We start from the raw sequence: 72089 nt of genomic DNA, 5'->3' as shown, positions 1-72089 counted from the left end.
TTCCTGTGTGAGCCATGCTTAGGATAGGTTGGCCCTTGTGCCATTTAGCTAGAAACCTTAACTTAGGGTTGATTTTGCATGACAACATCTAGGCTCGAGTCGTAGTCTCCCTAGAGTTGTGTCTCCCTCTGTTATCTGGTTAGGCTAGTCCTTTATCCCTGCGTAGGCGAACTACATCGCCCTGATCTTCACACCAGATGAAGTATGTAGGCAGGAGATTGAGCTGATCTCTCTGGGCGCCCTTTCTTTCTTTTTGTGTGTGTTGTCTGACCTTTGCTAGGCTCGAGTCCCTGACTCCTTAGCATTTGCTGTCTGTCTGTTTGTTTTTGTTTGACAGTTATAGGCTGAGTCCCCGACTCCCTATCTATCTGTTGTGTTGTTTAGGTTCGGATGCTGATGTAAGTCCAGTGATTGGCAGTCGGGCTCCACGTTTGCCTCTTTGCGTGTGTTTAGGTTCGGATGCTGATGTAAGTCCAGCAATTGGCATTCAGGCTCCATGTTTGCCTTCTTGTGTGCGTTTAGGTTCGGATGCTGACATAAGTCCAGTGATTGGCAGTCGGGCTCCATGTTTGCCTTTGCTTTATCTTGTTTGTGTGCGTGTCAGCCGAGCTACGAATGCTCTGATTCTTCTCTCGTCCGAGAAGATACGTATGCATAGGATGCGATATCCTAGCGAGCATGTGTCGTTTCCCCAGTCCGAACTACTTCGACTCTGATGTCTATGCCTGATAGACTAAGTAGGCCCAGGATGCGATATCCTGCCGAGTTCAGTTTCAGTCAGTCTCTTTTGTCTCTTTCAGCCAGTGTGTGTGAATATTTGAGCAGTGTTTAGCAACCAATCTTCCTTTCTAGTGTGCGTGGATCCCGTAGAGTACTACGGATGCGTAGGGGTGCTAATACCTTCCCTTCGCATAACCGACTCCCGAACCCATTCTCTTTGGTCGCGAGACCATGTTCTTTCCCAGGTTTACTCTGAGCGTTTCCTTTCCCTCTTTTGGGATAAATAACGCACGGTGGCGGCTCTGTTGTTCTTCTTTTCCCGCCGGTTTTTCGCGCGATGCGACAGCTGGCGACTCTGCTGGGGACTATAGAGAAGTTGACCTATGCTGGTCCATCTTCCCTGAGCGAGTCTCTCCTAGCGCTCTCTAGGTTAGGGTTTTGGTTGCTTTGTGCTGTGTTTATTTATTGCATTCATTATTTACTGTTTGCATTCATTGTCTATTGTTTGCATTTATGTTTGCATTAATGTTTGCATTTATTCATCTGTTCACCTGGCTGGTTGTTTGTTTCTCTCTGTGTGGGGGGGAGAGTCAGTTGAGGTAAAAGGTCCAATACCCAGACCATGAGTGCAATCTAGGATATCTAGGAATAGAGTGATTCATGGGAAGCGGGTGGTATGGCGCCACTTAGCGGAACATTGATATCACGAGCAGTTCAGACCCTGGTGGGATGCTGTCGTTACATACTTCGGGTGTGTATATGACAGTATTCTGCGAAAGGTTATTTATACTGCGTTTCTCTCAAGCTTTACCCTGGCCTAGACTACACCCGTGAGTGGGGAAGGGTTATTCATTATTACAGGTACCGTTGGTGACTCGGTTCTGTTGGTGACTTGATTCTGATGGTGACTTTGTGTTCAAACAGTGTTCAGTTAACCTTGAGTGGGATTTATGTTCCGATTTTGACTGAAGCTTCGACCTAGTATCAGAGTTTGCACAACCAGCCAGCCATGTCTGCATCATGTGCATCATAGCATATTTATTTTTCAAAAGAAACGCATTGAAAAAAAAAAAAAATGAAAAAAAAAAAAAAAATCAAAAGAAAAAAAAAAAAAAAAAAAAAAAAACTAATCTCTGCATGCATATCATTTCTCAGGTACATTCCAGAGCTTGTTCACTGATAGAGATGGCAACAGTCCCAGAGTTGAAGCGGAAGACTTGTTCCTACAGCTTTCACCGTGAGCCTTTGACGCCTCTGATTGAGTTGAGTAACCTTATGACCAGTAGTAACCAGAAGGGGTTTGTTGATCAGTATGGAGATATTCTGACACTGTTGAAGATGGTAGTTGATCCGGTGCCGTTGCAGACTCTTCTACAGTTCTACGACCCAGAGCTTCATTGTTTCACTTTCCAGGATTATCAGTTGGCGCCTACTCTCGAGGAGTACTCTATTCTGTTGGGTGTTCCTATCCAGCATCAGGTTCCTTTCTTGGATGTGCCCAAGGAGGTTGATTTCAGAGTTGTTGCCAGAGCTCTCCACTTGGGTATCAAGGAAGTCAGTGATAGTTGGAAGTCCAGTGGGGATGTTGTTGGATTGCCTTTGAAGTTTCTGTTGAGGGTAGCTAGAGAAGAAGCAGAGAAGGGGAGTTGGGAAGCCTTTCATGCTCAGTTGGCCGTCATGATATATGGGATCGTCTTGTTTCCGAGTATGCCCAATTTTGTTGACTATGCTGCAGTCAGTATTTTCATTGGAAGAAATCCAGTTCCTACTCTATTAGCTGACACTTACTATGCTATTCACAGTAGGCATGGTAAGGGTGGGGCTATCAGGTGTTGTCTCCCCCTTTTGCTCAGATGGTTCTTGTCTCTTCTGCCAGCTAGTGGACCATTTGTGGATACCCAGAGCACTCTTAAGTGGACTCAGAGGGTTATGTCTCTTACCTCCTATGATATCAGGTGGCAATCTTACCGGATGGATGTGCGTAACGTCATTATGAGCTGTGGAGGATTCCGTAATGTGCCACTCGTAGGGACTAAGGGTTGCATCAATTACAACCCGGTTCTTTCTCTTCGCCAGTTAGGGTTTGTAATGAAGGGAAGACCACTTGAGGCTGAGGTATCTGAAAGTGTGTATTTTGAGAAGCAGAGTGACCCTGTTAGATTGGAGCAGATAGGGAGAGCTTGGAAGTCTATTGGTGTGAAGGATGGATCTGTCTTAGGGAAGAAGTTTGCCGTTGCTATGCCTGATTACACCGACTGGGTAAAGAAGAGAGTGGAAACTTTACTGCTACCCTATGATAGGATGGAGCCGTTGCAGGAGCAACCACCCTTGATCCTTGCTGATAGTGTACCTGTTGAGCACTATAAGCAAGCCCTGATGGAGAATCGTCGTTTGAGAGAGAAGGAGCAAGACACCCATATGGAGCTGTACAAAGCCAAAGCTGATAAGCTGCACTTGGCCCATCAACTCAGGGAGGTGCAAGGAGAAGATGCTAGCAGAGCAAGAGGTAAGAAGAGGTCATATGAGGAGATGGAGTCTATGTTAGATGCAGAACACCGGGAGCGCTTGAGACTGCAGAGAGCAGAAGTCAACTATCAGAAGAAAATCAGAGACTTGGAGAAGCAACTCAGAGATAAAGACATCCAATTGAAGAAGGAAGTAGAGTTGAGACAGAAATCAGAGGACCACCTTGGAGGAGAAGTCTTGGAGCTGAGAAGACAGTTGAAAGAGAAGATCACCCCTCTACCAGATTGTTCAGAATGCTCACTGTTGATCGACCAGTGCCATTACCTGAAGACCCTCATTCCAGAAGACCGTCTGTCTTAGTTTGTATCTCTGTTTGTATTTTGTTGAGAATCACCTCCAGGCTTGTTGGATGGGATTCATTTGCGTGTAGGCCATCTCTTGGATCTTTTGTTGAGAATCACCTCCAGGCTTGTTGGATGGGATTCTTTTTCTTTGTACGTTGTTCATTCAGATATTCTGTTGACATTGGCTGTATGCCTTTTCACCCTTATGTATGTATAAGGATGTCAGCATTCCCTGGTATCTATTTGTTCTCTTATCGCTGCAGGTTGCCATCTTTTCAGGATGGGTCAGGCTCTTTGAATGCCTGAGAAATGAGCATATCATGTGCATCATACGCATCATTAGCATCTTACTCATATCATTTTGCATAACAGGTGTTCTTGATCGTGACTTCTCACTCTTGGTTCCTGTTCAGGCAGGATAGCTGATCAACGTCCGCACCGCTACTCAACAAGACTGAATCAACAGAGAAGTATGGATCAATTTCAAGCTGAGTTAGCTGAGATGAAGGCAAGCATGGCCCAGTTTATGAATATGATGCAAGGGGTTGCGCAAGGTCAAGAAGAACTTCGAGCTATGGTTCAGAGACAAGAGGCTGCAAATCCACCGATCAACCATGCTCCGCCAGAGGGAGGCCCAGTCGATGATAACAATATTGCTGCTGCTGTACCCGTCAACAACTATGCTGTAGGTGATGAGTTAGGGGGTATTCGAATCAACGGTCAACCTATTGTTCCAGATGCCGCTAATGCCAGAGTAGTCCGTGCTCCGGCCCGCAATCCTGTTCCGATTGTTGACAGACAAGAGGATTTGTTCTCTCTGCTCAGTGAAGACGAAGACGTTCTGGGAAGGGTTAATGAGAGAGACCGCAAAGTTGAAGCTCTTGCTGAGAAGATCCGTGCTATGGAAAGTCAGAATTCTCTCGGTTTTGATGTTACCAATATGGGGTTGGTTGAAGGTTTGAGAATCCCTCACAAGTTCAAAGCACCGTCCTTCGACAAATACAACGGTACCTCTTGCCCTCGCACCCATGTGCAGGCTTACTACAGGAAAATCTCTGCGTATACCGATGATGAAAAGATGTGGATGTATTTTTTCCAAGATAGTCTATCTGGGGCTTCTTTGGACTGGTACATGGAATTGAAGAGAGATTCTATCCGCTGTTGGAGGGATCTGGGTGAGGCCTTTTTGAGGCAATACAAACACAACATGGACATGGCACCGAGCCGGACTCAGCTGCAGAGTCTTTGTCAGAAATCCAATGAAAGCTTCAAGGAGTATGCCCAGAGGTGGCGTGAACTGGCTGCTAGAGTTCAACCCCCTATGCTGGAGAGGGAGTTGACAGACATGTTTATTGGTACTCTTCAAGGTGTGTTTATGGACCGGATGGGGAGTTGCCCGTTCGGTAGTTTTTCTGATGTTGTCATTTGTGGAGAAAGGACTGAGAGTCTAATCAAAGCTGGTAGGATCCATGATGCTGGTTCCTCGTCTTCATTAAAGAAACCCTTCTCTGGGGCACCTCGCCGTAGAGAAGGAGAGACCAATGCTGTACAGCACAGAGGGAGTGTGTACAGAACAAATGCTAACAGAGATCAATATCGTCCAGTAGCTGCAGTGACTATTCCGGCACCTCAACCTCGTCAACAACAACAACCAAGAGTTCAACAACCGCAACAACAACAACAGCAGCAACGTCCTTATCAGCCCAGACAGAAATTGCAGGCTGATAGAAGATTTGATCCTCTGCCCATGTCTTACACAGAGTTATTACCCGAACTACTCAAGTTGGGGATGATTGAGTTGCGTACAATGGCTCCGCCTACAGTGCTGCCTCCTGGCTATGATGCTAATGTTAGATGTGACTTTCATTCTGGGGCACCAGGCCACCATACTGAGAAGTGTCGAGCTCTCCAGCACAAGGTTCAAGATTTGATCGATGCCAAGGCGATCAACTTCGCTCCAGTGCCTAATGTCGTAAACAACCCTATGCCTCAGCATGGTGGGCATAGAGTGAACAATATTGAAGGGAAAGAAGCTGAAGATCTGGTTGTTAATGTTGCTGATGTTCAGACTTCTCTGCTAGTTGTGAAGGGTCGTCTGCTGAATGGGGGTGTCTACCCGGGCTGTGATGAAGATTGTTTGGGCTGTGCAGAATCTGAGAATGGTTGCGACCAGTTGAGGACCGGTATCCAGGGTATGATGGATGAAGGTTGTTTGCAATTCAGTAGGGCTGTAAAAGATCGTGGAACAGCGTCAACTATCACCATTTACTTTAAACCGTCTGAAGAACGTGGACAAAGGGTCGTCAGTGCACCTGCAGCAAATGGTACCCCAGTTACCATTCCCGTGCCTGTAACCATCAGTGTTCCAACTACTATCGTTGCGTCTGAAAGAAGGGCTGTTGAGAATAGTAGAGCTGTGCCGTGGAAGTATGATAATGCTCACCGCAATTATAGAAGGGCTGAAAGTCAGATAAGACCAGTGAATCAAGCTCCAGTGACAATTGGTGTACCGAATAGAGTTCCTACAACTGTTGGTCCGGCTGTGGATAATGTAGGGGGTCCAGGAGGTTTTACCAGAAGCGGTCGTCTGTTCGCACCGCAGCCTTTGAGGGACAATAATGCTGAGGCTCTCGCCAGAGCAAAGGGTAAGCAAGCTGTGGTTGAGGAAGAACCTGTCCAGAAGGAAGCGCCCGAGGGGTCATTTGAGAAGGACGTGGAGGAGTTCATGAAAATAATCAAGAAGAGTGACTACAAGATTGTAGACCAGTTGAATCAAACTCCGTCCAAGATTTCTATACTTTCACTGTTGATGTGCTCTGAGGCACACCGTAATGCCTTGCTGAAGATGTTGAATCTGGCTTACGTACCTCAAGAGATTTCTGTCAATCAACTGGAGGGTGTGATGGCCAATGTGAGCACCAGGCATGGTGTGGGTTTCACCAACTTGGACTTACCGCCTGAAGGGCGAAACCATAACAAAGCCTTGCACATCACCATGGAGTGCAAGGGGGCAGTGTTGTCTCACGTATTGGTAGACACCGGGTCGTCGTTGAATGTGTTGCCTAAGTAGATTCTGAGGAAGATTGATGCAGAAGGGTTTGTGCTTAACCCCAGCGACCTGATCGTTCGTGCTTTCGACGGTTCCAAACGTTCTGTGTGCGGAGAAGTTACCTTGCCTGTGAAGATAGGTCCTGAGGTATTCGATATCATCTTCTATGTCATGGACATCCAGCCCGCCTATAGTTGTTTGTTGGGGCGTCCGTGGATTCATGCAGCAGGGGCAGTCTCGTCGACTCTCCATCAAAAGCTCAAGTATGTCTGGAACGGTCAGATTGTGACTGTGTGCGGTGAAGAAGAGATTCTGGTGAGTCATCTATCCTCGTTCAAATATGTTGAGGTGGATGGCGAGATCCATGAAACCTTATGCCAGGCGTTTGAGACTGTGGCTCTTGAGAAGGTGGCGTATGCTGAGCAGAAGAAGCCTGGTGCTTCAATCATTTCTTACAAGCAGGCTAAGGAGGTTGTTGATTCTGGCAAAGCTGAAGGCTGGGGCAAGATGGTGGATTTGCCGGTTAAAGAAGACAAATTTGGTGTTGGTTATGAGCCTCTCCGAGCGGAGCAGAATGGTCAAGCGGGTCCGAGTACTTTTACCAGCGCTGGGCTGATGAATCATGGCGACGTTTCTGCAACCGGTAGTGAAGACTGTGACAGTGATTATGATTTGGACAACTGGGTTCGCCCGTGTGCACCAGGGGGGTCTATCAACAACTGGACGGCTGAAGAAGTGGTTCAAGTTACTCTTCTGACAGAGTAATTTTCTGTTGTTTTGTCATTTTGCATGAAAATCCTACGTTCTGCCCAAGGCGTAGTGATTCATTTTTGTAGGGCCTCATCATGTTTTAATGATTATCATTAATGAAGGACATTTTTTGAACAAACTTTGTGATCCTTGTCTTTCTATTTTCTGTTTTCATTTTTCTTTTTCGAAAACAATAAAAATGGCAATGTTTTTTGTTTTTGTGACTTTATTGAACTCTTTTTCTAAAAACAAAGCATAAAACATGCAGAAGCGATCTTATGGCATTCACTATGAACAGTCCTGTTATGGCTCAGTATGATTTCGACAATCCCATCTACCAAGCTGAAGAGGAGAGTGAGGAAGACTGTGAACTCCCTGCAGAATTAGCCAGATTGCTGAAGCAGGAGGAAAGGGTCATCCAACCTCATCAGGAGGAGCTGGAAACTATTAATCTGGGTACTGAGGACGACAAAAGAGAAATCAAGATTGGGGCTGTTTTAGAGGACTCTGTCAAGAGGAGGCTGATTGAGATGTTGAGAGAATATGTGGAGATATTCGCCTGGTCATATCAAGATATGCCTGGGTTAGATACAGACATTGTGGTGCATCGATTACCTCTTAGGGAAGGATGTCCTTCGGTTAAGCAGAAGCTTCGTCGAACGAGTCCTGACATGGCAACTAAGATCAAGGAAGAAGTTCAGAAGCAGTGGGATGCAGGTTTTCTGGCCGTTACCAGTTATCCACCGTGGGTGGCCAACATCGTTCATGTGCCGAAGAAGGATGGTAAAGTCAGAATGTGTGTCGATTACCGGGATTTGAATAGAGCGAGTCCGAAAGATGATTTCCCATTACCTCACATTGATGTATTGGTTGATAATACGGCTCAATCCTCGGTATTCTCTTTCATGGATGGTTTCTCTGGGTATAATCAGATCAAGATGGCGCCAGAGGACATGGAAAAGACGACATTCATCACACCTTGGGGCACGTTCTGCTATAAGGTGATGCCATTTGGGCTGAAGAATGCTGGTGCTACCTATCAGAGGGCAATGATGACTCTCTTTCATGACATGATGCACAAAGAGATTGAAGTGTACGTAGACGATATGATTGCAAAGTCGCAGACAGAAGAGGAGCACCTGGTTAATTTGCAGAAGCTGTTTGACCGGTTGAGAAAGTTCAAGCTGAGGTTGAATCCGAACAAGTGTACGTTTGGGGTGAGATCAGGGAAGCTTTTAGGCTTCATTGTCAGTGAGAAAGGGATTGAGGTTGATCCAGCAAAAGTCAAAGCTATTCAAGAGATGCCTGAACCGAAGACGGAGAAGCAAGTCCGTGGGTTTTTAGGGAGGTTGAACTACATTGCAAGGTTCATATCTCATCTAACTGCTACATGTGAACCAATCTTCAAACTGCTTAGAAAGAATCAAGCGATCAAGTGGAATGATGATTGTCAGAAAGCTTTTGACAAGATTAAAGAGTATTTACAGAAACCTCCAATCCTTATACCTCCAGTTCCAGGGAGACCTCTGATAATGTACCTGTCAGTGACTGAGAACTCAATGGGGTGTGTATTGGGACAGCATGACGAGTCTGGTCGAAAAGAGCATGCCATATACTACCTTAGCAAAAAGTTTACCGACTGTGAAACAAGATATTCACTGCTCGAGAAAACTTGCTGTGCTTTGGCCTGGGCTGCTCGCCGACTGAGACAGTATATGTTGAACCATACTACCTTATTGATTTCTAAGATGGATCCAGTAAAGTACATCTTTGAGAAACCAGCTCTCACCGGACGTGTTGCCCGTTGGCAGATGATTCTAACAGAGTATGACATTCAGTACACGTCACAGAAGGCCATCAAAGGTAGTATTCTGTCAGACTACCTCGCCGAACAACCGATTGAAGATTATCAGCCTATGATGTTTGAATTCCCTGACGAAGACATCATGTATCTTAAGATGAAAGATTGCGAAGAGCCTCTTGTCGAGGAAGGACCGGATCCGGATGACAAGTGGACACTGATGTTTGATGGGGCTGTGAATATGAACGGTAATGGTGTTGGGGCAGTGTTGATCAATCCCAAAGGTGCTCATATACCTTTTTCTGCCAGATTGACGTTTGACGTCACCAACAACGAAGCTGAGTATGAGGCTTGTATCATGGGGATAGAAGAAGCCATTGATCTGAGGATCAAAACACTCGACATATTTGGAGATTCAGCTTTAGTGGTCAATCAAGTCAACGGAGATTGGAATACGAATCAGCCGCATTTGATTCCGTATAGAGATTACACCAGAAGAATACTGACGTTCTTCAAGAAAGTGAAGTTGTATCATGTCCCCCGGGATGAGAATCAAATGGCTGATGCTTTGGCAACTTTGTCTTCCATGATCAAAGTTCATTGGTGGAATCACGTGCCACATGTTGCGGTGAATCGACTCGAGAGGCCTGCATATGTGTTTGCAGCCGAGACTGTTGTGACCGATGAGAAGCCGTGGTATTATGACATCAAGAATTTCCTCAAGACTCAGGAGTATCCTGAAGGTGCGTCGAAGAATGACAAGAAAACCCTGAGGAGGCTAGCTGGAAGCTTCTATCTGAATCAGGATGATGTGCTGTATAAGAGAAACTTTGACATGGTCTTGCTCAGATGCGTGGACGGACCTGAGGCAGACATGTTAATGCAGGAAGTTCATGAAGGTTCCTTCGGTACTCATGCCGGCGGACATGCAATGGCTAAGAAATTATTGAGAGCGGGTTATTACTGGATGACTATGGAATCCGATTGTTTCAAGTATGCTCGGAAGTGCCATAAGTGTCAAATCTATGCTGATAAGGTGCACGTACCACCAAGTCCTCTGAATATCATGAATTCGCCTTGGCCGTTTGCCATGTGGGGCATTGATATGATTGGGAAGATTGAGCCTACTGCTTCGAATGGACATCGCTTCATCTTGGTTGCGATTGACTACTTCACCAAATGGGTAGAAGCAGCTTCTTACGCTAACGTTACCAAACAAGTGGTTACCCGGTTCATCAAGAAAGAAATCATCTGTCGTTATGGAGTTCCTGAGAGAATCATCACTGACAATGGTTCGAATCTCAATAACAAGATGATGAAAGAGCTTTGTAAAGATTTCAAGATTGAACATCACAATTCTTCTCCTTACAGACCGAAGATGAATGGTGCTGTAGAAGCGGCGAACAAGAATATCAAGAAGATTGTGCAGAAGATGGTCGTTACGTACAAGGATTGGCATGAGATGCTGCCTTTCGCTTTGCATGGGTACCGTACCTCAGTACGTACGTCGACCGGGGCAACCCCTTACTCCCTTGTGTATGGTATGGAAGCTGTCCTACCTGTTGAAGTGGAGATTCCTTCTCTGAGAGTTTTATTGGATGTCAAGCTGGACGAAGCCGAGTGGATTCGAACAAGGTTTAACGAGTTGAGCCTTATTGAGGAGAGACGGTTAGCAGCTGTATGCCATGGACAGTTGTATCAGAGAAGGATGAAGCGAGCCTTTGATCAGAAAGTGCGTCCCCAGACATTTCAGATCGGTGATTTAGTTTTGAAGAGGATCCTTCCTCCCGGTGCAGACAACAGGGGCAAGTGGACTCCTAACTATGAAGGTCCGTATGTTGTGAAGAAGGTCTTCTCCGGTGGAGCCTTGATGCTTACAACTATGGATGGTGAAGATTTTCCGTCTCCTGTCAACTCAGATGTAGTCAAAAAATACTTCGCATAAATTGACCCGCTGGACAAAAAAAAGAGTCCAGGCAAAAAAAGGGCATCCCGGCGAACCAAAAAAAAACAGAAAGAAAAGGTTCGGGCAAAAATTAGGGATAAAAATGAAAAATTCGTACACCCGGTAAGTCGAAAACCCGCAAGGGCGGCTTAGGCAAAAATGGGTATCCCGGTGGATTGAAAACCCGAAAGGGCGATCCAGGCAAAAATTAGGGATTAAAGCGAAGACTACAGTCTGAGTTGTCTGTACTTCATCAAGCTTTGTCGTCTGCCATCTCGAAAGATGTGATCCGTCCAGTCATTCTTCTCAGAAAGCAAGGAGTTGGGAGGAAAACTGATGATCTGTGAGTTATAACAGAATTGGGAAATAGTGGATGCCGTGTTCACATTGCCATTAGGATAGATTTTTTCCTTTTTGTACGCAATTACCTCTTTCTAGGAATTGCTTCCTAATGTATTTGCCTCTTCAGGCACATTTTCAATCAATAAAAATTCGTTATTCAAATAAATAGCTCTTGTTTTTATTTTTACTGTTTTGTTTGCAAAATGTCCGAATTGTTGATAAGCATTGCATATAAAAAACATGAAGGCTACACAACAATGTGCAGAATGATAAAACATTTGAAAATCATTTTGAACGTTGAGGACACTTGAGCGTATCTTGTCCATGTATCCCCTGGGGGCATTTTGTTGTACTGTTTTCAGGTTGGCATCTGTGAGGACGTTTCCTCAGCAGATATGTTTTCCCCAAGCAAGTTTGGAAGCTATCAGAGCTTTTGTTCCCCTGCGAAGACGTCTGTGGATAGTGCCTTCTATTCCCCAACAGATCTAAGGATTGCCTATCCTCAACAGGCCTGTATTTGCCATTTCCTCCCCGAGTGAGGCGGGTTCATTGAATTTACCCCCAGCATTTATCCTATCCGTGGACTGAAGGATATCCCTAGCGGAGTTTACCCTTCCCCAGCAGCAGTACTGCTCTTCAAACATGAGTGTGAAGTCACTTTACCATTCCTCAAGCAGAGTTCCCCGCAGAGTAGTTCCCCAAAGAGGAGTCTCCCCACAGAGTCAGAGTATCTGATCATGTTGGCTCCCTAGCCAGAGTTCATTTGCATTTTGCATGTAGTAATCATTGCATCCTCAAATTGCGTAGCATTTCCATTCATAAATGAAGCATTACGCCATAGAAAAATTCAAACATATGCATTCATGTGTTAACTTCACCAGACCGTATCCCCGGCAGAGGCGGATCATTTCATTCAACATCAGCACAGCAAGACTGCTACAGTTGCTCTTGACAGCATTCAGAATTGTTTATTCCCCACAGAGGTTTATTTCCTCACCCGATGGTGACAGAGGTTTATTTCCTCACCCGATGGTGGCAGAAAGTTTGTTTCTCCTCAGTGAGACCCCCAGCAAGTGGTCAGCCTTGCCTTGACATATCAAAGATGTCGTTCTTGTGATACCAGTAAGTGTCATATCAGCACCCGCGTGTGTCTCTTCTTTTGGTGTCGGTAAACACCATTGTTTCGGTGTCTGTAAACATCGAGTTTTCTCTCCAGTCATCAGTAAATGGCTGGTCATCATTTTTGGTGTCGGTAAACACCATTGTTTCGGTGTCTGTAAACATCGAGTTTTCTCTCCAGTCATCAGTAAATGGCTGGTCATCATTTTTGGTGTCGGTAAACACCATTGTTTCGGTGTCTGTAAACATCGAGTATTTTCTCCAGTCATCGGTAAATGTCTGGTCATTTTTGATGTCAGTAAACACCATTGTTTCGGTGTCTGTAAACATCGAATTTTTCCTTCAGTCATCGGTAAATGTCTGATAATTCCCCAACTAGAAATCCCCAGTAGAGTCATCTGTAAATGTCCTACCCGGTTTCCTGTTGCAAATATTTGTATCTCCCCAATAAATTTCTCAATCCCAGTCATCGGTAAATGTCTGGTCATTTCTTTTGATGTCGGTAAACATCATCTTTCGATGTCGGTAAACATCGAGTCTCATCCCAGTCATCGGTAAATGTCTGGTCAATAAAATCAAAATCCCCAGAAGTCGTCGGTAAACGTCTTGTCTGATTCCCCAAGTGGAGACGCCATCGGTAAATGGCCCCGTTTTTCCTTGATATCGGTAAATATCGAATTCCCAGTTGCAACAGCCATCGGTAAATGGTCTTGCTAAGTTGACATCGGTAAATGTCAAAGTTTCTTTGAAGCCACCATCGGTAAATGGTCTTGCTTCCTTTCTACATCAAATCTGTTTCCCAGCAGCCATCGGTAAATGGTCTGGCTGAAGTTGATATCGGTAAATATCAAGTTCTAACCATCGGTAAATGGTTTTGCTTTTCAGAAGTTTGTTTTCCCCAGCCGCCATCGGTAAATGGTCATGCTGAAGTTGATATCGGTAAATATCAAGTTTCCAGTTCTCCAACCATCGGTAAATGGTTTTGCTTTTCTGAAGTTGTCAATTGCAGGCGTCATCGGTAAATGACGTGGTTCTTCTTGTATCATATCCAGTACTGTGCAAATTCTACGGTTCTTTGGTATTCAATCCCTGTTTACCCTGAAAGTCTGACAGCCGTTGCTCTCATCCGTTCAGGTTCCCAGCTGATTGAATAGGGGCAGCTGTAGCACCTCAAATTTGCACCTATCATTATGCATACATTTTCATATTGGGTCATAGCATATCATGATCCATTGCATAGCATTTGCATTGTCCCTCAGTTGCCCCAAGAGCAAGCAATCAAGAATTAGGTCAAACTAATCTCCTGATCAGTCAACCAAGCAAGCAAAGGAATTTCTCATTGAATCAAGGCCTTGGGGTTGGTCCAACAAGTTCACATGACTTGGAGGTTCATTTGAAGTGTTCAGGTCAAGGGTTGAAGGCTTGGAGATCATCAGCTCATACACAGACAGTCAAAAGTCAAAGAAAGTCAACTGTCAGTCAAAGCAGTGGATGGTGGCCATTCTTGTGGAATTTGGGCACCATGGTCAATAATCAAGAGTTCGTACAACTTGGGACATCATTTGAAGTCAAGTTCTCAAGGAATTAGGGTTTGGAAGTCATCAGTCAATGCACAATCAGGCAGAAACCCTAAAAGTCAACTGTTGGTCAACTGTCCATTTAATCAGTGATTTGATGATTGGAATTGGTTTGTGAGAGTTCATTCATGTCCAAATAGTCATCATATATCATGCCAAACACCATCATGGAAGAATTTGAAGCCAGATCAACAATTTCCCAAAGTGGAAACTGGGCCTGTAACTGAAACTTACCAAAAATGGAAAGTTTTGATCCTCAAACTTACATCATGATATAAGCCTCAAATGAATTTTTGCCCAACATGAAAGTTGAAGATCTTGTTCTCCCATTTCCAAAAAGTCCTAGAACTCTCAATTCCCATGTGTGGTTGGCAAGTTATGATCGAATCGATTTCCGAAAATCTTGAACTTCAAAGGGCCATATCTCCCAAACCGTTTGGCCAATTTTGGTGGGGTTTTTTCCTACAAGTCACATTTGATCCCCTCTTTCCAAAATATAAATTTCATGTGCCAAAACTTCACCAATCAAAATGGCATATTTTGACCTTTTTCATTTAAATGTAAGTTTGACCAAGAGTTGACTTTTTGATTTAAACATGTTTTCAACATTTGGCCAATTGGAACAGCTCATAAATATCATTTTAAGTGTGTTTGCAAAGTCAAATTATGCAGCACATGTGAATCATGCTTGGTTGCTTGAATTGTAAGAAAGGTACAATTTAACCATACTTGTCCATGCCTTGCCTTGTACCTCAAAAGGACAGCAATTATGCAGCATTTCTTCTGTCATTAGAGCCTCATTATGCAGCCAAATAACCAATTGTACATAAAGCCATGCCTCACTTGCTTAAGATTTGGAAAATGAGTACAAAGCAATCATTCATCCATGCTTCCACACCTTAATTTGTACTGTCACACCATACTGCAGCAAAGGAAACACCTTGGCCCTTGCTCAAAACCACACTCATCCAAAACTGAACCCTGCTAGCAACACAAGACAGCAGAGTTTGTAGTGACCACCTGTCATGAAAAAACTGCAGCAAAAGGACCAACTTCCCATTCTCAAAACAATTCATTTTCTTGGCCAAGGATTTTGGCTGTCAAAAGAAGAAGAACAAAACCTGCCTTGAAAATCCAAGAGTTGCAGTCAGTTTGTTTTTTTTTGCATTTTCTGTCCAAGCATAATGAACCAAAACACAATGTTTTCAAACATCATATAGCAGACCACAAAGAACCTTCACTGAATTTCCAACCAGAAAACCCTTGGCCATTTCTTCACAAACCTGCCACAAACCAAGACCAACTACAAACACTCTTGACATTCCTCTTAAAACACACCATGCTGTGCACTTAAAGGACAACCATACCATGCCATATTTAATGCAGCAAAGTACAAGCAATTTTTCTGTCATTTTTGAAGGACAGTAGTAACAGCAGGGCATGGTATATTGGCTTTCACTAGTAATAGCAGTGGCAGCAGAAAAAACCATTTGGCCAAGGCAAATGAGGGAATGCATTCTGATTCTAAAAAGCACATTGCAGCAGGGGATGATCCCGGACACCTTACCTTGGCCATGACAAAAACACACCTGTCATAAGAAAACCAGGGACAGGCACACAAAGAAGGGCCAACACTCAACAGTAGGGGTTTTTCTCTTTGCTGAAAAGTGGCAAGGGCATTTTCAAAAACAGGAGGGCAAGACCTTAATCCCATTCTTTTTCTGTCATGAGAAACCATTAGCATACCACAACACTTTCACTAATCCTAAAAGTCTCACCTTGCTTGTGCATTTTCTGCCAAAACCTTGTCCACCACAACCAACTCAGACTTGGCCTTGCCACAACCACATGACAGCATTCACTTACCCTGCTAGGTGCATCTCACTCTTTCTGCCCAAAATAACACAGACCTAACCCTACCATTTTGCATTCCATTTTCTTATGTCCAAAACCTCCAAAACCTAAACCTGGCCATTGCATTTTCCATAACCTTTCATTATGTTGAACCACTAGCATTCACCAAAAGAAAACACATTCTGCAGCAGAAGAGGACTCCTCCTAACTGCATTAATTCTGCCTTGCTTGGGCCTATCAAAACCGGTCTGCAGCAAGAACAACTCTTGGCCAATGCTCAAACCATACTCTCCAACATTCTCTGTCATGGCAGCCTACCCCAACCAACTTGACCTAGCCTTGCCAATGCAACCAAATGCATACACTCCCTCACCCTAAGACTGCACCAACTCACTTGGCCATTTGCAGTTTTTTTTGTCATCAACACAGTAGAACAAGCATCCATTCAACCTTGCTTGGCAAACAAACCTCACTTGCATTTCTCTGTCATAAAAACCTTGCAGCAGCAGACCAACCTGTGAGTTTTCACTCTCTCAAGCTTCACCTTGCTTTTTGCATTCTTCAAAACCCTGTCCAAAACACAACAGAACCTTGGCATTTTACACTACACTCAAACCTCACCCTTGCTATGCATTTTCATTTTGCTGTCAAACACCAAAACCACACCTTGACCTTGTCTTGTTGGTTCATCATCAAAGAGGCTGAACATTGAATTTCACTCCAAGCATCCACAAAGTCAAACAACTCTCATCATTCATCATCTAGGACTCTAAGGGACAATTATTTCACTTCAATTCCATCAAAAAGCATCAGCAACACAACTGCTCCTCCAAATTGGTAAGTTTTCAACTTCCACCATTTCTAAAATTGACACATGTTTTGAATAGGCCTTTCAATGCTGAGTACCATGATGCTTTCCTTTTTGAAAATGATTGCTTGTCCATGAAGATATGTTGAGATAAAGTTTGGTGCTCGAAAATGTTTCTTTTGATTTCTTGATGTGCAGTTCAAATTAATGAAAATAGGGTTTGGATTGTTGTTGTATGTTGTTTGATGATCACAATGGTATGCTCAATTGGCATTTTTGGGAGAAAATTGAGAAATTCGAATTTGGGGATGAATGAACATGAACCCTAGATTCCAATGTGTATTTTCCCAGAATTTTCTTCATTCCTACGTGCTGCATGGCTTAAATTCCCTCTTCCAATCAAAACATTCCATTCCAAGGGCCAAAACGACTGTGTTTGGTTAAGTGACTCATAATATTACCAAATTGCCATCCTTGTTTTATTATTTCATTTAATTTCATGGCCTTCTTACAAAAATCATAAAAGCTTCAATTTTCATCCAATTTGAATGGGATTTTTTGTGTTGTGTTCATCATAATCTCTACTTTTTTATCATTATTTTTCCAGAATTTTTGGATGAATGGTTTTTAAATGGCCTTAGGGTTTGTGACATGTGACCAAATTTTGTACACCTTGCCAAATCAATTGTGAAATGATGAGAATGTATCCAATGGCTCTCAAATTTTTTGTGCTTAAACTAGACACATTCATGGTGATTTTGGTATAAAGTTTGTGAATTTATCATTTGTGGTTTGTGAGATATGATTTTTAGAATTAGGGTGTGACAATTTGTGTCACACCATTGATGTCCAACTTCATGATTTTCATTGCCATGCTTCTTGACCTCCAAATGACTTGATTTTTTGCATGAGCCTACTCTTGTATGTCTAGTTTACTTGTGAATTTTCTTGGATTTTATTTGAACTATTTTCCATTTGTTTGAGATTTTTCTTCCCTGCCTAGTCAAATGTTGACTTTGTGTGACACATGTTCCCATTTCATTTGTGAAATTCTCATACTTTATTGGATGGACATGAAATTTTGCATGAGATAACTAGACATCCCCATCTTTGCCATGGTTTTGATCCCATTCATTTATCATACACCATTCTTGACTTATGATTTTTCTAAGTTGATACATGATTGGTTGACTTCATTGAGCATGTTCAAATTTGCTTTGACTTTCTGATTTTCATTGACTGCCTTCCACTTGTCTAAATGGGATGAAATTTGACATGCTTACCATGCTATGTATTAGGTTTGATCATGATTTATTTGGTGATTTTTTGGAAAATGTTTAGATTGCTTTTGATGCAAGTCTTGCTGTTGACTTCTATGAGCTTCTGTTTGCCATGTTTTGACCTAAATGGTTCATGAAATGATGATGATGATTGATATGAATGTGAACCCAATTGGTTTTGTTTCCTATTTGTTTGAACATGATTTTGGATACTTACCCCTTGCTGTTTGGACTTTCTCATTCACTTTTGACCCTAGGCTAGCCCTAGTGGTCCTGTTACTCACCTTTGAGTTTGTGATTTCAGGTTGACCATCAAATGGCCATTAAGGCCAATTCTTTTGACTGAGCTTGATTAAATATCATTGTCTAACCTCTTTGTTTTGTAGGTGGCTTGGCTCACATGCCCTAAGCCTTGTGCCTTGCACATCCATGTGCCTCTAATGGACTGTTGTTGTCTGTTTCTGTTTGTTTTGTTTGAAGTTGCATACTAACATCTACTTGACTGTTTCAGGTGCTTTAGTTGCTTAGTTCCTTGTGAACTTTTTGCTTTGCTTTGCTTGTATAAGCAATTTGCATTGAGGTATGTCTCTTTGTCTTCATGTAGTCTGGAAGACCTGGCCTGTTACTTGGCCAGGCAACTGTCTGAAGCCCTCCTTAAGAGGCAATGTTTGTGGATGTTTAACTTTATCCTTGCATAGAGTCAAAGACCTCAATGAGGCAATTGGTGGAAGGTAGGGATATGCAATCTATCCCCCACTATTCAGTGTGTCATCCGCTTTGCTCACACCACTGTGTTGATGCATTGCAGATACAAACCCAAGATCTTGTACCATTGTACAGTTGAGTCAGTTTTAATGTGTAGAAGGGTTCCCACTTTCTGAACCCACACATTCTTGTCTTGAGCTCTCCCAGGCCAGGGATAAGAGCTGTGAGGTCTCATCCTCACTTCATCCTTTCATCTGCTTCACCTTAGCCCCTCAATGGCAAGGTTAAGAGCAACATTCACCCAGTTCCAGAGGTTTGTTTGTTGAGGTTGATATGACCCCTTGACTAAAACCTAACCCTTGTTTGAGCCACTTGTTTGTGTATAGCGTGTGCTATCTGTGCTTGTAGGATTGTTTGACTTGCTTCCTGTGCAAGTTAGGATTGTTTGACTTGCTTCCTGTGCAAGTTAGGATAGTTTGACTTGCTTCCTGTGCAAGTTAGGATAGTTTGACTTGCTTCCTGTGCAAGTTAGGATAGTTTGACTTGCTTCCTGTGCAAGTTAGGATTAGTTTAGACTTGCTTCCTGTGCAAGTAGGTTTTGCTTGGCTTGCTCCCTGTGCAAGTTAAGTGTGTGTGGCTTGCTTCCTGTGTGAGCCATGCTTAGGATAGGTTGGCCCTTGTGCCATTTAGCTAGAAACCTTAACTTAGGGTTGATTTTGCATGACAACATCTAGGCTCGAGTCGTAGTCTCCCTAGAGTTGTGTCTCCCTCTGTTATCTGGTTAGGCTAGTCCTTTATCCCTGCGTAGGCGAACTACATCGCCCTGATCTTCACACCAGATGAAGTATGTAGGCAGGAGATTGAGCTGATCTCTCTGGGCGCCCTTTCTTTCTTTTTGTGTGTGTTGTCTGACCTTTGCTAGGCTCGAGTCCCTGACTCCTTAGCATTTGCTGTCTGTCTGTTTGTTTTTGTTTGACAGTTATAGGCTGAGTCCCCGACTCCCTATCTATCTGTTGTGTTGTTTAGGTTCGGATGCTGATGTAAGTCCAGTGATTGGCAGTCGGGCTCCACGTTTGCCTCTTTGCGTGTGTTTAGGTTCGGATGCTGATGTAAGTCCAGCAATTGGCATTCAGGCTCCATGTTTGCCTTCTTGTGTGCGTTTAGGTTCGGATGCTGACATAAGTCCAGTGATTGGCAGTCGGGCTCCATGTTTGCCTTTGCTTTATCTTGTTTGTGTGCGTGTCAGCCGAGCTACGAATGCTCTGATTCTTCTCTCGTCCGAGAAGATACGTATGCATAGGATGCGATATCCTAGCGAGCATGTGTCGTTTCCCCAGTCCGAACTACTTCGACTCTGATGTCTATGCCTGATAGACTAAGTAGGCCCAGGATGCGATATCCTGCCGAGTTCAGTTTCAGTCAGTCTCTTTTGTCTCTTTCAGCCAGTGTGTGTGAATATTTGAGCAGTGTTTAGCAACCAATCTTCCTTTCTAGTGTGCGTGGATCCCGTAGAGTACTACGGATGCGTAGGGGTGCTAATACCTTCCCTTCGCATAACCGACTCCCGAACCCATTCTCTTTGGTCGCGAGACCATGTTCTTTCCCAGGTTTACTCTGAGCGTTTCCTTTCCCTCTTTTGGGATAAATAACGCACGGTGGCGGCTCTGTTGTTCTTCTTTTCCCGCCGGTTTTTCGCGCGATGCGACAGGATGAATGCATGAATGTATGAATGCAACAATCACACTCAAGGATCAAGCAAAGCACACCAAACAAAGGTCACGGGAAAGCTCAATGTATCCCTAATATCAATCATCCATTTTGGTGGATTTAGGTTTTCACCTTATCGACACCCAAGTTCCATTGATATTAACGGTACATGACCGGCTCTAACATCCTTAATATCAATCATCCATTTTGGTAGATTTAGGTTTTTCACCTTATCGATACCCAAGTTCCATTGATATTAACGATGTTTGAACGACTCAACCACGAATCACGGGTTTGCTGAGAGTCACGAGCATGGAGTCTTGGTTAAGAACCACCCAAAGGGAGTGTACTAGGGTTTAAACCTGCCAGACATGTTCTACCAGAGGTTCCCATAATCATCGTCCCATCTTTCGAATATTATCGGAGGAACGAATACTCGTATTCCAAAAATATTCTCAGGAGAGACTCTTATGAGTGTAGCATCGCGTGACAATCGCATCAGAACTTACATCTGAACGACCTCCGCACTACGTCCTAAAAATAGGCCAAGATGGGTTTGGTAAACTAAGGTCCTTGGCTTCTAAGGCACATGATTGAACGAATAATGCCTAACCACAAATAACTTGTGTGACATTATTAATCCAACATGACCTCCACCAAGTGAATGGACTTGCAAATCAACTGGCTAAGGAATACTCCACACCAATCGACGAGACTATGCCATTCTCCTATCCTATGGTGCACTCGAGTTCGGGTATAGAACTCATCTCACAGAGATCACCAAAGCAAATAGCAATTGTATATCAAGCAATTCAAACATTACAATCAATACAGTTATCCCAAATTGTACAAAAATATGTCAAATAACAAATAACAATATATCACAACAAAGGTGAAAAGTTGGCAATACCACCGAGGGTGCAATTCATCCCCAGCAGAGTCGCCACTTTTCTGTAGCGGTGTATTCGTCGCTATATGATCTATCGATTAAATCATAAGCAAAGTATACAATAAACATAGAGTCGCCACCGCACTTTTATTTATCCTAAGGACTGGCTAAAAGCGAACAAAAGCCTAAGAAGTTTTACTCGTAGAAAACCAATGAAAAGATCAGAGATCGGGGTAAGGGGTAAATTACGCAAAGGGAAGGTGTTAGGCACCCAATGCGTCCTAGGTACTCCTAGGGAGCCCTTTTCACACTTTGTTGTTTGAAAATTATTATTTGTCATGACATAAGTATTGTGCAAACATGATTGGGATGATGAGAAAAGAATGTACAAATTAATTATTTTTGTGTTTGGATGGATAACCATTGCCTACGTACCTTTACAGGATCAAAACCTCGTAGTTCGGCTAAAAACTTCCAAAAGTTAGTGGATTCAATTTTAAAACACAAGCTCTAAGGTCTTACGTTACCCACGGGAGAAAACTCAACCTTAAGAAACAACAAGTCCACCATGTGAGAAAAGCTTCAACTTGCTAGAGAGGGGTTAACCCTATAATAAGCAAGGAAGACTTACAATTCAATCAACTAAGGACAAATAGGTGAGATTAATATCAACCAACTAGGGTAAATCAAACCTATAGCTAATGTATGAAAACTTAACAAACATGGACAAAGCCACAAAATCATTTGAATGGGTGAAGTTATTTGGTTTGGATTATTTACAAAGTGTGGTCAAAGTATGATTAAAGTCAATTCAAAGAAGTATTTACAAAATGGAGTTTGGAAAATCATGGACTTAAGGTCCAAGTTTCTAATTTGGAAAGAAGGTGAGAATGTTTGCACAACATTTATTTCAAGTTTTAAAACATGTGTGAAAAGTTTAGGACACAATGGGGTGAATGGAATAGAAGAGTGAATGTAAAACTTCTTAGAAGGGTCCACCTCTTGAAATCATATATAAGATGATTCAAGTGGGTCCTTAGGAATAGGCTACAAATGAGCAATAATATGAACATGGTAACAGATGAAAGTAAATAAAAGCGGATACTGGATGCCACTCAATGGTCTTATACCTGTCTCCTAAAACAAGTAAGGATATCAGAAGCCACTCTATGGACTTACACTAATCTCCATCAGAATAAAACAAAAAAACAAAAATAAGACAGGGAAGTCAACTGCCAATCTATCTGGACTCATGTTAACCTCCACAGTATGATCCTAGGAATACAAATGCCACATCACAGGGACTTACAATGAATCCTCACATACAACAACAATGCTCAAACAAAGAGCAAAGAAGATATGAGTGACCAATGAGGTCTTACACTCTATCTCTTCCATGTCATAGGAACAAAAGCCAATCAATATGGACTTACAATTGTCCTCAATGGGAAAACATCAATGTCACAAGGACAAAAGAACTGATCATGCACTGATGGCAAACTAAGATGATAAATGCACAACGGCAATCAATGATAGTAAATGCACAATGGCAATCAAGTAATCATGTATAAATGAGTCAAGTAATCAATCACATAAATTCAAGTAGCACACACTATAACCATTCAATGAGGCTCAAGCAAAAGGGTGAGGCATTAAAGCCAACTGTAATAGGGTTCAAGTTGCTCTTAACCTTGCCATTGAGGGGCTAAGGTGAAGCAGATGAAAGGATATGAGGGGTGTGCCTCATCACTCTTATCTCTGGTCAGAGAGAGTATTGAATATCAGAAGGTGTGGGAGTTCAGAAAGATGGAACTCTCTCCACATTTTATTGACTCGATAGATCTTGGGTTGGGATCTCCATGCTACAACCATGTAATGGGAGCAAGGAGAAGACTCACAGAATAGTGGGAGATAGGCTACATATCTCTTATATCCACCAATTGCCTCAAATGAGGACTTTTCCTGCTTGGGACAAACATAAACAATCACAAACATTGCCTCTTAAGGAGGACTTCAGACAGTTTGCCCGGCCAAATAACAGGCCGGGTCTCCAGACTACATGAAGAATAGGGAGTCTACCTCAATGCAAATTGGTATTTAAGCAAAGCAATGCAAGTTCTTAAGAGAACTGAGCAACTAGGGGTACCTGAAATCAGTCAAATATAATCAGCATCCCAACATAAACAAAACAACAACAATAAGAATCAATCAACAATCAAACAATGATGTGCATAGCACCAAGTCCATGTGAACCAAGTACCCTACAACACAAATAGGTTAGTCGACAATGATCAAAGTAAACAACTCAATTATGAATCAACCTCCTTAAGGCATTAGCTTTTTAACCTGAAAAGCCAAAGTCAAGCTCAAACATAAGTAACAAGACCACTAGGCCAAGCCTAGGGTCCAAAGGAGGGAAAAAATGTAAAACAGCAAGTAAAACATGATCAAAACCAAGATATTTCAATTACAAAGGGATCCCAATTGGTCTCACATCCAAACTATGCACTAATCTCATTTTATGCACAAATTAAGACAAAGTAAGCAATGTTGAATCACATATGAACAACCAGAATGATTTCAATCCAAAAAATATCAAAACAGCACCGTAAATTCCACAAAAATTATATCCTAAACAGAACATGTTCAACAAGCTGCATATCAATTTTCATGCAATTTGGACTAGTGGAGCTATATCAATTAAATCAACATGTTAAGGCATGCAAAAACACAACCAAATTAAGGTCACAACATGTACACTAACTTCAATCAAATGGTAAACAGTGATATTAAATGGGAAATGAATGGGACCAAAGCCAAATGAAAGCTATACATGTTAGGAACTACCCCACCAAATTTCTTATTCATAGGATTAGGGATGAGGATTTGGCAACATATGAAAAAATGTTACACAAGCAAGGCCCTAAAAATGCTAAGCAGCAAACAAAAATCCTAATCAATTAGAAAATGGATTATTAAAATCCACAAAAATTCATGTTGAAAGTTAACATGTCAAAGGTATCTCATGCAAAAAATCAGAACCATAGGCCTAATGGAAGCATGGAAAAATAATTCATAAACTCAGCATATCAAAGTGTGACACATATTGTCACACTCAAAAAGAATTAATCACATCTAGCAAACCAGAGGTCTAAAAATTACAAATGATGCATCAAAATCTCCAGGCATGAGTTAAGAATCAACATATAAATTTTCAATTAATTTGGAGCTAGCATGATTATTTTATGATTAAAATGGTGAAACACATAAAATTAGCACACATGACAAAGATCCCTAAACCAATCTAAAAAATACCAGGCACAACTTGCATCACTATGCCTAAAAAATTCTAGAGAAAAAATGGGATCTAACAAAAAAAGTCCCAAATTATTTGGACTAAGCATGATTAATCTATGATTTTTTTAAAGATTTGTGGATTTATTGAAATATTTATTTAATTACTAAATGAACTAATTATATAACGAGTGGCATTTTCGTAATAATGGAGTCCAAGGCCAAAACGGCGCCGTGTTGTTTTAATGCGTTGGCGTGTTGTGGTTCGCCCAATCCAGCGGGAAACAGCAATTCAAATTGGAAACGCAGGAAGCAGGATCAAACACCTTCTTGTTCATCGTTTCACAAACCAGGCCTAACATGATAAACTACATCTAACAAACTACAACACGCATATGAAAATCGAAAGAATCATGAGACTCGAATTTTGAGTACCTTGCTATGGCAGTGATAATTCGCGTGCTCTTTGCGCCTCTCGACCAAAAACAGATGGACTAGAAGCTGCAAGAAATTGGATACGATGCTTAGGTTCGATGGAGGTTGCTTCTACCGCACCAAATCGCGATTCACCATTAATGGAGCAAGCTTGGACAGTTGGAATCGTGAGCGCTTCTTGATCCAATACCTGAAAACAGAGCTTCGAAAACACCTACAAATGATGAATTCACCAAGAACTAGCACAAAGATTAGTAGAAATTGATGAATTGATGCAAAAAGTTCTTGGTGAAAAATGGAAAAAATGAGAGAAAAATGAGAGACTTTGAGAGTTTTTGCTTTTGGATCTGTGAATTGTGATTAGTGTCGTCAGTTTCTGTTACAATTAGGCTTATATATGATGCTCTTAATCCAACTCATAATCAAGATTAGCAAAAAAATAGTGATTAGCAAAATGAGCTTATGTGTGTATTTTGGCATTTTTGCCCTTGGATGGCTATGACCAATGTAACAGTGATTTCTCAACTTGAACAAGTCACAAATCTCATTTAGGAGCTAATGGAATTGGTCCCATGTCCATTGAATGTATATTTCTCAATTTCACTATGTCATGGCACTTTGTTCATTTTTCAAGTTCATTTCAAAAGTGAAATCTCAAACCATGAGGCCTTGGCATGTTATGAACATTCCAACAAGTTTCAAATGCCATTTGTGAGGTGTTGCAAAAATCCCCACTCAAAAATTCCAATTATTTCACAAGTTGGACAATTTTGCCCCTGGTCCTTTTAACTGTACAGTTGAAATTTGACTTTTTGCATTGACCTTTTTTGAAGAAATCCAATTATGCACCATGAAAATACATGTCAAATGGAGTTTGTGCATATAAAGAACACCCAATTTGGACACCCCATGTGGAAGTTATGCCCTTCTGATTATGGGTCATTTTTGAAATTCACTGGACCATAACTTGACAACCATACATGGGATTTTCAAGTTCTTGGACTTTTTGGAATGGTGAGGACAAGATCTTCAACTTTCATGTTGGACAAATTTTGATTTGAAGCTTGTATCATGAAGTAAATTTGAGGAGCAAAACTTTCCATTTTTGGCAGGTGAGAATTACAGGTCATTTCCATTTTGGGAAACTTTTTGTCTGACTTCAATTCCTTCAACCTTGATCCTTGAAATGCCAAATGAAGCTTATATGGACATGAATGAGACCTTTCTAACCATCTCACACCTTCCAATCCCTGATTAAATGCACAGTTGACCACAGTTGACTTTTGTTGACTTTTCTTGACTGGGCCATGTTCTGATGAATTTCAAACCTCTTTCAATTGAGATCTTGATTCCAAATGATATCACAAGTTATATGAACTCTTAGTGAATGATCATGGTGTCCAAATTATTCAAGAATGGTCACCATCTAATGCTCAAGGCCTGATTTGACTGATTGACTGATGATTGCTTCAGCTGCAAGCAACATGGTTAGATGACAATATTTTTGTACATTTGGTTAGTAAACATATGAAAAGCAATGATATACCAATGCAATACATGCTTGGTGATCAAGAGCCATACTCACAAGGTATCCCACCCACTAGGAGGGAAGCTAGGGTATGCAATGATCCTTGAGGCCATGATATGAGATGTTATGGGCCATGAGGGATCTTAGGGCCAAAATTGGGGTCTTACACTATGATTCATGCTAAGAAGTTGCCTTACCACTTTTGGGATGAAGCGATGAACACTGCTTGTTATGTTCACAACAGAGTAGCCTTGAGAAAAGGAACCTCAACCACTTTATATGAAGTCTGGAAGGGAAGAAGACCTATTGTCAAATACTTCCATGTGTTTGGTAGTAAGTGCTATATCCTGGTTGATCGTGAACAAAGAAGGAAAATGGACCCCGAGAGTGATGAAGGAATATTTCTGGGCTACTCAACAAACAATAGAGCCTTTAGAGTTTTTAATTCCAGAATTAGAGTTATGATGGAATCTATCAATGTTATTGTTGATGATCAAGAGACTGATGTCACAGACGATGTTGAAACATTTCTGAATGATGCCCCAACTGAACTCCCTGATAAAAGTAGTGAGAGTGAGTCCACTCAAGCTGAACCTGCAGCTGATCAAGTAAATAAGGGACCCTCTAGCAGAATTCAGAAGGATCATCCTAAAGATCTCATTATAGGAGATCCAAATAAAGGGGTCACCACTAGATCAAGGGAAGTGATCTCACATGCATGTGTTTGTGTCAAAGATTGAGCCTAAGAATGTTAAAGAAGCTTTAACTAATGAATTATGGATCAATGCCATGCAGGAAGAGTTAGGCCAATTCAAGAGAAATGAAGCATGGGAATTGGTTCCAAGACCAGAAGGAATAAATGTTATTAGAACAAAGTGGATTTACAAGAATAAATCTGATGAAAAAGGTGTGGTTACTAGAAATAAAGCAAGATTGGTAGCACAAGGATACACTCAAGTTGAAGGAGTTGACTTTGATGAAACATTTGCTCTTGTAGCTCGCCTGGAGTCCATTAGATTATTGCTAGGAGTGGCATGTATTCTGAAGTTTAAACTCTTCCAAATGGATGTGAAAAGTGCCTTCTTAAATGGCTACTTGAATGAGGAAGTATATGTTGAACAACCAAAGGGATTCAAAGACCCAAATCTTCCAAGGTATGTGTATAAGTCGAGGAAAGCTCTTTATGGGTTGAAACAAGCTCCTAGAGCTTGGTATGAGAGACTCACAATGTTTCTTATTGATAATGGGTACAGAAAAGGAGACATTGATAAGACTTTATTTGTCAAAGATGAAGGAGGAAAGCTCATGGTTGCTCAGATCTATGTGGATGATATTGTGTTTGGTGGGATGTCAAGTAAGATGGTTCAACATTTTGTTGAGCAAATGCAGACTGAATTTGAAATGAGCTTTGTTGGTGAACTGACCTATTTTCTTGGCCTGCAAGTCAAGCAGATGGAAGATTCTATCTTTCCATCTCAAAGTAAATACGCCAAGAATATTGTTAAGAAGTTTGCCATGGAATGCATGCCACAAGAGGACACCTGCTCATACTCATTTGAAGGTGTCTAAAGATGAAAATGGGGTCAGTGTGGATCAAAGTCTCTATAGAAGCATGATAGGGAGTCTGCTATATCTTACAGCAAGCAGACCTGACATTGCTTTTGCAGTAGGTGTATGTGCTAGATATCAAGTTGAACCAAAGGTGAGCCATATCAACCAAGTGAAAAGGATCCTGAAATATGTCAATGGCACTTGTAACTATGGGATGCTATACACTCATGGATCTGAATCTGGGATGTTTGGATATTGTGATGCTGATTGGGCTGGAAGTGCTGATGATAGGAAAAACACATCAGGAGGATGTTTCTTCTTGGGGAACAACTTAATATCGTGGTTTAGTAAGAAACAAAAATTGTGTTTCGCTGTCTACTGCTGAAGCTGAATACATAGCAGCTGGAAGTAGTTGTTCTCAACTGGTGTGGATGAAACAAATGTTGACTGAATACAATGTCACACAATATGTCATGACATTGTACTGTGATAACCTGAATGCTATAAACATCTGAAAGAACCCTATTCAACACAGCAGGACCAAACATATTGATATTCGTCACCATTTTATTAGAGAACTTGTGGAGGATAAGACTGTAGTCTTAGAGCATGTTGCTACTGAGATGCAGTTAGCTGATATTTTTACAAAGGCTTTGGACGCAAATCAGTTTGAATTCCTGAGAGGAAAATTAGGGATTTGCATTTATGAAGACTTGTAACAATTAATATGAAGTGGAAAAAGTAATCAAATTATTGTCTATGTGCCTAAAATAAAATGCCCTCATTATGGTAAATCTTCACCTTGTTTTGGAAATACCATCCTCACACGCTACCCCCACAACATCATTACCTACTCCAACTCTTCCATCTTCCTTCTCTTTCTTCATATTCCTCTGTTAGGGCAACATTACCTTTTCCAGAAAAACTCCAAAATGTCACAACATCAAAATACATCTGCTTCAAAAAATACCAAGTCTACTCCAAAGGTTAGTGCTCCTCCCATGGGCATCCCTGATGATGAGATTCTGGATGTTGCTCCTCTCTCTGTTATTCCCGGCGCGGATATTAATTTGAACCAACCCATCTCCATTGATGTCTCAGCTTCTACATGCTCCAATCAAGGTAACCCCTCTTGTATTCCTTCTGGTTCAACTCTTGTCACTAACTCTAAGGAGATACACACTACACTGATCGTGTTATAAGAGACCTAGTCACTAGAATTCTTAATAAAGGCCACTCTATGAAGGGGGTTTCTACTCCCCTTTCTCAAATGTACCCCTCTCCTGAGGTTGAACAACATAGTGATAAGGATGACGATTCCTCCAGTTCTGACAAGGACTTGGCTGCTGAAGGGTTGCGCTCTCTAGGGAAGACCATGTCTGAGAAAGGGAAATCTCTGGCTTCTCACACTGCTAATGCTTCCCACTATGAGAAGCATGATGATGCAAATGTTGTGATTGATCTAGAGGATGGTAGCTCTGATGATCAAGAGGAAATCTTGATTCATCACATGAAGCCAAGTGTGGCTAAACGCATGAAGACTCGCAAAGGAAAATATGTGGCTGAACTTATGTCAGCTAGAAAAGCCAAGAAGATTGCTGGTATTGGTCCCTCCAAACCATGGAGCAAGGTTGAAGTAAAGAAGAGGAAGGTCAGAGATGATTCTGAGCCTGAAGAGGATGTTGAGGAAGATGTCCCTGACATCTCGCCTGTGAAGAAAACCACTGTTAGGAAGTCTCCTGGTAAAGTCCTTGTTGTTCATTTGGATAATATCTCCTTCCATCTTGAGGATGGAGCTGCTAAGTGGAAATTTGTGATTCAGAGAAGGGTAGCTGCGGAAAGGGAGTTGGGAAAAGATGATGCTGATGTCAAGGAGGTCATGGACCTGATAAAAGTTGTTGGGTTGTTGAAAAATGTTGTTGGGTTCTCTCCATGCTATGAAGGTTTAGTTAAGGAATTTATTGTTAACATTCCTGAGGATATTGCTGATAAGAACAGCAAGGAGTTCTGCAAGGTGTATGCGAGGGGTAAGTGTATAACATTCTCTCCTACTGTTATTAATAATTTTCTAGGCAGAAAAATTGAGGGTGCAGGAGAATTAGAAGTTACAGACAATCAAGTATGTAGGGAGATTACAGCTAGGCAGGTGAAAGTTTGGCCTGTTAAAAAGCATCTTCCTGCTGGGAAGTTGACTGTCAAGTATGATATCCTGCATAAAATAGGAGCTGCCAACTGGGTCCCTACCAACCATATCTCCAACATTTCTAATACTATTGGGAGGTTTATTTTTGCTGTTAGAACAAAAGTGAATTTTGACTATGGTAGATTTATGTTTGAACAAATCATCAAGCATGCAACTACTAATGCAATTAAGCTGCCAATTGCCTTTCCCTCTATGATCTATGGTATTATCTTGAATCAACATCCTGGTATTCTATGCTCTAATGACTTACCTAGTAGAAGAAAACCTGCTCTGTCTGTGCACTACAAACTGTTTGAAGGAAGTCATGTCGAGGATATTGTCCTCACATCTTCCATGAAGAGGTCGGCCTCAAAAGTTGGAGCTATTGCTAAGCTTAAGGAGACATACAAAGAGCTAGGTGAAGGGATAAGGATAGCCACAGCTAGAAAATAATCGTTGGAAGCCTTGATTGCAAGCCTGGAGCAGGCTAAGGGTGAAAATATTGATCATGCTAATGTCAAACATGAAGAAGAAGCTGAAGCTCATACCTCTAGTGAGAGGTCTACTAACCATGATGATACAAGTGGCAATTTTGTTTCTGGTGCTGATGAAGCTGCAAACTCAAGCTCTACTGAGTAGCTCTTTTGTCTTTGGTCCCTATTGGTTTGATGGTTTTTTGCTGTTTTGGTGGATTTCCTTGTTTTTGGTATTACTTTGTTGATTTGTTTCTCAGCATTCTTTCAGCTGTGTATGAACTTGGTGTTGTAACTTTTTAACTTTTGATATTTCAGGTTATGACTAGATGAACATTTATTTTGTCTCTTTGGTCTCTTTTGGCTAAAAAGGGGGAGAAGTAGCTATAGATGATGTAGATGAGTATCTGTGTTGTTGTTGCTCTGTTTGTCTGATACAAGGGGGGAGAATTTTCTAGTGTTTATTTGTTTGGCACAAGGGGAGGTTTCTCTGTGTTCTGTCTGAGTGAAGCAGGTTGTTGCTTGCTGAATGGGGAGATGGTGTGTTCTGAGTACAAGCGCTTGTGTGTTTACTAGTTGTTATTTTTGCTAGTAATGTGTATATGTTTACTTCTGCTGTTGAACTGATACTTTGATTGATTTCTTGCGATCGTGTGATCTGTTGTTTGTTTTAGCCAAAATTTACCAAAGGGGGAGTTTGTTGGTTCTATGTATTGGCATCAATTTTGGTAAAAACTTAGTGTTATCACAAGATGTCACGCTTGTAGTCTTGACATGTGATATCAACTTTCTGTAGGTTGTTTAATATGGTTGTGCAGGATTTATTCAAGATATCAGACCCGATGTTAAGACATGTACATACAGAACATTCAGTCTGAATGTTATGTGTTTTGTTGTTGCGCTTTTCATGCAAGTCTTTGTGTGCTTATGTGGAGATTGCATGCGTTATTCAAGGAGTAATTCTATTTAAAGCCAAAATATTATGTTTCCCAAAGAGGAATGATTTGTTACTAATTCCTAGGGAATACGCATTAGATAGGATTAGGGTTTCATGTTGCCCAGGCCCATTCATAAAGCTTCTATTTAAAGACCATGTAAACCCTGTGTAATGGGACAGAGAATATACGAACATTAAAGTCAGTGAGTATTAGGGTTGTCAGCCTAATGTGATTTTGTGAATTATGATCCATTCATTCATCTTGTTGATGTGTGAATTGGACTGAGTTTTGAGTTAAAATTTGTCCACTCTAAGCTTTGAAGTACGAGTGTATTTGTTTACTTGATTGAAGCTTTTAAGCAAGATCAAGTGTGTGTTCTTGAAGTGTATCTTCTTTCTTTGTGGTATTTGTTCTAGTATCACTGCTGTGATTGAGGGGGAGTGAGTAGGGTCTCATATCTAAGAGTTCTTAGATAGAAGTCACTGTTGGTGTAAGCCCTAGAGGCTAATAGTTTTGGTACTTGTATCGAATTATTTATTAATAATAAAAAAGGCTTTTTCTTTATTATGTTTGTTTAATAAAGTACCTAGAATAGATAGTCCGTTTAATGTATCAAGTGTGACTTAATCATGAGATCATATTAAACATAAGGACACTATTCTTAAAGTATTCGTAGTCGAGCTTTATTGTGAAGTGGGATAACATTAAAGCATTAAGACTATTATGTATATAGACTGATGATCACATCTCATGGATCATGGATAAGGAGTTATCAAGTCTTAAACATAGGTATGAATATTAAGAGTAATATTTATACTGGATTGACCCGCTATGAGAATACTATATAGAATGTTATGCAAAGTGTCATAAGTTATTCTCATGGCGATAATGGTGTATACCACCCTTCGACCTGAAACCACTATGGATCCTATATGTAGAGTCGAGTGCCTTATTGCTGATCAAACATTGTCTGTAATTGGATGACCATAAAGGCAGTTGATGGGTACTCCACGAAGCATGCTAAGGGACATGAGTGACCTGGATGGAATTTTCCCATCCTGCGTAACAGGATAAATGTCTATGGGCCCAATATTGAACTGCACAAGGATGGCACGGTTTATGCCTTGTGTTCAATATAGACATAAAGGCAAAAGGGTAATTCTACACATAATTATTATCACAGAAGGATTTGTCAGATCACATGACATTTTCGTGTCTTGGGTAGCAGTGATGTGTTGCTAGATACCGCTCACTGTTTATTATGTTAAATACGTGGTTTAATATAATTGCCAATGCCGCGAAAACCTATAGGGTCACACACAAAGGACAGATTGATGAGAGATAGAGTAATTAAGGAATACCGTAATGTACGGTGCCCTTAAGTGAATTATAGAACATCGTAAGGTACGGTGTACTTAAGTAGAATACGAAATATGGTAAGGTACCACGCGCTTAAGTGATTTTGGCATATTATAAGATATGGGCCATATACACGTGAGTGGGCTTTTTATCTTGCAGCCCACAAGTGGTTCTATAAATAGAACCCTTGTGTAGAAGCATTGTTGTAGTTGCAATTTCATTTTCTCTCTCTCTCTCTCTCTCTCTCTCTCTCTCACTCACTCACTCACTCATTCAAAGCCTTCATTCGTAGCAGCTAGCACTGAGATTGAAGGAATCCGTTCGTGTGGACTGAGTAGAGGCATTGTCATCATTCAACGTTCATGATCGCTCCGTAGATCTGCATCAAAGGTTATAATCGCCACAAGAGGTAACGATTCTATCACTGATCATGCCCATTCGTAAGGATCATTAAAGGAGAAATTTTAAATTCCGCTGCATTTTGGATTGCCCTTCTCCTTCAGTGGTATCAGAGCCTGGTTATGAAACCATGCATCTGATAGCTGTTTATTTTCTGTATTTTTCGTATTAATACGATTAAAAGACAGAACGAATCAAAGAATAAACAAGTAATTAAATTGAGATCGATCAATTTATATATATGATATAAGTAATCCTGATGCAAAATACGGTATATATGATATATTGTTTCTGTTTCATTCATTCAAACACTTAATGGTTGTTTTCCTTTGAGCGATCGATGGTCGTTTGCTTCTTGATCCGACATTAGTATGGTGAAGCAATGACATGTTGATCAATCATACTGAATCAACAATCGAGATGTGTTTGACGGTCTGAAATTGGTGCATTAGGGTTAATGACGGCACAAGGGTTGTGTTGTCAAAAAGTTATGCATTAGGGTTAATGACGGCAAAAGGGTTGTGTTGTTAAAGAGTTATGTGATTAGGGTTGTGACTGTGCAAGAGTTGTGCTTTAAAGTATCAAGTGTTGATGCGAAAAATACGTCGATTTCAAATGAATTGTTCATTAAAAATTTCGGGCAGCAGACCCTCGGCTAACTCCGCGTAGTATGATCGGTCGCCAAAATTTAATTTGGTTTTAATTAATTAAAAGAATTAAAATTAATAATAATAATGTGTTTATTATTATTGTCTTGTGGTGATCGGTTATGGCCTTAGTTTTCCTTTATTTTGTTTTGGGTTTTAAAATACGACCTGCGTGTTGTGCCTCTCTTTTAATCTCTTAATGTAACTTCTTTTCTCATCTCACTCCCTCGTATGTAAAACTAGTTTCTTTTATGTAATGTAATGTTATGAAGAAAGATAAGAATTCAATATCAAAGGAGGACAACCTTGAAGATCTTGCTTGGAGAAGCTTAGATCGTTATTAGGTTAACTTAGGTTCTCTCATTGGCTTGGGAGAACAATTGCGCTAGGGGCCATAACTGTTTCATTATGTATGTATGTTGATGCATATGATGTTGGTGTAAGCCCTAGAGGCCAATACTTTTGGTACTTGTATCGAATTATTTATTAATAATAAAAGGCATTTTCTTTATTATGGTTGATTAATAAAGTCCCTGGAATAGATAGTCCGATTAATGTATTAAGTGTGACTTAATCATGAGAACACATTAAACATAAGGGCACTATTCTTAAAAATATCCGTAGTCGAGCTTTAGTGTGAAGTGGGATAACATTAAAGCATTAAGACTATTATGTTTGTAGATTGATGATCACATCTCATGGATCATGGATAAAGAGTTATCAAGTCTTAAACATAGGTATGAATATTAGGAGTAATATTTATACCGGATTGACCCGCTATGAGAATACTATATAGAAAGTTATGCAAAGTGTCATAAGTTATTCTCATGGTGATAATAGTGTATACCACTCTTCGACCTGAAACCACTATGGATCCTAGATGTAGAGTCGAGTGCTTTGTTGCTGATCCAACGTTGTCCATAACTGGATAACCATAAAGACAGTTGATGGGTACTCCACAAAGCATACTGAGGGACATGAGTGTCCTAGATGAAATTTGCCCATCCTGCATAACAGGATAAATGTCTATGGGCCCAATATTGAACTGGACAAGGGTGACACGGTCTATACCTTGTGTTCAATATAGACATAAGGGCAAAGGGGTAATTATACACATAATTATTATCACAGGAGGTTTTGTCAGATCACATGACATTTTCGTGACTTGGGTAGCAGCGATGTGTTGTTAGATACCGCTCACTGTTTATTATGTAAAATGCGTAATTTAATATAATTGCCAACGTCGCGAAAACCTATAGGGTCACACACAAAGGACGGATTGATGAGAGATAGAGTAACTAAGGAACACTGTAAGGTACGGTGCACTTAAGTGGGAGATGAAATATGGTAAGGTACCAAATACTTAAGTGATTTTGGGCATATTATAAGATATGGGCCAAAATACACTTAAGTGGGCTTTTTAGCTTGAAGCCCACACAAGTGGTTCTATAAATAGAACCCCTTGGGTAGAAGCATTGTCACTCCAATCCACTCAGACAGAAATTCAAGTAGAGACTTGGAATTTTGTTTCCCTCTTTCTCTCACTCAAAGCCTTCATTCATAACAGCTAGCACTGCGATTGAAGGAATCCGTTCGTGTGGACTGAGTAGAGACGTTGTCATCGTTCAACGTTCGTGATTGCCCCGTGGATCTGTATCAAAGGTTTTGATCATTATCAGAGATCTGCACCAAAGGTTTGAATCGCCACAAGAGGTAACGATTCTATCACTGATCATGCCCATTCGTAAGGATCACTAAATGGAGAAATTTTTTAATTCCGCTGCGCCTTGGATGGCAATTCTCCTACATATGAATGTATGTTGATGCATGTGAGAGACGATTTATATGATAAATAAGCCGGTGAGATCAGAATAATTGCAAATTCCCTCAAATTAAATATTAAGTTTATGCTTTCCAAGTTTTATCACTCATCAAGACTAGTATCGGATAAGGTAGGTTTCGCCTACGTGAGGTGCATGTTCTATATTAGTAAGGTGCGATGGGATAATTGTAATATCCAATTGCTAAAATAATGGGTCAAACTTAACTAAACAAATTATAATAAGATTATATATGTTTAGAAGCAAGAGTTGGAAATGATCCATGTGATGGATTGGAATAAGGAGTTATTCACCCAACTAAAATATTCGAGAGTTATATTAGATACAATTGGAAGGAGTTCCTACCTAAATAACCTAGTTTTGTGTAATTCGTCTACGTGGACTTAAAACAAAGTGAAATATGGATCTCGACCCACTAGAAAATCTTCCAACGGGATTTTCTGAATCAAATGGTGAGGGTCATTTGTTTTGAGTAAAATAGTGGGAGCATATTTAATTAAAGGCCTAATTAAATATGTTATTGATACTTACATTTTCATTATTTTCATGTAGATTACCATGACAACAAACACCTCTAACAACATTTTGCGACCAATCCTTGACAAGGAAAAATTGTCTGGGACAAATTTTCTGGATTGGCACCGAAATTTGAGGATTATCCTCAAACATGATAGAAAGTTGTATGTCTTGGAGAAACCTGTTCCAGAAGAGGAACCTCCTAGTTCTGCACCTAAGGCAGAAAGAGATGCTTATAAGAAGCATGTCAATGATGCCAATGAAACTGCTTGTCTCATGCTAGCTACCATGAACTCAGAGTTGCAAAAGCAACATGAGAACATGGCAGCGTTCGATATGATCGAACACCTCAAGATGCTCTATCAAGAGCAAGCAAGGCATGAAAGGTTTGAAGTTTCAAAATCCTTTTTTCAAGGCAAGTTAGCTGAGGGAGCCCTTGTAGGTCCCCATGTGCTCAAGATGATTGGGTATGTGGAAAACCTTGAGAGGTTGGGTTTTCCCCTCGGAAAGGAACTTGCGACTGATTTAATATTGCAATCGTTACTAGATAGATTCAGTCAATTTGTCCTAAATTTCAATATGAATGATATGGACAAATCTCTTCCTGGACTGCTAGCCATGTTAAGAACTGTTGAGCAGAATCTGAAGTCAAAAGGGAAGTCAATTCTGATGATCGGAAATGGAAAGAGGCAGAACAAAAGGCCTACCAAGCAGGGTGATAAAGGGAAAGGCAAGGAAGTTGCCAAACCCAAACCCACTGTTGCTGCTTTGAAGCCTAGTGGAGGCATAGCAAAAGAAGACACCTGTTTCCATTGCGGTAAGACCGGACACTGGAAGAGAAACTGCCCAAAGTACCTGGAAAATAAGAAGAATGGAGTAGAGACTTCAACTTCAGGTATTTTTGTTATTGAAATTAATTTATCTACTTCTGCATCATGGGTATTAGATATTGGATGCGGTTCTCACATTTGTACCAATGTGCAGGGACTAAAAAGGAGTAGAGATTTGGCAAAAGGTGAAGTTGACCTACGAGTTGGCAATGGAGCAAAGGTTGCTGCTTTAGCCGTAGGAACTTATGTATTGACTTTACCTAGTGGTTTAATAATTCAGTTAGAGAACTGTTATTATGTACCTGCAATTAGCAGGAATATTATTTCCGTTTCTTGTTTGGACAAGTTTGGTTTTTCATTTATAATAAAGAACAATTGTTGCTCAATTTATTTGAATGATATATTCTATGCTACTGCACAAATGAACAATGGACTATATGTCCTTGATCTTGAAATGCTTATTTATAACATTAATACTAAAAGGATGAAACCTAATGAGTTAAATCCAACTTACCTTTGGCATTGTCGATTAGGCCATATAAATGAGAAGCGCATTTCCAAACTCCATAAAGATGGATTGTTGGACTCTTTTGATTATGAATCATATGAGACATACATATCTTGTTTAATTGGAAATATGACAAAGTCTCCATTCACAGGAAAAGGTGAAAGAGCTAATGATCTTTTGGCCCTCATACATACTGATGTATGTGGACCACTGAACATACTAGCAAGAGGAGGTTTTCAGTACTTCATCACATTTACTGATGATTTCAGTAGATATAGTTATGTGTATTTAATGAAACGCAAATCAGAGTCCTATAGTTTGATGACCATCTGAAAGAGTGTGGGATCCTATACCAACTTACTCCTCCTGGAACACCCCAATGGAATGGTCTATCTGAGAGAAGAAATCGAACCCTGTTAGACATGGTCCGATCCATGATGAGTCACGCCGATCTTCCAAACTCCTTTTGGGGACATGCACTATTGACAACAGCTTACACACTTAACTGTGTTCCATCCAAAAAGGTTGAGAAGACACCATATGATATATGAAGTGGTAAGAAACCACATATGTTTTACATGAAGATTTGGGGTTGCGAAGTTTATGTGAAATGACAAATTTCAACTAAGCTTGAGCCCAAATCTAACAAATGCTTATTTGTGGGGTATCCTAAAGAAACAAGAGGGTATTACTTCTACAATCCTTCTGAGGGCAAAGTATTTGTCGCTCGAACTAGAGTTTTCCTAGAAAAGGATTTTATTTCCAAAGGAATCAGTGGGAGGAAAGTAGAGCTTGAAGAAATTCAAGAATCACAAAGCATCGGTACACCTATGGAGGAATTAGAGCAGGAAACACAAGTAGTTGTGGAAGAGCAACCTGCTCAAGTAGAACAAGACCAGCGTAGGTCAAGCAGGATACGTCACATACCTGAGAGATATGGATATCTCATAACTGATCAAGGTGATGTATTACTCATGGATCAAGATGAGCCTGTGACCTACCAAGAGGCCATAACTGGTCCCGAGTCTGAGAAGTGGCTAGAAGCCATGAAATCTGAAATGGATTCCATGTACACAAACCAAGTTTGGACCTTGGTAGAGCCTCCTGTAGGAGTTAACCCTATAGGATGCAAGTGGGTCTTCAAAAAGAAGACTGACATGGATGGTAAGGTACATACCTATAAGGCAAGACTGGTTGCAAAAGGATATAAACAAATTCATAGGGTTGACTATGATGAAACCTTTTCACCAGTTGCAATGCTTAAATCTGTTCGGATTTTACTTGCTATCGCTGCATATCATGATTATGAAATATGGCAGATGGATGTCAAAATTGCTTTCCTTAATTGGAATCTTCTTGAGGATGTGTACATGACACAACTTGAAGGATTTGACATACCAGAAGAAGCCCAAAAGATATGTAAGTTACAAAGATCAATCTATGGATTGAAGCAAGCTTCCAGAAGCTGGAATCTTCGTTTTGATGAAACGGTAAAACAATATGGATTCATCAAGAACGAAGATGAGCCTTGTGTCTACAAGAAGGTTAGTGGGAGCATGATCATTTTCCTGGTATTATATGTAGATGACATATTACTCATTGGAAACGATGTCCCTACCCTGCAACAAGTAAAGTCTTGGTTGGGGAAATGCTTTTCTATGAAAGACCTAGGTGAAGCAGCCTATATATTAGGAATCAGAATCTATAGAGATAGATCACAAAAACTGCTTGGCCTAAGTCAGAGTACGTACATAGACAAAGTGCTGAGACGCTTTAATATGCATGATTCCAAGAAAGGATTCATACCTATGCAACATGGTCTGTGTCTATCAAAAACACAATCCCCTTCAACCAAGGAAGAAAGGGATCGCATGAATAAGATTCCATACGCATCTGCAATAGGATCTATCATGTATGCCATGTTATGTACTCGACCAGATGTCTCGTATGCTTTAAGTGCAACGAGTAGGTACCAATCTGATCCTGATGATGCCCATTGGGTAGCTGTCAAGAATATCCTTAAGTATTTGAGAAAGACTAAGGACTCATTCTTGATATATTGAGGTCAGGAAGAGTTGGTTGTAATTGGATACATCGATGCTAGCTTCCAGACAGATAAGGATGACTTTAGATCGCAATCTGGTTATGTGTTTTGCTTAAACGGTGGTGCTGTGAGCTGGAAAAGTTCAAAGCAAGATACAGTTGCTGATTCTACAACCGAGGCCGAGTATATTGCTGCCTCAAGTGCAACAAAGGAAGCTGTTTGGATCAAAAAGTTCATTAGTGAACTTGGCATAGTTCCTAGCATTGTGGATCCCATTGGTCTCTATTGTGATAACAATGGTGATATCACACAAGCTAAGGAGCCTAGATCTCACCAACGATCCAAACATATACTTAGGCGTTATCACCTCATTCGAGAGATAATAGATAGAGGAGATGTGAAAATATGCAGAGTACCTACACTTGACAATATTGTTGACCCACTGATAAAGCCTCTTGCGCAGCAGAAGCATGATGGCCATACTAGATCTATGGACATTAGGGGTATGCCTGATTGGCTCTAGTGCTAGTGGGAGATTGTTGGTGTAAGCCCTAGAGGCCAATACTTTTGGTACTTGTATAGAATTATTTATTAATAATAAAAAAGGATTTTTCTTTATTATGTTTGTTTAATAAAGTCCCTAGAATAGATAGTCCGTTTAATGTATCAAGTGTGACTTAATCATGAGATCATATTAAACATAAGGACACTATTCTTAAAGTATCCGTAGTCGAGCTTTATTGTGAAGTGTGATAACATTAAAGCATTAAGACTATTATGTATATAGACTGATGATCACATCTCATGGATCATGGATAAGGAGTTATCAAGTCTTAAATATAGGTATGAATATTAAGAGTAATATTTATACTGGATTGACCCGCTATGAGAATACTATATAGAATGTTATGCAAAGTGTCATAAGTTATTCTCATGGTGATAATGGTGTATACCACCCTTCGACCTAAAACTACTATGGATCCTAGATGTAGAGTCGAGTGCCTTATTGCTGATCAAACGTTGTCCGTAATTGGATGACCATAAAGACAGTTGATGGATACTCCACAAAGCATGCTAAGGGACATGCGTGACCTAGATGGAATTTGCTCATCCTGCGTAACAAGATAAATGTTTATGAGCCCAATATTGAACTGGACAAGGATGACACGGTCTATGCCTTGTGTTCAATATAGACATAAGGGCAAAAGGGTAATTATACATATAATTATTATCACAGAAGGATTTGTCAGATCACATGACATTTTCGTGTCTTGGGTAGCAGTGATGTGTTGCTAGATACCGCTCACTGTTTATTATGTTAAATACATGATTTAATATAATTGCCAATGTCGCGAAAACCTATAGGGTCACACACAAAGGACGGATTGATGATAGATAGAGTAATTAAGGAATATCGTAATGTACGGTGCCCTTAAGTGAATTATAGAACATCGTAAGGTACAGTGTACTTAAGTAGAATACGAAATATGGTAAGGTACCACGCGCTTAAGTGATTTTGGCATAATATAAGATATGGGCCATATACACTTGAGTGGGTTTTTTAGCTTGCAGCCCACACAAGTGGTTCTATAAATAGAACCCTTGTGTAGAAGCATTGTTGCAGTTGCAATTTCGTTTTCTCTCTCTCTCTCTCTCTCTCTCTCTCTCTCTCTCTCACTCAAAGCCTTCATTCGTAGCAGTTAGCACTGAGATTGAAGGAATCCGTTCGTGTGGACTGAGTAGAGGCGTTGTCATCGTTCAACGTTCGTGATCGCTTCGTAGATCTGCATCAAAGGTTATAATCGCCACAAGAGGTAACGATTCTATCACTGATCATGCCCATTCGTAAGGATCATTAAAGGAGAAATTTTAAATTCCGCTGCGTTTTGGATCTCTCTTCTCCTTCAGTCACACGGGTAGAGATTAGGTGAAAAGACTGTAACTTGAAGTTGTTTACTAAGAATCTTTAAACTAATTTTGTTTAATGGATTTCCTTCCTGGCTTGGTAGCCCCCAGACGTAGATGTGTTTGCACCGAACTGGGTTAACAATTGCCTCTGTCGTTTTTCAATTGTTTAATAAGTTTATTCTGTTTATATTTCATCTGTTGTTCAGATATTAGTGTCGTGACATTACCTTCGACATCTCATATCTGATACCAGAATTTCAGCAGCATTAAACCTTTCTCTTGTCATACTTCTCATTCCCCTTTTTAGCACTCTTATGCCTTCAAGAAGTTGAGGTTTCTGACTTCTGAACACCATCAGATCTCTTCCTGGCTTCTGACCAAGACTGCTTCTGATATTTTTTACCAGAAGCTCCTTTTAGAGTCTGTTGCCCTACCTCCATTTCAAAGTTTCTCTCAGTTAGACACAACTCTTATGCTTCTAGACTGCTTTGCAGCTTTTTTATCCTCATAGTGCTAAGATCCTTAGAATGTTCAATTGCTACAACAATGTAATCAAACTGAGGAGTAAGATATTTAAGTACCTTGTTAATAATACTTTTTTCAGAGAGAGCTTTTCCACACGACTTCATCTTATTTGTGATCAGAATCACTCTGGGGATGTAGTCAGGTACCTTCTCATTATTCTTCCTGCAGAGATTCTCATAGTGCTTACATAGAGACTAAAGTTTCACCTTCTTCACTAATGCATCACCGTTGTAGCATTGTACCAGTGTGTCCCATGCAGCCTTCGCCATCGTCAAATCAACGATTTTCTCAAAAACATTCACATTCACACACTGATGGATATAGAACAATGCCTTCTGATCCTTCCTCCTCATATCATGTTAAGCATTTCTCTGTGCATCTGTTGCATTTTTAACAACCAGAACGTAACTTTTGTTGATGAGATCAAGAACATCTTGAGCGTTAAACAACACATGCATCTGAGTCATCCAACGATTCTAGTTCTTACCATCGAACACTTAAGGCTTAGTACTCATATTACCATTTATGTTCATCTTTAACCTTGTGCAGTTCACTCGGATCTCACTAGACACAAGTGTTTCTCAATCCCCCATAATTAAGAAATGTGATTCTGAAACGATTCTAATCAAAAGTTCAACACGAGCTCAAGAAACAAAATCAATCACACAAAGCCTCACCTTCATTCGTGTTTCTCTGTGGATCCGAATTGGAGCTTTGGGTACCAATTTTTGGTGCACAAGATGAAGAAGATGGAGATGAAATAAGAGAGATAAAAGAGAATAACAAACTTCCACTACTCTACTAAAACGGTTGCAACAAAATGGTTGCGCACACACACACACACACATATACACTCATCTGTTGTAATGCGTATTATAGTACTTAATGGCTAAGCACACTACTTCTTATATACACAAACAATAACGCCACAAAGGTGACATGCTAACCTACATTATCTAGGTTAAGCTTAACAAAACAAATACTACTAATGCTGAAAATGAATTACTTCTAACAATTGAGGGCATGAGTTTATATAGGCCCTAATAACAAATATGTTAGAGTTTAAGGTCCTCGTAAGAAAATTTGCTAAAATACCTCAAAAATAAACTAACATAAAAAATAACTAAAAATAACAAAAAAATACAGAAATATATATTCAATAATTAAGTTGTAACAGTCCACCGCAAACTGGAATGGATGTCAATCATTCCTAGTTTATGAGCAAATGAAGTGAAAAGATTAAGATGGATGGATTTAGTAAAGAGATTTGCCACTTAGTTTGCTGAATTCATGGGCTGCAAATGTATAATTTTGGCTTGGAGTTTGTCTCGAACGAGGTGACTGTCCATTTTAATGTGATCCGTTCGTTCGTGAAAGATGGGGTTGGATGAAATGCGATGGAGCTCCGATTGTCACAAAATAACGTGATAGACTATGTGTGTGTGTGTGTATGTGTTATACAAAAATTATGTAAAAAATATAGCAGCCACTATGCCTCACAAGAAGTGTTGGCCAAAGCACTATATTTTGTCTCAGAAGAATATTGGGACACAACAGTCTGCTTATTGGACATCCAACATATGAGATTGGAACCGAGGAAGAAAGTGAATCCAGTAATAGACCTTCGAGTGGTTGTACAAGAGCCCTAATCAGAATCCATGAAACTTATGATGTCAAGAGAATACTTCTTCCTGAAATTGAGACCCAACGTAGGGGCCTTTTGATGTAATATAAAACCCGTGTAGCAACCAACACGTGTGTGTTGGTTGGTGTAGCCAAGTATTGGCTTAAACTGCAAACAACAAATGTAATTTCAAGTCGTGAGTGTGTAAAGTAGAGTAATTTACCAATTAGGCTCCTGAAAGCATATAGGCTGGAAGAATTATATCATCTTTTTTGTCCAACAAACATCCATGGTCCATTGAAGGATGCAAGCTTTGCTGCAAGAAGGCTCGTATCCTGTAATAAATCCAAGTTATATTTCATTTGGCATAAGGTAATTCATGTGGAAGACCTAGCAATCTTGAATCCAAGAAAATATTTGAGATATCATAGATCTTTAATGCTGAAACTTGTGTCTAAAATCTGATTAATGTTAGATCATTTCCTGCAAGGATGAGATCATCAACATATATGAGAATACCAGCAAATTAATTAAGAGATTTCTTAGTAAACAAAGAGTAATATGATTTACATTGATGATAACCAAGGTTAAAGATAGTTTTCATACCCCAAAGTTCACCTTACCCTTCACAATGATCACCTAGGTCAATAACCTTAATCATATGCATACCACCACTTCATCATTTCATTTGTATTTAGCATTATTCAAACAAGGAGATTGCTTCATGGCATTCAAGTATGCCTAAACCCTAATTGGGGAGGCTCCACATTGTGGTTTGCTTTAGAAAACCTATTTTCTTGGTTTATGACATTGATATACCATTTGACTTGCATGGTTAATCACTTACCTTGAGGCATCTAATCAAGCATGACCATGCATTGATCTTTAGGTTTGGCACATATCTTGTTGTTTAGGTGTCCATTTAGTTTTATGCCTCACTTCACTCATAGATTCGTGCTCATTCAAAATCATCAATTGATTATTGATTCCATATTTCTTGATGCAATGATTCATTAGTACATCCATACTTCCATCCATTTCTTTTGGCCTTAGTTTATTTTCATTCAAGGTCCTTCGTTCATTGTGATACATATCATGATAGTTCGTGTCATTAGTTGGTTCGTTCATGAGTTACCCTAGGGCTTGTATTCCATTGGTTCAAATCCATATTAGGGCATGCCATGGTTCATAAGTATAAATAGTCTTCTTAAAATCCAAGTCATTTGGTTTGCTTGGCTTGTAAGTCTTGTTATCATTTGGATTCATTGGTCCACGGTATGTCATTTTTATATTCGTCATTATATTACCCATTGCATGATACATGGTTCATAATGCATGTTCAAATTTGAATTTAGTAAGGAACCTTTGTTTGAATTTCAATATAAGAACCATTTTTGTTCATTAATCATGTCACTTTGCATAAATGTCCATAGTTACATCATCCTTACAAGAAAACAACTTTGACCAAAGTTAACCCACCTCTTTCATAAAAGACCTAAACTTCATAGTCCATTGCATACATACACTTCATGCATTTGATGTGGCAAAAGAAAGGGAAATTTGATTGAATTTTGAATCAAATAATCACATGGAGGAAGTGCTCATTAAATGAGCCACGATTTTCATTTTTACAAGTATTTCATTTTATCCATCACACGAGTATAATTCAAATCATGGTCTAGCTTGGCTTAAATGACAAGAAAGGCCTTAGTTCATCCATCTCAAATTAGGTTTTAGTGAAGAATTCAAGAGGTTACCAAGTGGTTCTATTTTGATCCTTGAATCAAATTCAAGTTTGAAGCATTATTCTTGTCATTTAAAATTCCATCCATTTTCAAAATCACACAAGGGGACAAGTACCAAGTTCCAATTATCATGGTTTTATCATAGTTCAAGCAAGTTCAAAAAGAGCATGGTATTTCAAGCATGGCTCAAGAAAGCATTTGGGGTGAATAACATACATCATTAAGGCCCAAATAAAGATTTACAAGAGAATCCCAATACAAGTTATTTTACAAGGCATGTGCAAAAGAATTATCAAGGAACCAATTTGCAAATTCAACGGCAATGCAGGGAATATAATTCAAAAGCGCAACAATGCACCTCCCTGCAGGTCCTGAATTTCACAACTGAAACTTTAAATGCAAAATCCTAAACTACCCCTTTTAACCAACTCTATAAAATAGACTGAATCAACATCGCTAGCGGGGACGTTTTTCACCATTCTCTAATCTTCACATCATTCTGCATGCACCAAAACTCCCCACACTCCCATCTAAATCACCTTAAACCTTCTTCAACCCCAAGCTCTCCAAACTCTTCTCAATTCTCCATTCTTCACTATAACAAAGAACATATAACAAACAATTTAGAATAAAATCTCTGTTACATAATCCATGCTCACCGCCCCACCAAAGAACCTACCATTTTTGTAAGCCATTTAAGAGCTAATTCAGAAACGCACATCAACATCACCTTAGAAATTCACAATGCAGCAATCACAACATAAGGTGCAAGTTATTCATCAACAAGTTCAAGAAGGCGACGAAGAAATCAAGAATAATACAATGCATAAACAAGAACAAGAAGAAACATCACGAAGAATAAATGAGGAATGAAATGAATACCTGGAGATTGTCATTGTTGAGCCGCCAAGCCGAACTCCTCAGGTACAGGCTAATGCGATTTTATGCTTAAATTCGTGAAGCACGACGACTTAGGGCTCCGATTGTATGCTTGTTGTAACTCACCGTGAAGCTTAAAGATCTGTTTGGTATTTTCGATCCAAATCCATGATTAATTGTGTGTCTTGATTCTAAAATCGAACGTATGTAGATTTGATGGAATTTTGTTTGGTCATTTTCTTGTTGAATCTGGAATTGAGATGAAGGCGTCGCGATTTTGTGTTCTTGCGTTCAAGCTAGAGAGAAGGACGCAGGCGAAAGTGACTGGACATTTATGTTTTTCATCGCTGTTTGTGGTTTTTGGTTGAATTGCAACGAATCATGGGTCGTGGCCATAGTTGACCCAAGTGTTGACAAATCCCAACGCCTATTCTTGTATTTTGCACCTCCAACTGGTCCACTACACTCCCCTGGTTGAACTAGACGTGGCCAATTGGGGCGTGGCCTTGGGCCTGCACCTCAATTTATTTTTTGGTTGAACCTATTTACTTAATTATATTCATGTTGGTTATCTTGATTAATTAGATTTGGTTTAGAAGCTAATTAGGGATGTGGATTTTAGAATATTAGAATTTTAGAAGTAGATTTAGAATTTTAATTAAAGGATTAGGTTAATTAGGTTAATCATGTTAGTTAGAGGTTAATTAGATTTTAAATTTTATAATTTTAGAATATTAGGTTAATTAGAATATTAGAATTTGAATTTCATTTTCTTTTCTTCTTGCAATCTCGATTGATCATGAACATTGACTATTAACATTTAACCATTGACTTGTATTTCTTTTCATTTTGTTTTGATGGCTTGATTGATAGATCATCCACATTTTAAATCATTGATAGATGGATTTTTAGGTCAATTTAATCTTCTTTGATTCAAACACATTGCTAAATTATCATTGGATCATTTTCGATACTTTGAATCATTGATAGGTTATCCCTTAATGCGCCATATTTTGAGTCCTTTGATTTGTGGATAGATGATCTCAAGTAATCGCTCCTTTTTAAATTGACTTCTAACATCTAAATTCTATCATTTAAATTTAAATTCTATCATTTAAATTTAAATTCTTTCAATTTATTTAATTCTCATTCATCATCACCGCCATCATCATTCTCCATTATTATTGCTTTATTTTGTTTAATCTAAAATGAACAAAAACATGATAAAAAGGGAAAGTGCTAAAAATACTTCATTTGAGGAATATTGGACTATGGACTTAATGTTAGACCTTAGCATTAGACATGGAGTATTATGGACCATATGGACCTTGTGTATGACCTAAGCTTGGATACTTAAAGGACTTTTTTGTACCCTTGCTTGGACCTTGGACCAATGTGATTGACCCATGCAACTTGGAGCATTATGGACTTGTAATATTTCATTATAAAAGGGAGTTCATGACACTACCTTAGGGATACATGTTTTGTAATTCCATTATTCAATTGTTATCTTAGGACATAATTCACATACAAGGCTTTCTCTTAGACTACCTTACAATGAGACCATTTATTTCTCGCACAAATCGCTTGTATTTTTCATGTATCCCTCTCCCCATATTGGTGTACTTTTTACTCGCTTTCCTTTATTTTGTTGTTGCTTGTTAGCCAACCTTAGGATTTAGGATCTTCACAATTTCTTAAACAAGAAGCAAACACTTGATCCAACGTTAAGCGGTATTTTCTCAAATCAAATTCAAAACACAATAAAATACGATTAGGATTGTATGCCACGGGCCTTAAGTGGTAGAGAAGAGATGAGAATAGAGCTTTCCTACCCTCATTCTGAGTATTTTGAACACAAGATGCCTGACTTGGTAGTTCGAAATATTCACATTTATCCATAGTATTTAGTGCAATCTGAAGTCAAGAAAAATCTCTTTTCCAAACATAAAATCAATATCAACTCACCAAACCTTTTGTTTTAGCCTTGGGGCATCACTCTGAAAATCCTTTTTCAAGGTATAAAATCAACAAAACAAACAAACATTTTTACCACGAACTACGAGGCTCTGATTTCTCACTTCAACAAGTGAGCATACGTAGGCATAAGGGCCCAAATCCTTGTCGAGCACACTAATAAAAATCATTTTCACTTCGTAAACCTTTAGAAAGTAAGCATTAAGATAACAACGCTCATTCAAGCGTAGATATCCTAGATGGTTACCATCGAGTATGATGGATGTGAGGGGTGCTAATTCCCTCCCCTTGCATAACCTACTTCTGAACCTCTTCGTGGTTGCGATGACCATTCTTTTGGAGTTTTCTAGATATTTTCCCTTTCCTATGGAATAAATAAAATTCGATGGAGACTATGTATTTTTCGCGTAGCGCCAGCTGGAGACTCTGGTGGGGACCCAGTTTCCCTAAGCAAGTCAAGCCTAGTCTAGGTTGCTTCCTCACATGTTTGGGTGTTTATATTTTTGCATTACTTGCCTTATTTATTGCCTTTTGCTCTAAAGTTTCATTGGATATCTGTTATGTGGTTCCTAGGTGTTGTGGTATTAAATGGATATTACCTTGATTGCGAAAACCTTGTGGGAAAGACTCTCTACCCGATTCTAGAGGGATAACTTGAGATATGAGAGATTGTGTAGTATGGGCCACCGAGAAGCTTTTCTCGTAAGGGTCGATACGAGAACCTCACTTGGAGTAGATTCTTTTGAGAATATTAACGACCGTTAAGCTTTTGGCGTAAGCGATCAATGTTTTCATTAGGATCCATAACTCTAAGGACCTTCATAGATACTTGAACATTTGGCCAACTAGGATCAATGGTCGCGTAGTACGGGTCCCAGAGAAGCTTTTCTCACGAGGGTCGGTACGAAGATATCACTCAGAGTAGATTTTCTTAATGGAGTTGTCGCCTGGAAAGTAAATTGACATAAGTGGAAAAAATTCAAGGAAATCCATGACTCTGGGACCCTTTATCTAGAACCCAATATCGATGATCACGTATTGCGGGTCCCCGAGAAGCTTTTCTTGTGTGGGTTGGTACGAAGACCTCACCCATAATAAATTCATTTTATGGAGTTGTCAACTGGAAAGCTTTTTCTGTAAGTGGCAAACATTCATTTGAATCCATGACTCTAGGGTTCCTATTTATAACCCTAAATCATACCCAGTGAGATCCCTAATATGGAAATCAATCATTGTTATCCTCTATTCGTACCTCGAATTTTTGAATCTATATGCCTGAATTTCATTCATTCACTCATTCATGCATCATAAAATCTTCAAACATAATATTCATGCATCATTCTGCACATCATCATACAAAGCCAAAAAAACCTACCACTTGGCATTTCTGTCCAGAATCATCCATACTCCAGTTGACTTCCTGGCATTCTAGCAACACCCGAAGCTACCAAAGGTTTCTCATGGATTAGTTGGAGTAGAGTCAGGCTGCATTGAGGGAGGAGGTGACCCACGTGCGCACCCAGATGGGTCAACTGATGGAAGCCATTCAAGTTGTGGCCAGAGGTCAAGAAGGTTAGGAGCCAAGAAGAACTCCGACAAGCTGCTCTAAGGAATGCTGTTGAAAATCCTCTTGTATCACCTCCGGTGAATCCTCCAGTGCATATCCCTATTAGTGCTCATCCACCTCCTGGAGGGGGCCTAATGAGTTAGAATTTTGTGCCTGCAGTCAACCCTCCTATCCTGGAAAGAGTTCCAGTTGATGATCATAATGATATCTTCTATGATTCCCTTTGATCACCAATTGCTGAGATGGGGATGAAGTTCCATGTTTTAGAGAACAAGATGAAAGCTCTCCAAGGACTTGATACCTTTGGGTTGGATGCTGCCGACAAATGCCTAGTGCTAGGTGTGAAAATTCCTGCTAAGTTCAAGGTTCCAAACTTTGAAAAATACAAAGGGGTCACCTGTCCAAAGACCCACATCATATCTTTTTATAGAAAGATGGTTGCTCATTCCGATGATGAAAAACTCTTAATGCACTATTTTCAAGATAGCATCAGTGGAGCTTCACTTGAGTGGTATATGCATCTCGAGCGCACGCATATCCAAAATTGGAGGGAAATCGCTGAAGCCTTCCTAAAGCATTATCAGTATAATTCATATATGGCGCCAAATCAGACTCAGCTCCAAAGCCTTATTTAGAAATTAGATGAATCATTCAAAGAGTACTTCCAACGATGGGGAGAGTTGGTCGCTAGAGTCCAACATCCTCTTCTTAAAAAGGAGCTTGTCGACATGTTCATGGGCACCCTCTATGGGCCCTACCTGGAAAGTTGATAGGGAGTACTTCTGATGGTTTTTTAGATTTAGTGGTTGCCGGTGAGCGAATCGAGAACTGCTTAAAGATTGACAAAATCCAAGATACCACAGTTGTGGTTAGTGGAGCAAAGAAATAGCAGTCCGGATTTCCAAAGAATAAGGAAGGGGATACCAATGTTGCTACAACAATAGAAAGGGTTGGAGCCTACCAAGTGCCATACTATCAAGTGGCACCAATAGCACCAAATCCATATCAACAACAAATGTATGTTATTCCTACTAGTCCCTCACCAATGCAGTATCAGCAACCCTACGTTCCTCAACAACCATATGCTTCGCAACAACAGACCTACCATCAACAGGGTAGATAGGGACCAAGAATGCCTCCCAGAAAGTTTGACTCGATTCCCATGCCATATGGCCATCTACTTGCTCATCTACTCAAGGGCTTGTTGGTTCAGCTAAGGGATGCTAAGGCCCCTCCGACGCATATCCCTCCAAGGTATGATATGAACGTTAGTTGTGAGTACCACTCCGGGACACCGGGGCACTCGATCGAGAATTGTAATACCTTCAAGCATAAGGTACAAGACTTTATTGACTCAAAGGTTATATCGTTCTCACCAAACAACCCGAGCATATGGAATACTTTTCCTCCCCAAGTAAGCACATATGCAATTTCATAGCCAGAGCAGTGGTAGATCTGAAGAAGTTGTATCTGTAGGACTACTCCGTCAACTTCTGCAAATACCAAGACCCCAACATGTGGGAAGGAATAAGGTTTATTATTCCATCAATCATTTGTTTGTTCAATCATGTTCATGTGTAGCTTTCTTGTTTGTCATTTATATTATTCTCTTGTAATAAACTCGTTTGTTTTTTAATAATATTGACATTGAAATAAATATGCATATTTTGAGTCCATCCATTCGTGTCCACTAATATTTTTCATCAACCTCCAAACTTTTGTTTTAAGAAAAATCAAGAGGAGGAGGATGAAATTGAAAAACATGAAATCATTGCACGTGTGCTTTTGAATAAGACATTGCTAATGATGTAAGGCATTGCTTCAAATCCCCAAACACTGGAGGTATAAGGAAGATAATCCCTAGTCAACCCCTTCGAGCCAAGGAGTATGAGTTTCTTTCTGAATATAAAAGCCTCAATTTTAACCCGGGGCAGGGTAGTCGTTAGTTAGTTTAGCGACGCGTTCAAACTTCAAAAAGGGAGTGTCCTATATGAGGATCAACCATATCTTTTATATCACGAGAGGTCAGAAACCACAAATTCATAATGGTTGTCCCTCACCAACAGAGGAATGAGGCAGTCACAACCTTTTCAAATCCAGCGGACAAATGTCACATGATTTGTTCCATAAAAAAAAGCAAGCTAAGTCAAAAAATTGAAGACAAGTGACTTAGGAAAAAATTAGGGCATCCCTATGGATTTCAAATCTGAGTAAATCCAACAAAAGTAGGGAAACAAAAAAAACAAAGCAGAAAGAGGAATCAAAAGAAAATCCTCAATCAGAACAAATTCGTGTGTCTTCCACTCTAAAAACCTCGTTGGTTAATTAATCATCACTTCCAAATCCCTTTTGGAAGATGAGCGTTTGCATTGAACCAGCTAACCGTAGAACTGGAGAACATCATGGAGAACGAGTGGGTTAGGATACGTTTCAAGCCTTAAATCCTTTCTTTCTGAAACCGTGAACCAGACCATGTTACAACCCTCAAAAGACCTAATTGAAGTAAGGGTTATTTCGAAAGCATACTACAGTCAGTAAGATCATGTTAAAACTGACTCCTTAATAATTTGCTTATCATTTGTGTTGGTGTTGATATGACATTGTCAATTAGTGATCCATTTATTATATGTCATAATTCAAGTGAACAGAATTGGATTCCAAAACTAACATAAATATAACATTGGCATTATCATTCTTAATTAAACTTGTCTTACTCGTGAGTAACCATTTGATATCAAGGAAGTTTCCACAATAAATGTGAATTGAGGAACTTGTTGATGCCTGTAACCTCCGTTGAGCAGGGGAAAATCATCTCAGAGTGATCACATCAAAAATGTAAAATACCTGAGAACTCCGTTGAGCAAGGGCAAGTCACTTTATTTGATCACGCCAGAGGTAGATCTCCCGAAGACTCCATTGAGCAGAAAGACAAGCCTTTATAATATTTAGTAAATTTGGGGCAATCACATCGAGAAACATCTACAAGATTCAGTCAATTTGAGGTTGTCACGTCGAGACTCGACGTATCTCTCTAAAAATCAGTTAGTCAGGGGAATTCCCTTAAAGATCATCTAGCTAGAGGAAAAGTTACTTAAAGGCTCGTACTAGGGCAGGTCGCCCAAAGAGCATAAGAAGTCAATATCTCTCCAAGATGGTTAATCAGAGGTGTACAATTCCAAGACACTGGGGGCAGGTCAGATCAAGATTGTTCTGTGACAAAGCTTCTTCATAACTTGTGTCTGGGGCAATCCATGCAGGTTCCCAACAAACTGGGGCATGGCTGATTAAGGAAGGAAAATCCTCTCTTTACTTTTGAGGTTGTTCACAGAAATATCCCATTATGTATAAGAGACTTATAAGTTCAATATTAATTTCAGAAAGTCAATGGTTATTGGTACCCTAAGTTCTCAAACTTCTAAATACATCCTGACCACTGTGTAAGACCCCAATTTTGACCCTAAGATCCCTCATGCAAATTCATCATAAGCATTGGCATTGGGATCATACCTTGGCATCCTCCTTACCCCTTGTCATTTGTTTTGGGAGAGATCAACAAGTACTTTGTGATTGTATCATATTTGTATTTTATCATTTTTACTAACCAAAATATCAAAAATATGTATTTGTATTTGCCTAACTCTTTTGTAGGAAGGGCATGATCCCATTGATTCATCAAGTTCACATCTAGGGTTTGAGATCCTCATGAACAAAGAGCACAACCATTGGATTGATACAAGAATGGTTATGAGCATCATATATGAGTCCCAATTATTACTACATGTTATATTGATCAAGTTTTCTTCAAGAGTTTGAGGGTGATTTGCATTGGAAACCCTAGTTTGACTGGGTATCTTGAGTAATTTCTCCAGCAAGCTATCTCACCAATTGATCAAATTTATTAAGGGACACTTAAAATTTCATCATCTTATGCATATATGATCTACCATGAGCCTAGAAAGTCAAGAGAATTTAAGATTAGCAAGTTGGTTGATGGTGGTTGGCCAGATGAATTCATCTAATCAAAACTGGGTCTCCCTAGACTCTATCTCCTACAATTTTCACCATATGAATATGATTACAAGAGAAAACTTGCTCTAAATGACATTCCAAACAACTTTCATGTTGAGACCTAGAGCTAGTTTTGCTTGGAAAATCATTTTCTATGTTGAAACATAATAGGTCATTTTGTCTAAACCCTAATTTGAAAGTCAACTTCCCAAGGCCATAACTTACTCAATTTTTATGAGATAAAAGATTTCCAAGTTGTACAATCAAATTCAATGTGTCTACTTAAACTTTGATGTTTAAAGTGGGAGCTAATTCAACTCTTATGAGCATGTGATATGAGGTTACATTATAGGTCACTGTTGACCTATACCATTGATCAAGTGATTTTTCCAAACTTCAAAAATGCATAACTCTATCATTTCAAATCCAAATGACATGAAATTAGTGACTATTTTGAAGGTATTTTATATATCTACAACTTTGATGAATACGCTTTTCTCATTTGAAGCTCATATTAAAAGTTAAGCAAGGTGGAATATTGAGACATATGGCTTGACACTTAGAAAAATTTTGATATGTCAAAAATTTCCAAACTTCCACCTCAAATTTATTCAAGTTACAAACTCCAAATTTAAAAATGTTGAACATGTAAGTTATTCCTCTTGATCTCACCTTTCCAAAGAGCTCAAATTCATTCATTTTGGACAAGGAATGCATAGGCTGCGCATGGCATGAACATGGTGTCATCACTTGGCAAGGATCAAACTTCAAATCAAAATGTACAATTGCCTTGCAATCCAAGCTGAATTCAGACTATCTCAGACTCATTTATGGACTTAATGTAATGATTTTATGGGCCTATGCGCGCCCGCACCCATACATCATCAAAACCAAATTTGGAAAGTGGAATTCAAGTGTGTAAAAAGCAATGGATTTAGCTATAAATAGAGCCTCATATGCTCAGCAATTGGGAGACATTGGCGCCAGCTTTGATCCCCTGAATCTAACCCTCACATTGCAAAGGATAAACCTGAGAAATTCACTTGAATTTGAGTTTGAATTTCCACTGTTTTGAAATTCAAATCTCCAAGAATCCATAGCCTTTTGAGCATTCAATCCTTCCTCTACAAGTATTTGGAGTGAGATTAAGCACGAGCAAGAGCAAGATCGGTTGAATCCAGACCTCCATTGAAGGTATTTTCCAGAAAATTTGATCTCTTCGATTCTCTCTAATTCTTGCTCAATTCTATTGATTCTTTGATTGTCCGAAGTCCTACCAATGTAGGCAAGAAGATTGAGTTGCTTAGAGGCCAAATCGAAGCAACTCAGCTCATGTACCTTAAATTTCAACTCCATGTATCTCTCCATATACTTGGAGTTAGAGTGAATTGAGGTCAGATTCAAACTCAGTGCCATTTTTACTTTGAAATCATGTCCTTGTTTTTAATTTTGGTGATGGTAGAAGGTGGACCAGTCCGGTGAGGTCCACCGGAGAAGAAGACCGGAGCTACAGCTTCGGCCATGCGCTGGCATGTCTCACAGCCACATGATCTTGTTATTTTGTTCTAATCTCACGCGTCCATTGTGATTACCAACTGTGTAGCGCGCTGACTTGAGTCCATCGTGGATAGCGCGTTTCTGGCCACTTGATCTGCCACCTCAATTAATGAGGGAGATCAAGTGGTCCACGTTTTTTTTTATATTTTCATTTTCATTTTAATTGCTTTATTTTCAATAATTCATATTAAATTCAATATTGATCCAGAAAATATGGGACTTTCACCAAAAAAATTCAAATATTTTTCTCTTTCATATTCTGAATTAAAATTATTTTTTGGATCATTATTAATATTTTTCATGAATTAATTGATTTTGCATTTGTTTTTAATTGTTTAAAAATATTTTTAAATGTCCAAAAATCATGAAATTTTTTCTCCAAGGTCCTTTGACCTTGTTTGACCTATGATAAATCTCATGGCCATTTCTTTGGTGTTTTAATGAGATTTTAGGAATTGGACAAACCATATTTAATTTAAATGCACTATTTTAGTATTTTAATTTGATAAATGTCAAATAAATTTGTTGACCAATTGTGATGACTTGTTTATGTTTGACTCTTGTTGTTGGACCTTGGTCAAGGTTGATTTGACTTTGTCAAATTAATATCATTGGATTTAGGGGATTGATGGAATGTACATTCCATCTCCCATAATGAATTAATGATATTAATTTGGTAAAAGTCCTCCTTTGACCAATTTGTGATTTCATCCATTCCCCTCCCACTTCATCTTATTCCCCTTCTTCATTCATTCATCTCATTTGGCCTATGATATCTCAAAGTCCTAATGCTAGTTGATTGAAAAATTAACATGAGTATGGATGATATTAGGCCACACCTTTTGCATATTCTTTTTGTGTGTGGTATGTTTCATGAGCATAGTCCATTATACTATGTCTCTAACATGTATTAATACCAAAATTTTATTGCCCGACCTCAAATAGTTGTGACTTCTACATAAGTCCAATTACGATTGCTTAACATAGCGCTAAATTTGTGACATAAAAGGCATAAGCATTCTAGTTAGTGAGATTGTAAGTCTCCCCTCTTTCATGGTATTGTGTGGAAACTTGGCCTTTTTTCCTTCCTTTGGAAGATATCTTGGTTCAAGGATCCATGCTTGTGATAAGTGGGTTGAGTGTTCTCCAAAGAATGACTTCAATTAAAAAGCAAAAACAAACACAACACTAACTTCTAACCAGTTAACTACTAACTTTTATTTTCAAGCCATTTATTTTAATGTCATTTAATTCTTGTCTTTTTATTCATTTGTCATTGTTCATATCATTCTAATTGTTTATGTTAATGCAATTTTCACTTTGTCCAAGTGGACCATATTGTGTGATATATTTTGTTTGTGTATACTTTGCTTGTTTGTGTGGTCTTTGACCATTAATGTACATAATAATAACAAAAGACCCTAAAAAACTTTTGTGTGAACTGTTGGCTTGATCTTGGAAAAATGAACTTAGAACCTAGGCAACATTCCTATGCTAAAGGACTTGGCCAATGCCAACTTGTTGAGAAACCAAGTGCTTGAAATTTGAAACTTCATATGACACATCTTTGAAGACATCTCTAAGTTCATCTGCAACATGATCATTGTGAAACTGTTATTTTGAACCTGTGACTTGGGGAATTCATCTGCTACATGTGCTACTTTGAAGAAGATTATGGAATGGATAAGCTTGGATGGGGCCATCTTTATTTGATGTCTTTCTCTTCAAGATAATATAATTGTGAATTCGTGTGTTTCTTGATTCTAAACGTCCAAGGGAATTCTGGGTTTCTATTGACATTCTTGTCTATTGGATTGCTACCCACTTGGTCAGATCTTTTCAACTCCAAATTTTTAATTTTGTACATAGGATAGTCTCTTCATCTTCTCCCCACTTCTTTAATTTCAAAATCTCTCCCTCCTTTTTCAAAACCTTCTTTGATTGAACTTATTTTGTTCTGAACTTTGACCTTTTGCAAAAAAAAGATAGAAACTATGGCCTTATGCCATTGCATTTTCAAACTCCTTTTCTAAATAAAACTTGTAAATAGACTTAACTATACTTGACTTAAACTTTCAAACTTAATTCAAACTTAATTTTTAGGCCTTTGTGCCTTTCAAATTTAATTTTTGTTAAAAGCAATGCATCCACCTTTGAAATTTGTATCACGGACTATGAGGTTTTGATCCCTCATTTTTATGTTGGTACGTAGGCACAAGACCGAAGGTCTTGTCAAACAAAAAAATATAATTAATGAATTCTTTTCTCATCCCCCATTCTATTTGTTTGTAAACATCACTTTATACCAAGTACATATGCACACAAAAAGGGCTCCCTAGGAGTACCTAGGACACTTTGGGTGCTAACACCTTCCCTCTGTGTAACCAACCCCCTTACCTGTAATCTCTGACTTTTTATTAGTTTTGATTTGAAAACTTCTTACTTTTGGGTTTTGTTCGTACTTTTTCCCTTTTCCCTTGGAAACAATAAAAGCGCGGTGGCGACTCTTGTTATTTGATCTCTAGCTTATCTATAGCTTGATGATCATGAATTTACCGCTACAGAAATTAAGTGGCGACTTTGCTGGGGAGTAGTCTCCAGTGGGTTTAGCCTACTTTTTGTGTGAATATATTTGTATATATGTGATGTTTGTATATATGTATGTGTGATATAATCTGCTTGTTATGCTTGGTGATTTCTGAGTGGTGAGATAAGTTCTAACCCTAACTTGAGTGCAATTAAGATAGGAGGATGGTATAGTCATGTTCGGCTTGTGTGGAGTAGTCCTTAACAAGTTGGCTTGAGATCCATCCGCTCTATGGAGATTCTTTTGGATTTGGAAATGTCACACAAGTATTTGTGGTTAGGCATTGCTATCTCTAATTGGGTCCGAGAAGCTAAGGACCTTAGAACATTTAACCCCTCTTGACCTATCTAGGACGTAGTGCGGAAAATGTTCAAGTGTAGACTTGATAACAGTTGTTACGCGATACTACACTCAGATGAGTTTCTCTTGAGAATATTATGGGTCGACAAGTCAATCATCTTAACCTATAATATCCGATAGATGGAATTAAGACTTTGGGAACTTTTTAGGACATGATCTACATGTTTTACCCTTAGTTCACTCCTTTGGGATGGTTCTTACCCAGACTCCATGCTCGTGACTTGCAACAAACCCTTGATTCTTGGTTGATCCAATCAAGTCTTGTCAATACCAATGGAACTTGGGTGTTGATAAGGTGCAAACCATAATCCACCAAAATGGATGATTGATCTTGACAATGACTTGATTCATCCCTTGACCTCTGTTTTCCTTTTGTGTGATCCCTTATTTGTGATTGTTGTATTCATGCATTCATGCGCATCATAACATTTCATCACACGAAAATTTCAAGGAACTAAGGTATCATTTACAAATATTTTTTCAGACCATGGATTATGGACGAAGGAACACTAAGAAGTACAGTTTCAGATGTCCCGACTTGAAAGAGTTAAGGAAGCTAGCATCTTTTGTATTAGATCCCTTGGACTTCAAACAACATCATGGGAAGCTTCTATCCATCTTGTCTGCTGATGTGGTTGAAGGACTCTTGAGTGTGCTAGTGCAGTTCTATGATCCTCTTTACCGTTGTTTCACTTTCCCATATTTTCAGCTTGTGCATACCTTGGAGGAGTATTCTCATCTTTTAGGGATACCTGTTTCTAGTATAGTACCTTTTAGTGGATTGGAGGAGATTCCCCGATCTAGTATTATTACTGAAGCTCTTCACTTGAAGAAGTCTGAGATAGAGGCTCATTGGGTGAAGAAAGGAGGGTTATTTGGGTTGCCATCTATTTTCCTCATCAAGGAAGCTATTGTCTTTTCTCAAGCCGGTAGTGTGGATGCTTTGAAAGCTATCTTGGTATTGCTCATTTATGGATTAGCTTTGTTCCCTAACATTGACGGTTTTGTTGATGTCAACGCCATTAGACTTTTCTTGATTGGGAATCTTGTGCCTACTTTGTTGGGTGATATGTATTTCTCTTTGCATTTAAGGAATTCTAATGGTGGTGGAACGATTGTCTGTTGCATTCCTCTTCTGTACAAGTGGTTTATTTCGCACTTGCCTCAGACACCTGCTTTTATGGAGAACAAACAATGTCTAAGGTGGTCTCAGAGACTTATGTCTCTCACTAATGATGATATAGTTTGGTATGATCCGTCTTTGAGCAATTTGGAGATTATTGATAGTTGTGGTGAATTCTCTAATGTGCCTCTCATTGGTACATAAGGAGGAATTAACTACAACCCTGCTTTGGCTCGTCGTCAACTTGGGTTCCCCTTGAGAGACAAACCTAATAACACTTTGTTAGAAGGTCTTTTCTATTAAGAGGGTAAAGATCCCCAACATTTGAAGCAGAAGATTATGCATGCTTGGCATAATGTGCATAGGAAAGGAAGATCTGAGCTTGGTTCGCGCAATTGTGTAGCTTTGGAAGCTTACAGTCTTTGGGTGAAGAAGAGAGCTTTGGAGTTGAAGATGCCTTATCCTTATGAAATACCTATGTCTATGGTTGTGGTTGAGCCATTAACTCCCCCTAACCAATATATAGAGGAGTTGGAAGACGCGCTCGTCAAGATGAAGCAAGATAAGGATATGTGGGAAGAGTGTTTGCGTGCCTTGAGCAAGAAGTGTGAAGAGTTGCAATTGGAGTCTAAGGACAAAGATGCACTTATTGAGCTACTTGAAGACCGAGTGACAAAGAGACAGAGAGAGCCAGAGGTTTCATCTTCTAGCATGCCTCAGCCTTCTGTTGCTTGGCAGAAGATTGTTGATCAGCTTGTCCTCGAGAAGACTCAGATGAAGGCTTCTTTTGAGACCAAGATTCGTTGCATTCGAAGGAAGTACGCGCCTACAGCCAGATCTTCTGACATTGTTCTTAGGGATCCTTAGGATGACTAATCTCCTTTTCTCTTGTATTTTTCATTTAGTTTCTGAAATTGTACTCAGTGTAATCCTTCCAATTTATATAAATGAAAAGATATTTTTGGTCATATTAAATTATTGCAATTGTTATTCAAATATATATTTACAAATGATATAGTAAGTTCCTTGAAAAAAAAAAACAATCAAGCATTGCATTTCATGCATCGTTTGCATAAGCAGGTTTTCGTCAGATGTCTAATTGATGTTTCTTCTGTGCTTTAGCCAAGCTGACTCACCGGTACAATACCCGAGCCAATCATCTAAAAATCATGGAACATTTGGAGCAAGAGAACAGAGAGCTGAAGGACGAGATCGCCCGCCTAACTGCCATGATGGAGTCAGTTCTTGCTGCTCAGAATCAAGCTTCTCCAACACCTTCAACTCCTCCCGCGAGGACTGTTACTTCAGAGGTGACTACCTCTACCATGCCTGCTGCTACCGCCCATTTCGCGCCAAATATGCCTGCCGGATTTCCGTGAGGAATGCCTCCCAACTTTGTGCCCGAAGCCTTTGCGCCTACATTTGCTTCCATGCCGGCATCTAGCCCGGTCATGTCCGTGCCACCTCCCGTCGTGCACACTTTGCCTCACGTAGAAGATACCATCTATCATTCCGAACCGTATGAGGTTCCAGATGTTTATGAGAAGATGGACGAGATGAAAGATCAGTTTCTTGAGTTGCGCAAGGAATTGAAGACGTTGAGAGGTAAAGACCCATTTGGAAAGAGTGCTTTTGAGTTGTGCTTAGTGCCCAACGTCAAGATCCCGGTGAAGTTCAAAGTGTCTGACTTTGAAAAGTATAAAGGGAACTCTTGTCCGCTCAGTCATCTTGTGATGTATGCCCACAAGATGTCTACTTAGACTGACAATGATCAATTGCTTATTCACTACTTCCAGGATAGTCTGACCGGTGTTGCGCTTCGTTGGTACATGGGATTGGACAGTGCTAGCATTCGCACTTTTAATGACCTGGGGGAGGCTTTTGTTAAGCAATATAAATACAATATAGACATGGCGCCTGATAGAGACCAATTGAGGTCTATGTCTCAGAAAGATAAGGAGACATTTAAAGAGTATGTGCAGCGATGGAGGGAGTTGGCTGCCCAGATCACTCCTCCTTTTGAGGAAAAAGAGATGACAAAGATCTTCTTGAAAACTCTGAGTTCATTTTATTATGAACGCATGATCGCTAGTGCCCCCAGTGATTTTACCAAAATGGTAAACATGGGGATGAGGCTTTAGGAAGGAGTCCGAGAGGGACGTTTGTCAAGAGATGAGGCATCAATAAGCAAGATGTATGGTAGTAGCTTCAGCAAGAAGAAATATAGTGATACCAACGCAATAATCAGTGGGAGGCAGAGGAGGCCTCAGATCCGAAGGAATCCACCACCCCGTCAACATCATCATCATCAAGTATCCTCAGAAATTCCGGTATTTTCTAATCAGCAAACAACACCCATTCAACAACAACAACAACGTCAAAAACAATAACCATAACAAAGAACAAACACCTACAACAACAATAATACCAACAACAATCATCATCAACAAAACTTTGAAAGGAAGAAGGTCTCTTTTGACCCGATTCCCATGTCTTACACAGAGCTTTATCCATCCTTGGTTCTCAAGAACCTGATCCAACCAAGAAACATGCCGCAGATTCCAGAACCACTTCCTTGGTGGTATAAACCTGAACTCCGATGTGCTTTTCACCAAGGAGCACCCGGACATGATATTGAAAATTGTTATCCGTTGAAGTATGAGGTTCAAAAATTGATGAAGAGTGGTATGGTTTCCTTTGAGTACCGTGCGCCAAATGTGAAAGCAAACCTTTTGCCCGCTCATGGGAACTCTTCTATGAATATGGTGGACGGTTTTCCTGGCGAGTACAAAGTTTTTGATGTGTGTTTTATTCGAGGATCCTTGGTGGAGATACAAGAGGACATTTGTATGGTGAGTGAATGTGAACACAACGATGATGGTTGTGCTGTTTGTAGTGTTAATCCGAGGGGTTGTGTTGTAGTGAAAAGGGACATCCAACATCTGATGGATGAAGGTATGATCCAAATCGATCAATCCCTTCATGTAGATGACGACGTCAATGTCATAGTTCCCGTTTTCAAACAACAAGAGCGGTTGGTAATTCAATATGACAGCAGCAACAATAATAATGTCAATCAAAGATCAATATCGTCGTTGGTAATACGGTTAGCGGGCCCAAGCCCGTATTCATCTAATAAGGATGTAATGTACCTGTACAATGATACAATGATAAAGAATGGTCAAGAGGTCATGTTACCTACGACTAGTTCAGTAGTGAGCATTGCTGAGGTAACGAAGGTGACCCACAGTGGTCAAGTGTTTGGGTCGGTGTTCCCAGAAAACAAAGAGGAAACGATTGTTGGTAAGAAGGCGGAGGTGCCTAATGTAGATCCGATTGGCGTTTCAAAAGATAAGCCTGGTGAATCCAGCAATTTGAAACCCAATGTTGATGATGAGGTACTCCGACTAATCAAAAGGAGTGAGTTCAATGTGGTAGAGCAGCTGCTCCAAACCCCCTAAAAAATTTCAGTGTTGTCTCTGCTGATGAATTCCGAAGCGCATAGAGAAGCACTACAGAGAGTTCTTGAACAAGCGTTTGTAAAACATGATGTTACTGTGGATCAGTTTGACCACATCGTAGCTAACATCACTTCTTGCAATAATCTGAGCTTCTGCAATGAAGAACTCCCCGAGGAGGGGAGAAATCATAACCTGGCTTTGCATATTTCAATGAACTGTAAGGAAGATACTTTGTCAAACATGCTTGTTGAAACCGGGTCGTCGCTGAATGTGCTTCTGAAGTCAACTTTGTCAAAGCTATCTTACCAAGGAACGCCTATGAGGTATAACGGTGTAATCGTCAAAGCCTTTGATGGTTCACGCAAGAAAGTAATTGGTGAAGTGGATCTTCCAGTCAAGATAGGTCCGAGTGATTTTCAGGTTACTTTTCAAGTAATGGATATCCACCCAACCTACAGCTGTTTATTGGGAAGGCCATGGATTTATGAGGCAGGAGTTGTTACCTCCACTTTGCATCAGAAATTGAAATTTGTCAAGAATGGCAAGCTAGTGATTGTTGGAGGAGAGAAGGCGTTGTGGGTTAGCCATTTGTCATCTTTCTCTTATGTTGAAAATGAGGATGAGGTTGGAACTCCATTCCAAGCCTTATCTATTGCTGCTGAAAAGAGAGTTGGGGCACCTATGTCCTCGTTGAAAGATGCTCAAAAGATTGTTGAAGAAGGTACTGTTGATCAGTGGGGCCACATGGTAGAGGTCTCCGAAAACAAAGGCAGAACCGGTTTGGGGTTCCAGAAAGGTTCATCAACTGTTAGATCTGAAGATATGCAACTTAGCTTCCGTAGCGGAGGGTTCATTCATGGCAATGAACAACACTTAGCTGTTGTGCTAGAGGATGACGAAGAGGAAGAATGCACCAACTTTGTAATGCATGGAAAGACGTGCAACAATTGGACTGCTGTTGATATTCCTGTTATTTTGCATCGATCTAAGTAATTGCTTTTATATGATCCTTCGCCTTCTCCAAATTTTGAATTCCCTGTGTTTGAGGCCGAGGAGGAAAGTGATGTAGAAGTGAGTGATGAATTCTCTCGTTTTCTTGAGCAAGATGAAAAGACCATCCAGCCGTTCGAAGAGCAGATTGAGCTAGTCAACTTGGGTTCCGAAGATAATGTGAAGGAAGTCAAGATTGGGTCTCGCCTGCGTCCAGATGTTAAGAAGGGGTTGATTGATCTTCTTCGAGAGTATTCAGATGTGTTTGCTTGGTCCTATCAAGACATGCCTGGGTTGGATTCTGAGATTGTGGAGCATAGATTGTCGTTGAAGCCAGAATGCCCGCCAGGCAGAAGTTAAGAAGAACGCGTCCTGATATGGCAGTGAAGATCAAAGAGGAAGCGCAAAAGCATATTGATGATGATTTCCTTGTGACTGCTGAGTATCCGTAATGGGTGGCCAATATTGTGGTTGTGCCAAAGAAAGATAGAAAAGTCTGCATGTGTGTCGATTATAGAGATTTGAATAAAGCCAATCCGAAAGATGATTTCCCTCTGCTACACATTGATATGTTGGTAGACAATACTGCTAAATTCAAAGTCTTTTCGTTTATGGATGGATTTTCTGGATATAATCAAATCAAGATGGCACCCGAAGATATGGAGAAGACCACATTCATTACACCTTAGGGAACATTTTGTTATAGAGTGATGCCTTTCGGTTTGAAGAATGTTGATGCAACGTACCAGAGAGCAATGACTACTCTTTTTCATGATATGATGCATAAAGAGATTGAAGTTTATGTCGATGACATGATTGCTAAATCAATTGATGAAGAGGAGCATGTGGAGCATTTGTTGAAGCTATTCCAGCGTTTGAGGAAATATAAACTCCACTTGAATCCCAATAAGTGTACTTTTGGTGTTCGTTCTGGTAAATTGTTGAGCTTTATTGTCAGCGAGAAGGGTATTGAAGTTTATCCTGCCAAGGTCAAAGCAATACAAGAGATGCCTGCGCCCAAAACTGAGAAGCAAGTCAGAGGTTTTCTCGGACGCTTGAATTATATCTCCAGATTCATTTCCCACATGACTGTCACATGTGCGCCTATATTCAAGCTTCTTCGGAAAGATCAGTCTTGTGATTAGACCGAAGACTGCCAGAAAGCTTTTGACAGTATCAAAGAATATTTGCGTAAGCCTCCGATTTTGTCTTCAACTGTTGAAGGAAGACCTTTGATCATGTATTTGACTGTGCTTGAAGATAATATGGGTTGTGTTCTAGATCAGCAAGATGAGACTAGAAAGAAAGAATTTGCAATTTACTACCTCAGTAAGAAGTTCATCGACTGTGAGACTCGGTATTCTATGCTTGAGAAGACTTATTGCGCATTGGCTTGGGCTGCTAAGCGTCTGCGTCAGTATATGTTGAATCATGCGACTTGGTTGATATCCAAAATGGATCCAATCAAGTATATATTTGAGAAACCTGCTTTAACTTAGAGGATTGCCCATTGGCAGATGTTGTTATCAGAGTATGATATCGAATACCGATCTCAAAAAGCGATCAAAGGTAGTATCTTGGTTGACCATTCGGCTCACCAACTAATTGAAGATTATCAGTCAGTGTAGTATGACTTTCCTGATGAAGAGATTTTGTACTTGAAGATGAAAGATTGTGATGAACCATTGCTTGAATAAGGGCTAGAACCTGGTTCCCATTGGGGCATGGTATTCGATGGAGCTATTAATCAATATGGAAATGGTGTTGGGATAGTGATTATTACTCCTCAAGGAACGCATCTACCATTTACAGCTAGATTGACTTTCAAGTGTGCAAACAACATGGTAGAATATGAAGCTTGCATTATGGGGCTTGAAGAGGCCATGAATCTCATAATCAAGTATTTGGATGTCTTCGGTGATTCAGCTTTGGTTGTGAATCAAATCAAAGGAGAATGGGAGACAAATCAACTCGGTTTAATACCATATAGAGATTATGTGAGGAGGATTTCAACTTTCTTTACAAAGGTTGAGTTTCATCATATCCCTCGAGATGAAAACCGGATGGCAGATGCTCTTGCAACGTTGGCATCAATGATTGTAGTGAAATATTGGAATAAAGTTCCCAATTTATCTATGATGCGTCTTGATAGGTCAGCTCATGTTTTTGCTGTTGAAGAGATTAAAGACAAGAAGTTGTGGTATTATGACATCAAATGTTTCCTCCAAAGTCAGATTTACCCGCTTGGGGCATCTTTGAAAGATAAGAAGACTTTGAGAAGATTAGCCGGTAATTTCTACTTGAATGGTGATATACTGTAGAAGAGAAACTTCAACATGGTTTTACTCAGATGCGTGGATAGACGCGAAGCACACTTGTTGATGACTGAAGTGCATGAAGTTTCCTTTGGTACTCATTCCAATGGACATGCAATGGCGAAGAAGATGTTGCGAGCAGGTTACTATTGGCTGACAATGGAATCTGAGTGTTGCAAATTTGTGAAGAAATGCCACAAGTGTCAAATTTATGCTGATAAGATTCATGTTCCTCGACACTATTGAATGTTATCTCTTCCCCATGGCCCTTCTCCATGTGGGGAATTGATATGATTGAGCCCAAAAGCTTCAAATGGCCATCGTTTCATTTTAGTGGCAATTGACTACTTCACGAAATGGGTTGAAGCGGCATCGTATGCAAATGTGACCAAGCAAGTTGTTGTAAGGTTTATCAACAATCAGATCATATACCGTTATGGTGTGCCAAGTAAGATCATTACTGATAATGGATGGAACTTGAATAACAATATGGTGGAAGCTCTTTGTAAAGACTTCAAGATTGCACATCATAATTCTTCTCCCTACAAACCCAAGATGAATGAGGTTGTTGAAGCTGCGAATAAGAACATTAAGAAGATTATCCAGAAGATGGTTGTCACGTATAAGGATTGGCATGAGATGCTCCCTTTTTCTTTGCATGGGTATCGTACATCCATCCACACTTCAACAGGGGTAACCCCTTTCTCTCTTCTTTATGGTATGGAAGCAGTGCTCCCCGTAGAGGTTGAGATTCCTTCATTACGTGTGCTCATGGAAGCCAAGTTAACTGAAGCTGAATGGTGTCAGACCAGGTTTGATCAGCTGAATTTGATTGAAGAGAAGAGATTAACTGCCATGTGTCATAGCCAGTTATATCAGCAAAGGATGAAGAAAGCTTTTGATAAGAAGGTCAAACCTCGTGTGTTTAGAGAAGGTGACCTTGTGCTCAAGAAGATTTTGTCGTTCAAGCCATATTCTAGAGGAAAATGGACTCCCAATTATGAAGGCCCGTATGTTATTAAGAGAGCCTTTTCAGGCGGAGCATTGATTCTTACAACTATGGATGGTGAAGAGTTCACTCGTCCTGTGAACGCAGTTGTAGTCAAGAAATACTTCGCCTAAAAATAAAAGAACAACTCGCTAAGTTGAAAACCCGAAAGGGCGGCTTAGGAAAAAATGAGCGTCTCGGTGGATTGAAAACCCGAAAGGGAGATCCAGGCAAAAATTAGAGACATAAAACAGAAAGAATTTCCCGATAAGTTGAATACCCCACCTTGGGGCAACTTATGCAAAAATTAGGGATTATGGCAAGTAACTGCATTTTGCTGATCTTCATTATTTTGAAGATTTGATTGAGCACAAGGGTTGACATCAATTCATCATCCCAGTAGAGGTCAAGAGTACAATGGATATCAAGAGTTGGTAGAAGGATTAAGGATCATTTGTATTCAATGTACCCCTTTTCCATTGTAAATTACCATTTTCAACTTTGTAAAAATCTATGGAGTCTTGTCATTTACAGACTACCATCCTATCAAATAAAGTTGAGCTTTTATCCAATTGTTTCTACTCTTATTCACTTTAGCCAATAGTTTTGAATTTTATTATGATCATTTTGAAATTAAATTTTTAATCAAAATCAGTTTTTCGTAAATATATAAAAGCAAGAATTTTTCAAAGCAATTAAAAGAAATATCAACAACATTTTGATGGATAGCAAGTCCTTAAGTGTGAAGCATCGAAGGTTCCCCAAGCAGTTAACCCTTCAAGTATCCCTAGACATTGGTGTTGATTCAATTCCTCGAAGGAGTATTTGATCCCCAGCGGAGCTTCTTTCTTTGTCCCCAGCTGAGTTAGTTGATTCAGCTTCTTTGCGGCGTGTGTTTGTCCCCAACAGAGTTTTGGCCTTCCCCAGCGGAGTTCGTATTTCCTCAGCAGGATTGATCTTTGGAGACGGTTGATTTTCCCCAGTAGATTGCATTGGTTTCCCCGCCGATCGCCAGTCGACTTTCTCCCAGTCAGAGTTTTCTCCTGGTTTTTGGGCAGATTTTGTTATGATTGTTCTCTGTAGGGTTGTCTCCCACTTTTATGGTGTTGACCTAAAATTCCCCACAGATTTGATGTGTTCCTTCCTCAGCAGATCTCCTCCTTCCCCAAGTTAGGGTTGAGCCTTTGGATTGTTGATCTCTCTGTTCTCCAGCAATTGTCTCCATATTTTGTGGATTGACCGAGGATTGTACCGATGATTCAATTTCTTTGCGACACCTTTGTATCCTTTGTGATCGGTTTTGTCAGCATAATCATCATATATATATATATATATATATATATATATATATATATATATATATATATATATATATATATATATTATATATATATATATATATATATATATATATACACATTCATACAATTTCATATTTGCATATTCGTATATCTGATTAATTTGTTGGTTTGAGATTCTCATTCCCTGTATGGAGGTACTTTATCCCCATACAAACTTCGGTGTTTGTCCTACCTCAATTGTAGAGTGTCAGATCCTTAGGCAGAAAGACTTTTGAAATTCTGGTATCAGATATGAGATGTCGAAGGTAATGTCACGACACTAATATCTGAGTAACACAAACAGGATAAAGATAAAGAATAGTAATGCAAGAGACACAAGCAATTGTTAACCCAGTTCGGTCCAACTCACCTACATCTGGGGGCTACCAAGCCAGGAAGGAAATTCACTAAAATAGAATCAGTTCAAAAACTCTCCGTACACTTCAACAAGTTACAGTCTTTCTCACCTAATCTCTACCCGTGCAATTTATACCTAAGCACTCTTAGATATGAGAACCCACTCACTTCCCTTCAATCACACCTGTGATTTTAAACAACAATTCCTTGTGAAAAGAAAAGACTTTTCAATAACACACACTTGATTTTACTTCACATTTTCAATCAAGTAGACACGCACTTGATCTTGCTTAACAGCTTTGATCAAGTAGACACACACTTGATCTTGCTTAACAGCTTTGATCAAGTAGACACACACTTGATCTTGCTTAACAGCTTTGATCAAGTAGACACACACTCTTGCTTACAAGCTTAGAGTGACAATTTACAACCCACAAATCAGACCAATTCAATCATCTATGGATGGATTGAATGGCTTACAAGTCTCACGACTAAACAAGACACAAACCCTTATATTCTCTCAATATTTCGCTTAGTATTGGTTGTGTGTAAAATCAGGTTTTCCAAGTCCCTTTTTATAGAAGCTTTCAGCTGGGCTTGGACATCTTGAAAACCCTAAACTATTTTCCAATTAAATCTTCTCATGACAGCTGGTTAGATCTCCTTGGAAAATAAGTAAATCAGGTTGTAAACAATGATTGAATGCGCCTGCAAATCAGATCTTCAATCATACATAGATTGCCATTAAATGCGCAATCACATAACACATAACATTCTCCCTGAATGTTCTATGTACAGGATGTCATGACATCGGGTCTGACATCCTGGAACAATCCTGCATAATTCCATAATTCCATTTATAATTTCCAGCAGGTACATAATATCAGATGCCATGACATTGTGTATGACATCCTGAAACAATCCTGCATAATTATATTTTCTTCAAAACTCCAGCAGGTACATAATATCATATGCCATGACATGGTGTATGACATTCTCAAACAATCCTGCATAATTATATTTTCTTTTAAACTCCAGCAGGTACACAGATATCTTATGTTAAGACATCACATACAACATCTTGTGAATACTCTTTGTTTTACCAAAATTATTGCCAACACTTAGAACCAACAACTTTAACCTTTCTCCCTTTCCCCACTGAGTTGTTTCCTCGTGGATGATTATTACTTCAATTTCCTCCCCATTTGTTTATCTGGATGGAACCACTCCCCTTGGGTTATGTCCTCAATGGGTTGAGTCTTGATTGACTGTTTCTTTTTAGTTCTTACCTAGATAGATGCTTTAAGTCCCCTAAGAGTTTATTGCTCAGTAACTGGTAATATTCTTCTTAGATTGCAGTTTGTTACTTCTTGCCCAATACCCGACAAAAGTACCCCTGTTTTTCCCAGCAGTAGAATCCCTAGTGGATTGATTCCCCTAGGAAGTATATCCTTGATATGTTCATCCTAACCGGTGACGGATATCTTTCTCTCCCCTGCTTGAGTCTATCCTTGATATGTTCATCCGAACCGGTGACGAATATTCTCTTCTTGGTATTCTACCCAGTAAAAAGGTAGTTGTAATCCCTATTCTTGTTTCCCAGAGAGTTAATCCTTGATATGTTCATCCTAACCGATGACGGGTTTCCTTCTCTTTGCGGTCTTCTACCCAGTAACCGGTAGTTATAAATCCTGTTTTTTGTCCACTTCGCAGATTTTATCCTTGATATGTTCACTTTAACCAGTGACGGATTCTCTCTCTTGGTATTCTATCCAGTGTCTGATAGATGTAATTCCTATTTTTCTCCCCTTTCAGAGTTTATCCTTGATATGTTCATCTTAACCGGTGACGGATTTTCTCTTTGATGGTATTCTATCCAGTAACTGATAGATGTAATTCCTATTTTATCTCCTCACAGAGTCTATCCTTGATATGCTCATCTTAACCGGTGACAGATTTTCTCTTTGATGGTCTTCTATCCAGCATTCGATAGATGTAATTCCTATTTTTTGTTCAGTTGGTTTATCCTTGATATGTTCATCTTAACCGATGACGGCTATCCTCCTTGACAATCCCAGACAAGTCTATCCTTGATATGTTCATCTTAACCGATGACGGATATTCTCACCCTTTGGTCTTCTGCCCAGTAACTGGTAGTTGTAAATCCTATTTTTCTGCATTTTCCCCAGCAAGGTTATTCTTACCCAGTAACTTGTAATGAATCTCCTCTCCTGGAATCCTCAGCGAGTCATCCTTGATATGTTCACTTTAACCAGTGACGGATGTCCTCTCTATCAGATTTTTATTATCTCCTTACCCAATAACAGGTAGTAGATAATATATTTCAGCTCCTCCTGTGTTGAAGTTTATTTCTCCCCAATTGAGTTGAGTGTGTATTTCCTTAGTGAAATTGCTTTTCCCTGCATGATTCAAGTATTTCAGTTTTATCCTGACTTACTCGTATCCCCTGCAAATGTTGTTGTTTCCCCGGCTGAGTCTTTTCCATGTTTGTATGGAATCCCTCGAGTCCCCCAGCATTTTAAGTCGTAGCCTGGCCTACGCGCAACTCCTTTCTTCCCTATAGTCTCTGTCTCCCCAGTGAGTTTTCCTTACGGAATGCATTATACTCCTGCGAATCTTCGGTCTCTCCGATTTCTTTTCCTTTGTGGCAATAGTTCCCCATAAAGAATTTACTTTTGCATTCATATCATATGCATCATGAGGTCTCTTAGGGGCCAAAATTTGTTTCTATATGTTGTTATTTAAGCCCATTCTACTGAGTCAGCATGAAGATTTTAACCTTCGCCTCCTCACTTAGAATGTCCTTAAATAGGGGCAGTTGTAAGACCCCAATTTTGACCCTAAGATCCCTCATGC

The 72089-nt window shown here is 39.7% G+C and overlaps 1 protein-coding gene and 1 long non-coding RNA gene across 2 annotated transcripts; one reads left to right on the top strand and one right to left on the bottom strand.

Moving 5' to 3' along the window:
- Positions 1 to 29096: 29096 nt before the first annotated feature.
- Positions 29097 to 30799, top strand: LOC127094841 (uncharacterized). Its single transcript, XM_051033614.1, has 2 exons — positions 29097 to 29286; positions 29337 to 30799. The coding sequence occupies exons 1-2, from the start codon at positions 29097 to 29099 to the stop codon at positions 30797 to 30799; spliced, it is 1653 nt and encodes a 550-aa protein (XP_050889571.1).
- A 15101-nt stretch (positions 30800 to 45900) lies between these two features.
- Positions 45901 to 47052, bottom strand: LOC127120881 (uncharacterized). The gene is made up of 2 exons (XR_007803274.1): positions 46586 to 47052; positions 45901 to 46298 (listed from the first exon to the last, which is right to left on the bottom strand). It is a non-coding gene; the product is annotated as an uncharacterized LOC127120881 (long non-coding RNA).
- Positions 47053 to 72089: the final 25037 nt, after the last annotated feature.

The sequence above is a fragment of the Lathyrus oleraceus genome, chromosome 1 (genome assembly GCF_024323335.1).
Source record: "Lathyrus oleraceus cultivar Zhongwan6 chromosome 1, CAAS_Psat_ZW6_1.0, whole genome shotgun sequence".
NCBI lineage: Eukaryota > Viridiplantae > Streptophyta > Magnoliopsida > Fabales > Fabaceae > Lathyrus > Lathyrus oleraceus.
Note: the sequence above shows the minus strand (reverse complement) of the source record. Positions and strands in the feature narration are given on the sequence as shown.

Excerpts from the sequence above, each read along its gene's own strand:
- LOC127094841 (XM_051033614.1), top strand. The coding sequence starts at position 29,097 with ATGTCACAACATCAAAATACATCTGCTTCAAAAAATACCAAGTCTACT. Across the intron at positions 29,287-29,336 it reads TTCTACATGCTCCAATCAAG|GAGATACACACTACACTGAT; the intron begins GTAACCCCTCTT and ends ACTAACTCTAAG.